We start from the raw sequence: 71299 nt of genomic DNA, 5'->3' as shown, positions 1-71299 counted from the left end.
TTTCAGCCCTGTCCACTCCGGCTGTGTGGCTACTGCTCTCTGTGGCCGCTCTGTCACCATCCTCACTGCCCCCTCCTGCCGATGTGCCAGGCAGGCCCCAGTCACTCCCACTTGGGCCACACTCACTCAACAGCCTCTGAGGTCCTCTCAAGACTTCTGCCAGGATAATAAACCTGGGCTTCTCAGCTCTAGTCTCCAACCCTTCAGACAGACTTCCCCTGCCACTCTCAAGAGGGTCCCTTCTGTGTGGCAGGCCAAGAGCAAACCTGGACTTCTCTCTGGGTGGCTAACCTCTAGCTCCCATGCCACCTTCCACTTATGATACTGAGCAGAGCCCTGTGGGGCTCCTGGGCACAAAGCCTTTCTGTGTCCATTATTTCTTTGGTTATAGGAAGCAGCTTTCACTCAGCCTCCAGGACCTTCCTGGGTTCCAATGGACAGATTTCAAGCAGTTACAAATTAGGGAAGGGAGAGTATGTGAGACCAGTGAGAAGCAGTTAAGAGCAGCCTTGGGGCAAGGTCCTGATTCCCCATCAGTAGATACACCACAATATATTTGAGCTATTTTGCAGATACTGAAACACCCTTTGGGTGGGAGAAGTCAACAGTTAACAATGGTATGCTGCCCACAAACATGCAGATCCCAGACCAGCTGGAACCAGAAAGTTGATGATGCCGACTCCCACTCACCTCCACACCAACCAATGAGAAGAATGTCCGCAAGCTGACCATGTCCTCTTTGAACAATTACTGTAAAACTTCTCACTATTGTCTCCCAAGTTGGGACAGTTGGTTTTGAAGGCCTTGGCTTGCTGAGGCCCCCTTTGCCTGGCAGAGTAAGAAAGCTATTCTTTTCGACTTCACCCAAAACTCTGTCTCCAAGATTCAACTCAGCACTGGTACACAGAGAAGCTGAGCTTTCAGCATCCCTTGGGGTCTGCCTGATTTGCCCCTGCTCACTGCCCTCCAGGGCCTTGGGCTCTGGTGGACAGTCATCTGGGCTCTGCATTCTCCAAAGTGCCCCCCAACAACAACAATGCCACACACATGTGGGAGCACATGGTCCCCAGGTGGCCATGTGCTCCCACAGACACCATGCATCCTTAGGGAACACCCCCTCTCCCAAAGCACTGCTTGCCCCTCTTCTGGCCCTTGTGAATCAGTCCCGCTCTGCCTGAGGCTTGCTTTCTTGGCTTCTTCTCCTATCATCTCCGGGGTCTCCATCTGGGTTATGAATCTATTAACAAGCAGTGTCCTGATGGGTCCTTGACAGTCCTCAGGCTGGAGTATGTATGTTCTCCATGTCAAATAAAATAATGGCAGTCTTTCTCCAATTAACAGAAAAAGTTCATAAAGAGAACTCTCTGTTAAGTCCTGTTGCCATTAAACTTTTGACATCTGTGACCTCAAAAAGAAAAAAAGAAAGAATAACACATTTGACATAAAGCATCTAGATTCCAGCAGCAGTTTGCCACCCTTAATCTTCACATTAAATTTGCGGCTGTTTATTTTTACCCCGCTGACATATGTCAGAAGTGAAATGGTGGCATGGGGACCCTCCCGCACTGGTGGAATGGGTTCAGTGGCCCATCCTCTCAGAAGTCATTCAAGAGCAGCTCTGCTATCACCTGACCGGGGGGATGCCTGATCTCAGTGTCTGGGGAGGCCTGGCCAGGTTGGATGCCTGTCCCCAGCACCCTGACTTGGTCCAGAAAGGCCCTCAGACACCTAGTATAGCGAGTTGCTAGATTTAAGGAGTAAAAATAAAGAGCACACAGTTCAATGTGAATGTCCAGTTAACAATGAATAATTTTTAGTATAAGCATGTCCCATGAGATATTTAGGACATACTTATGCTTAAAAAAAACCCCAAAAACTGTTGTTTGTTGGAAATTCAAATTGAACTGGGCATCTGGCATATTTTTGGAGAACCCTAACTTGGCACTTACATCTATGGTGTGTGCCATCCAGTGTCAGAGACTCTGCAAGCAGCTTGTAACTGGCAGTCAGAACTGAGCTTGGTCAATGATCTATGTGTGTGGGCAAGTGGAGGCCTCTCCTGGCATAATGCCCCTCTCTGGGGTTCTAGAAAGTGCATACAGCCTCTAGCCAATCTTATGGATGCCCAGATCCTCAACCCCCACAGAGGTCACTCCAGCACAGCAGTTTATGCAGTGGTCACCAAACATGTAGTGCTCTGGGTGTATGCTTCCATCATCTTTCTTGCTTTTCTTTCTCTTCTTTGTGCATTGCTATAGATTGAATTGAAGAAGGAAATGGCAACCCACTCCAGTATTCTTGCCTAGAAAATCCTGTGGACAGAGGAGCCTGGTGGGCTGCTGTCCATATGGTTGCACAGAGTCGGACATGACTGATGTGACTCAGCATGCATGCATGCATAGGTTGAATGCTGTGCCCCTAAAATTCATATATTGACACCTAACCCTGACAGTGATGATATTTGGAGGTGGGGCCTTTAGGAGGCAATGAGGTCATGAAGGTGGAGCCCTCAGGAATGGGATTAGTGCCCTTATATAAAGGACCCTAGAGAGCCTCCTTTCCCCTTGTGAGGACACAGTGAGAAGACGCTGTCCACGAACCAGGAATCTGCCAATGCTTTGATCTTGGACTTCCAGACTCCAGAAGTATGAGAAGTAAATTTCTGTTGCTTATTAGCCTCGGGCTATGGTATTTTGTTATTGGAACCTGCTGCTGCTGCTAAGTCACTTCAGTCATGCCCAACTTTGTGCGATCCCATAGACGGCAGCCCACTAGGCTCCTCTGTCCCTGGGATTCTCCAGGCAAGAACACTGGGGTGGGTTGCCATTTCCTTCTCCAATGCATGAAAGTGAAAAGTGAAAGTGAAGTCGCTCATCGTGCCTGACACTTAGCGACCCCATGGACTGCAGCCTACCAGGCTCCTCTGTCCATGGGATTTTCCAGGCAAGAGTACTGGAGTGGGTTGCCATTGCCTTCTCCGTATTGCAACCTAGATATCCTTTTTTTTTTTTTTTTTATGAACACATTTTTAGAAAGGAAGAAGGCATCATGGCAAAAGCCCTCAGCTCAACATCATAAGCACAATAGACATGGAGAGCATCTCTGTGACTGATTCCCACGTGAGCTCAGAGCTGGACATTTTCTAGGTTAACAACACTGCTGTACGTATCTGTAAGTAAGATAAACATGTTTTCTCTATTCTTCATCTTCAATAGCATTTCCAAACCTTCTTAATAATACTTGTGGATTGGAGATATACAAATAGAATCAACATTTATTGAAAAATACTCAGTATTTGAAACTTAGATTAATTATTCACTTTTCCTCTGAAGAGTCACACTTTAGGCTGGTGTTTACTCATACACTTGTAAAATACTTTGGGATGATTGCTCCAAAAGCTGCAGCAAGGTCTGCCCCATGACCTTTCATGGGTTTCTGGGGTGGTGTCCACGCCCCAGTCAGCCCTGGGAGGGGTGGAGGACTGGGTTCCTGCCCCTCCCCAGCTTCGAGGGGCAGCAATCACATTTCCCTTGACATCAGTCTGGGCTAAAATTGCTGGCAGGTTGACTCCTATTTCTTTTTGTCATGAGTTCCCTGAAGATGCCAGGTCATGAAGTGCATTGGATGTTGACAGAAGGAGTGGAGAAGAGTGGAGCTGGACTGCCTTTTATTTGTGGAGGCAAAGGGCCAGGATGGGAGGGTGGTAGACCCCGGCCTTGGCTGAGTGGTGAACACACTTCCTGCTTGCTGTGCTCCAGGGCTCTGCTCCAACAAGTCACTTAGGCATCTGAGCCCAGAGAGGAAAACCTGGGCTCTGATTTTGGGTCATATGGCCCAGTAGGGCAGCGCAATCCAGCCTCATCCAGCATGCTCCATGTCTGCCTGGCTGGCCTCGGGGGCAATAGTTATCTGCTAGAGCCACATATGGGGAGTCTTCTTAGGCCAGGGGCTGGAAGTCACACTGTCCAAGGAAAGGAGCACATTCGGTGGGGGACACTTGGTGTGAGTTTAGCCACATGAACTTTAGCATTTTTGTAAATGGTTATAAATTTTTTTTTTAACTCATTCAAAGCTAGAAAAATGTGACACCAAACTCACCAGTAATCATTTATGATACTGTGACAGGCTGTAGAATGATTTCTTTAACGTCTGCCACATTGTCAAGTTGTGTGGCTATTTGATGAAGATGGCTTTGTCTGCCCAGCAACACTGTGACCTTACAGGGAGGACTGTGTGGTTACAGCTTTATCTGTAAGGGGAACCAGGCATGAAAGAAGCAGAGTTGAGCGAGATCTTCCCAAATCTTAGCTCCAAAAAGCAGGTTTACTTTACAAGTTGGTGATCAAATCAATTCATTAAAAACATCTTTCATCTGCCTTTTATTGACACCTGGCTCACCTCTCTGACACTTCTTTGTTCTTAGTCCTTCTTCGAGGCCCCAAATCTCCTGAGGCCTGAGAATGCAGGGCGCATGTCATGAGGAATCTACAAGGGGAGAGACACCTGCACAGTTGCCAGGAGACACCTGCCCTGGCAGATTCCAGGAGCTGCAGATCTCCAGAGAAGGAGAGGCAGCTTTATGTTCATTTGGGGGGCTGCCATGGGCTCCCTCTGTGGTGTGGCCGCTAGAGGGATGGCTGGGTTGGCTGAGTGCACAGGGAGCCCATGGTCAGGGATTTTCATGTGTGTGTTTGTTCCATGTTCCCTGGCAGGATGAAAGAGGATTTGTTTTATGCCCCATCTGAGAACTTTAGAAAGGGAAAGATGAAAAGAAACAGGAAAAACTCGGTTTAGATGAGAGCAGCCAGGATCGCATCAGATTTCTTGGAATGAGCAGATTATCCTGGAGTGAACGCATTCATTCACTCAACAAATATTTATTGAGCATCTTTTGAGTGCTAGGCAAGGATCCAGGGACTGTTCCACAGGCTCTAGTAAACTGTGGCTGTTTTGAGTGATTGAGTAAGATCTGGGTCAACCCCTGCCTCAGAGACTTCATACATTCATGAGCACAAGCACGCCAGACCTCCTTCCTATGCAGATATGATCAGCCCATGCTGCTATGGGAAACAGGCAGACCCTTGGCAAGGGCCCAAGATGAAGTTCGTTTATTTAGCCCCTCGGGCAGACGCAGGGCAAAGAGGAAGGAGCCTAGCAGCTCTGAGGCTCCGCCCTGCGGAATGACCTTGGCCTTGGTATTAGGCTGTCCTTATGCTCCTATAAGGGGATTCCCTGGTGGCTCAGAGGTTACAAGAGTCTGCCTGCAATGCGGGAGACCCGGGTTCGATCCCTGAGCTGGGACGATCCCCTGGAGAAGCAAATGGCAACCAACTCCAGTATTCTTGCCTGGAGAATCCCATGGAGGGAAGAGCCTGGCAGATTACAGTCCACGGGGTCGCAAAGAGTCGGACACGACTGAGCTACTTCACCATGTTCCTATAGCAGGAATACGTGCATTCTGTTTCTTCTTCGGGGGACATCTGCCCTGCTTGGAGAGTCCTCTGACTCTCAACCCAGAAGTAGGTGCTGGGGATGGAGCTCAGGGAGTCAGAGGAAACTGAGGGAGAATTCTGAATGCAATTACTAGATAACATTTTTTAGGTCTCTGCAGAAGTATGGCTTGATGTGCTCTTAAAACACGAAAGATGGGGCAAAGAGAAAATGCAGTGGAGAAAAGAAAGGCCTGAGTCTGACCTGGGAGCAGGCAGAACACCCTTTGATGGGCATCCCTGCCTCTTACCTCCACTTTGAGCACCAATAATGACCCTCAATGCCTGTGTTCTGTTCTTTAGCCACAGCAACAATGACTAGGAGTAAGCTGGAAAATGAGCCAAGAGTCAGTGCAAGCCAATGCCAAAGGCCTCACTGCTGTGAGCTGAGCCCAAGTGGAGCCAGAACCTTCCCCAGCTTGGGTGGCAGGGGCCCACTTTGCGATGAGCCTGCTATGTTCACTAAAGGGCTCAGGCCAAGGCTGACTTTCCTCTATAAAGTGGCAGTTCTGAAGCGTGGTCTGTGGACCAGCAGCAGCAGCATCACTCAGGAACTTATAAGGGATGCAAATTCTTGGCCCTTCTCAGACCAGCTGCATCAGAATTTCCCCTGGGTGTTTGAGGAGTGTTTACCATGAGGATGCCAGGAGGGAGCCTGAGAGGCAGTTGAGGTGGGGACAAGGGAAGCAGGAAGGGGTGGTGTGTAGACTAGACTGAGAGCAAATTCGCATGAGTACTTGTTCGAGGCTGTGGAGAGCCTGCCAGGATCAGGCATCCAGGGAATAAGTTAACAAGGTCCCTGGTGCTCTTGTCAAGAGCAATCCATTGTGATGGTGTAATCCCCAGGCCAGTGTGCAATGGATCGAGAGAAAAATAGAGACAATCTCAGGAAGCTTGACCAAAAAAAGGACAAAAGACAGAGCAGGGGCAAGAGGAAGCCAAGAGGTAGGTGATTGTTCTGTTATTAATATCAGAAACATGGACACATAACAAATTTGCTGAAGGAAGAGGTTCAAAAGAGAGAGTTGAGGCTGCAGGAGGGAGGGGAGCAAATCTGAAGGAGCAGATTACTGCCCAAGGAGCAGAAAGGGATGGACTCAGGGCGCAGCCTAAGGGTTGGTCACTCTTGGTCGAGGAGATGGATAGCCCTTGCTGGAAATTCTCTGGTTTCTAAGCTAGAAGGAGATAGAAACAGGTGGGGACAGATACATGGGAGAATTGAAGGTGCTAAGGCGTTGTGTGATGGTGAAGTGTGAGGTCAGCTGCAGTGGGATGTGCCAGCATAGAGTGTGGGCGTTCCAGGGGTGCAGCAGCGCCCATGGGAGGGAGGCAAGGAAGGGGCCAAGGGGGCCTGGGCTGGATGTCTGAGCTTACAGGAGGCAGGGCTCAAGGTGTTGTTAATGTGTTGTATTACATTGACTGATTTGTGGATATTGAAGAATCCTTGCATCCCTGGGATAAAGCCCACTTGGCTATGATGTATGATCTTTTTAATGTGTTGTTGGATTCTGTTTGCTAGAATTTTGTTAAGGATTTTTGCATCTATGTTCAGTGATATTGGCCTGTAGCTTTCTTTTTTTGTGGCATCTTTGTCAGGTTTTGGTATTAGGGTGATGGTGGCCTCATAGAATGAGTTTGGAAGTTTACCTTCCTCTGCAATTTTCTGGAAGAGTTTGAGTAGGATAGGTGTTAGCTCTTCTCTAAATTTTTGGTAGAATTCAGCTGTGAAGCCGTCTGGACCTGGGCTTTTGTTTGCTGGAAGATTTTTTATTACAGTTTTAATTTCTGTGCTTGTGATGGGTCTGTTAAGATTTTCTATTTCTTCTTGGTTCAGTTTTGGAAAGTTGTACTTTTCTAAGAATTTGTCCATTTCTTCCAAGTTGTCCATTTTATTGGCATATGGTTGCTGATAATAGTCTCTTATGATCCTTTGTATTTCTGTGTTGTCTGTTGTGATCTCTCCATTTTCATTTCTAATTTTATTGATTTGATTTTTCTCCCTTTGTTTCTTGATGAGTCTGGCTAATGGTTTGTCAATTTTATTTATCTTCTCAAAGAACCAGCTTTTGGCTTTGTTGATTTTTGCCATGGTCTCTTTTGTTTCTTTTGCATTTATTTCTGCCCTAATTTTTAAGATTTCTTTCCTTCTACTAACCCTGGGGTTCTTCATTTCTTCCTTTTCTAGTTGCTTTGGGTGTAGAGTTAGGTTATTTATTTGACTTTTTTCTTGTTTCTTCAGATAAGCCTGTATTGCTATGAACCTTCCCCTTAGCACTGCTTTTACAGTGTCCCACAGGTTTGGGGTTGTTGTGTTTTCATTTTCACTCATTTCTATGCATATTTTGATTTCTTTTTTGATTTCTTCTGTGATTTGTTGATTATTCAGCAGCGTGTTGTTCAGCCTCCATATGTTGGAATTTTCAAAAGTTTTTCTCCTATAATTGAGATCTAATCTTACTGCATTGTTGTCAGAAAAGATCCTTGGAATGATTTCAATTTTTTTGAATTTACAAAGGCTAGGTTTATGGCCCAGGATGTGATCTATCCTGGAGAAGGTTCCATGTGCGCTTGAGAAAAACTTGAATTCATTGTTTTGGGTGAAATGTCCCATAGATATCAATTAGGTCTAATTGATCTATTGTATATTTAAAGTTTGTGTTTCCTTGTTAATTTTCTGTTTAGTTGATCTATCCATAGGTGTGAGTGGGGTATTAAAGTCTCCCACTATTATTATGTTATTGTTAATTTCCCCTTTCATACTTGTTAGCATTTGTCTTACATATTGCTGTGCTCCTATGTTGCGTGCATATATATTTATAATTGTTTAATCTTCTTCTTGGGTTGATCCTTTGATCATTATGTAGTGTCCTTCTTTGTCTCTTTCCACAGCCTTTGTTTTAAAGTCTATTTTATCTGATATGAGTATTGCTTCTCCTGCTTTCTTTTGGTCTCTATTTGCGTGGAATATCTTTTTCCAGCCCTTCACTTTCAGTCTGTATGTGTCCCTTGTTTCAAGGTGGGTCTCTTGTAGACAACATATATAGGGGTCTTGTTTTTGTATCCATTCAGCCAGTCTTTGTCTTTTGGTTGGGGCATTCAACCCATTTACATTTAAGGTAATTATTGATAAGTATGATTCCACTGCCATTTACTTTATTGCTTTGGGTTTGAGTTTATACACCCTTTCTGTGTTTTCTGTCTAGAGAAGATCCTTTAGCATTTGTTGGAGAGCTGGTTTGGTGGTGCTGAATTCTCTCAGTTTTTGCTTGTCTGTAAAGCTTTTGATTTCTCCTTCATATTTGAATGAGATCCTTGCTGAGTACAGTAATCTGGGCTGTAGATGATTTTCTTTAATCACTTTACGTACGTCCTCCCATTCCCTCCTGGCTTGAAGAGTTTCTATTGAAAGATCAGCTGTTATCCTTATGAGAATCCCCTTATGTGTTATTTGTTGTGTTTCCCTTGCTGCTTTTAATATTTTTTCTTTGTGTTTGATCTTTGTTAATTTGATTAATATGTGTCTTGGGGTGTTTCACCTTGGGTTTATCCTGTTTGGAACTCTCTGGGTTTCTTGGACTTGGATGATTATTTCTTTCCCCATTTTAGGGACGTTTTCAACTATTACCTCCTCAAGTATTTTCTCATGGTCTTTCTTTTTGTTTTCTTCTTCTGAGACTCCTATGATTCAAATGTTGGGGCGTTTAACATTGTCTCAGAGATCATTGAGACTGTCCTCATTTCTTTTAAGTCGTTTTTCTTTTTTCCTCTCTGTTTCATTTATTTCTACCATTCTATCTTCTACCTCACTAATCCTATCTTCTGCCTCCGTTATTCTACTGTTGGTTCCCTCCAGAGTGTTTTTTATCTCATTTATTGCATTATTCATTATATATTGACTCTTTTTTATTTCTTCTAGGTCCTTGTTAAACCTTTCTTGCATCTTCTTAATCCTTGTCTCCAGTCTATTTATCTGTAACTCCATTTTGTTTTCAAGATTTTGGATCATTTTCACTATCACTATTTGGAATTCTTTATCAGGTAGATTCCCTATCTCTTCTTCTTTTGTTTGGTTTGGTGGGCATCTATCCTGTTCCTTTATCTGCTGGGTATTTCTCTGCCTTTTCCTCTTGTTTATATTGCTGTTTGGGGTGGCCTTTCTGTATTCTGGCAGTTTGTGGAGTTCTCTTTATTGTGGAGTTTCCTCGCTGTGGGTGGGGTTGGACAGGTGGCTTGTCAAGGTTTCCTGGTTAGGGAAGCTTGTGTTGGTGTTCTGGTGGGTGGAGCTGGATTTCTTCTCTCTGGAGTGCAATGAAGTGTCCAGTAATGAGTTATGAGATGTCAATGGGTTTGATGTGACTTTGGGCAGCCTGTATATTGAAGCTCCAGGCTATGTTCCTGTGTTGCTGGAGAATTTGCGTGGTGTGTCTTGCTCTGGAACTTGTTGGCCCTTGGGTGGTGCTTGGTTTCGGTGTAAGTATGGAGGTGTTTGATGAGCTCCTGTCGATTAATATTCCCTGGAGTCAGGAGTTCTCTGGTGTTCTCAGGATTTGGACTTAAGCTTCCTGCCTCTGATTTTCAGTCTTATTCTACAGTAGCCTCAAGACTTCTCCATCTATACAGCACTGATGATAAAACATCTAGGTTAAAGATGAAAAGTTTCTCCACAGTGAGGGACATCCAGAGAGGTTCACAGAGTTACATGGAGAAGAGAAGAGGGAGGAGGGAGATAGAGGTGACCAGGAGGAGAAGAGGGGGGATCAAAAGAGGCGAGAGAAAGCTAGCCAGTAATCACTTCCTTATGTGCTCTCCACAGTCTGGATCCCTCAGAAACGTTCATGGAGTTATACAGAGAAGACAAGAGGGAGGAAGGAGACAGAGGTGGCCAGGAGGACACAGGGGGGAATAAAAAGGAGAGAGACAGATCCAGTCAATAATCAGTTCCCTAAGTGTTCTCCACTGTCCAGAACACACAAAGAGATTCACAGAGTTGGGTAAAGAAGAGAAGGGGGAGGGAATAGATAGAGGCGACCTAGTGGAGAAAAAGGAGAGTCCAAAGGGGGAGAGAGCAGTCAAGCCAGTAATCTCACTCCCAGGTAAAAATGGGTACTGAAGATTGGGTTCTTAAAGGTACAAAATTGATAACAAATACCAAAAAGCAAAGATTAAAAATCTAGAGTAGAGGTTGGATTCTCAAAAATACAATATTAAAGAAAAAAACAAATTCACAAAAATTATAAAATGTATATATATGAAGTTTGCTTTAAAAAATAGGGGTTTTTTTTTAAAGTCATAGTAGGTTATAAAAATGAAAATTAAAGGAGTAATAGAGGACTTAAAAATAAAAAAAATTTTTTTACAAATTTAAAAAATGATAATAGTAAAAATATATCTAGGACTTTCTCTGGTGGTGTTGTGGACAGTGTGGGGTCAGTTCATTTTCAGATAGTTCCTTGATCCGGCTTATACTTCTCAAGATCTATAGGCCCCTTCCTATGTAGTCGGTGTTAACTACATGCTTTTAATCTATTGCACCTGTCACTTCCAAGACTGTTCCCTCTGTTTGTTTTAGCTTTTTCTGTTTGCTGGTCTCTTCAGTGTCTATTTTCCGCCCTGACACAAGGGGGCGGTGGTGGACACTTTTTCAGGCTCACTTGTTCAGTCGTGCTGTGGGGAGGGAGGAACACTGCAACCAAATAACACTGGCGTGTGCTCACAGTATCTCAGTCACACTGGGTTTGCCCCCACTCACAGCGTGTATGCTTTCCCTGTCTACACTACTTAGGCTCTAGGTTGCTCTGCCAGGAACTGTCTGAGGCTGGCCCTGGGTTGTATGCACTTCCCAGGTCTAAGCCATTCAGGTTCAGGTACTCGGGTACTCCAAAAAGACGCAGACTCGGTTGGGTCTGCGTTTTGTGCCCTTCCCAGGTCCAAGCAGCTCAGGTGACCAGGAGCTTGTCGAGCACAGTTCTGTGACTTATTGCCTCCCCCATCCCTTCCGCTAGGTTTTCTGGGTGTACAACCAGAGTACCTTCTCAGGTGTGCCGTGTGTCTCTTCTGGGGAACTGATCTCTGGCTACGACCCTCCCAATGGATTTCGATGGTCCAGAATCCCAAGAAGTCTTGGTTAGCAATGAAGCCTGCTTGCAGTTTGGTAGAGGATGCCTCTCTGGGGCCGCGATAGACCCTTCCGGCTCTGGCTGCCCTCGCCTGCTGGTCTCCGGTGGGGAATGGGCCGGTCCGCAGCCAGCTAGCTCTGCTCAGTCCTTTGTTCTGTGAGCGGGCCTGGCGGTATGTTATGTTAGGGCTTTTCACGTGGTATCTACCCCACAGTCTGGTTTGCTATCTCAAGTTAGTTCCCTCAGATTGCCCTCGGGCCATTCAGGCCCGGTCCTTACTCTAAGCAATGCAGCCTGTGTCTCCCTGCTCAGCCCCCACTTGCGAGTGGCGGATGCTGGCGTCTGCGCTGCTTCTCCGCCAGGAGTAACTGTTGGGCACGTAATCTCTGGGTTTTAATTATTTATTTATTTTTCCTCCCGGTTATGTTGCCCTCTGAGATTCCAAGGCTCACCACAGATTCACCAGTGAGAGTGTTTCCTGATGTTTGGAAACTTCTCTCTTTTTTAAGACTCCCTTCCCGGGACCCATCTCCATCCCTATCGCTTTTGTTTCTTTTTGTCTTTTATATTTTTTTCCTACCTCCTTTCGAAGACAATGGGCTGTTTTTCTGGGTGCCTGATGTCCTCTGCCAGCATTCAGAAGTTGTTTTGTGGAATTTACTCAGCGTTCAAATGTTGTTTTGATGAATTTGTGGGGGATAAAGTGATCTCCCCATCTTATTCCTCCGCCATCTTAGGACCACCCCCCAAAATATCTTTAGCGTTTCTGAAAGAGGAATCCAGTGTTTAGTAATTAATGTTTAAATATCTTATTTTATTTGGGAGTGGCCTAGCTATTCAATAAACTTCCATCACTTAACTTAATTCAGCACAATTCTAGAATTTCAAGTTGCCAGAATCTGGAGAGACTATTTTAGATAGACAGTTCTAAGCATAATTATTCTTAATAGAGTTTTTCTAAGAGCTCTTGCATTATTTGTATTTTCTTTCCTTTAAAGTTCCTTCACATCAAGTTACCTTCCTTGCTGACAAAGTTGCAATAGCTATAACAAGATTTTATTTAAATCTAGATGCAATAAAAGTATTATAATTAATGTTGATGACTCTAAAGACAAGTCTATATTAATTAGGTAAAAAAACTTAAACATTAATACCAGGTATTAATTTAATATTGAATATTTCCCAGCTTATGTAAATCTGAAATTAATTCTGGCCAGTTATCGTCTATATCTTTCAGAATTTATATAAATACTTGATTTTCTTTAATTCAATTAAGTAGACCTCACTGACAAATTAACTTCAGAAATATTATCCAAACACACATATTGAGACATACATATATCCAGACAGATACAAGGGGTTTCATAGCTTCATTTTCTAAACTTAGTCATGAAACATATATCACAATATACAGCTCACTACTTGTAAATAATAATTAGAATAAGTTAAATAATTTTTCCTATCCCCTTTCTCCCCCTGTTTCAAGAATTAGAGATGGTTGAGATAGAATAAATAATCCTTAGAACTCTGGGCTCAAGGAACAGGAAGAGAAAATCAGGCTTTCTTAGTAGGCCTTATTCTCTCAGGGTCAGAATTATATATATATATATATATATATATATATATATATATACATTTTTTCTTTCAAGCTAGCTTTCTCTACTAGTTGGGAATTAAACAGGAGTCAGTTAAACTTCAACAGGCACTGGCACAATTGAAGGTTGATCATTTTTGTAGATACCCCCTACTTTTTTTTTTAATGATTATGAAACATTGGTCAGCCAATGTAACAAGGACATTTGTTTGTAACTCTGACCAATCTAGGTTATCCTTTGACTAGAGTAGTCAAATCCTTCTTTAAGCCTTCTGAAAAAGCAGAGTTAAGCAAGGGGCTGCTTTGGTGTTTAGAGAATGATTCAGTTGTCAAGCCAGAATATTGCTTAAAAGTTTTTTTCAAACCTTTCATAATAATCTAGAATTGATCCATCTGATCTTTGCTTGCACTGGTGAATCTCTGTCTGGTCTCTCTCTCTCTCTTTTTTTTTTTTTTCTTTTTGGAAAAACCTATGGGATAAGTTCAAGCAATTTCTGAGCTAATTCCTTGTATTCAGTGTGAGCCTGTGGTTCAAAATCCATTAAGGAATGTTTACATCCTGCTTTTAAAAATTCATTCCCTTGCTTTGCGTTCAGAAACTAACACCTATATTAATTGATACAGATCTGAAAGCCCAGACTTATAAGTCCAGATGTGTAACTCAAATTCCTTAGCAAATCCTAATGGATCCTAACTTGGATTGGAAATTCCTTAGCTAAGGCTCTAAAGTTCTGCTTAGGTCCTGGGTGTGTTGTAAACACTAAGGATGGTTCATCTCTCCCTGTAATAGGTTCCTCCTTAAAGGGAGTTATAATCACTTCTGATTTTTTTTTTCTTCCTTTATTGGGGAAGAAAAGCAGCAGGAGGCAGATGAGTTGGAAAAGAAAAAGATACAGCATCTGAACCAGGCAATTCAGATAGAAAAAGATATGTGGGAGGAGCAAAAGAAGAGACAGAGTTCTAGCAGCCTTTTTCAGTTTAGTAGCTTCCAAATACCAATCAAAGTAAGCATTCCTAAGCATTTCAATGCATGAAAGTGAAAAGTGAAAGTGAAGTCGCTCAGTCGTGTCTGACTCCTAGCGACCCCATGGACTGCAGCCTACCAGGCTCCTCCATCCACGGGATTTTCCAGGCAAGAGTACTGGAGTGGGGTGCCACTGCCTTCTCCGAAATACCAATCAAAGTAAGCATTCCACTCAGTTTGTTTGATTTGTGGCTGGCTTTTTCTGTGTGCACAAAAACAGCAATTTTTGAATATGAGAAGAACCCTGATTTGGCCTTTTTTAGGTTGAGTTCTTCTTCAGTATAATTTGCCCAATTGAGTAGGTACTTGCAAGTATAAGTTTGTATGTCCTTAGCCCTTGGCTTGGGTGTCAGTTAGAGGCTGGCTTTCTGATATCCCTTGTTTCTGTGTTGGAGAGGCTGTATTTCCCATTTTAAAGCTGAATTTTTCAGATTAAAAAATTCACTAACGAAATTGTGTGGTAAACCAGTGCACTGCTTGTGAACTTAACCCTCTAGGGTTAACCTTAGAGGCATTTCAGCCCTCTCGCATGCCTCAATTTCTCCCTTCTGGGATCTAAGACCACCATGGGTGCTCAGATCACTGAATGGCCAATTCTTATTTGTGACCCCTGGATGAGAAAGTGTTTTAGTTAATGAGTGGGGTTTCCCTATGGGACCACTGCATGGTATGAGGATTCTGCCTCCACTACTGTAAATTTCTCAGTTGCCTAAGAAAACAGCAAGCAGCTGGGAGAAGCCTTATCCCTTTCCTTCAGAGCAAAGCTCTCAGTAATATCCTCACTTTTATCCCAACAAATGCTATGGAGGCAGACAAACTGAGGAAAAGCATCAGATCAGCCTTATATCCAACCACTCAGTACAGACCACTTAGTCTCATACAACTGAGCAAACCCTGGTATTATTCAACCAGCACCTTCCCCTACCCCAGTGTCTTTCTCTTGAGTGATTATTCCCTGGTATCTTTCAACCAAGCCTCCTCCAATATCTTTCAACTGAGTGAATATTTACCTGATATTTTCCAACCACCCCCTCCCCACACTGTCTTTCAACTGTGAGGGGGTAGCCACCTCTCAAATCATGTAGATGAGAAAGTGAGGCTCAGGGACTGTGTGACTGGAACGCCCCTGCTCTTCCTGACTCACCACAGTGCTCCTTGTCACAGGCTGCCACACATCTCTACAAGGGACAGGAGCCCATTCCTGACATTTCTAGGACCCAGTGAAGACCTCAGAGGAGGAAGATGGGAGTCATGTGCTGTGTTTAGTCACTCAGTCGTGTCTGACTCTTTGTGACCCCATAGACTGTGTAGCCCACCAGGCTCCTCTGTCTATGGGGATTTTCCAGGAAAGAATACTAGAGTGGGTAGCCTTTCCCTTCTCCAGGGTACCTTCCCCACCCAGGGAGTGAACCCAGGTCTCCTGCCTTACAGGTGGATTCTTTACCATCTGAGAATGAAATGAACTGTTTAGCTTTTAGTGGTTGACTTTGAATAGCAGGGGAGTTGACCTCCTCTTCGGAATAGGTGGCCAGGTGACAAGTTTTGCCATCTGTGTCATCTCATGGGCAGAAATGGTCTTTATCTGTTTCTGAGGTGCCCTGGTTAATCTAGGGCATTGGCTAGAGCAGTGGTTGTGTATGTCGTGTGGTGTCTGGACCAGCAGCACCATCATCACCTGAGAAATTATTAGAAATGAAACTTTGTGAGTCCAACCACAGGCCGGCTGATCTCCAGGATGCGGCTGCTGCTCTGTGTTTCAACAAGCCCTCAGAATGATTCTGATTCATGTTAAGGTTTGCTTGAAGAGTCATCCTTTAGGAAAGGGTGAAAATAGTTATATGGATTTTCACCCATAAAGCTGTTAGTGAAAGCACAGAACAGTTGTGATGTGCTCTTAAGAAGCTGTCTCTGAAGATGGGATCTGGGCATTAACTTTCCCCTCACCTTCCTGTTTCCTTAGCACTTCTGTCGCCTAGAGCCAGACACTCTAGACTTTGCTTGGAGTAAGCCTAAAGGGAAATTTATCTGTTTGTAAAATTAAAAAATGCAGGAAACAAATATAAAAAGATAGTTATTTTTAAAATATGGGTAATGTGAATATGAATATTTCCTGTTATATTTTGCTACATTGATGAGATTTCTGAAAACTAAACCAGGCTTTTTCAGTGATAGTGTTTTATATTTTCTTCCAGTGATGTGAATGAATAAATACATACAAATAACATTGACATTAGTTGCTCAGTCATGTCTGACTCTTTGCAACCACATGGACTGTAGGCCACCAGGCTCCTCTGTCCATGGGATTTTCCAGGCAAGAATACTGGAGTGGGTAGCCATTTCCTTTTCCAGGGGATCTTCCCAACCCAGGGAACTAACCTGGGTCTCCTGCATTACAGGCAGATTCTTTACCATCTAAGCTACCAAGGAAGCCCCATGTATAAATAAGGGGATGTATAATTTTAAAATGAGGTTAATTTTACCTCCTCCTCCTACACTTCATCACTTAATAGGCCTATGATCTACCTTCCAGGTATGAAGACAACAGTTTAAATAAATATTTTGCTACAACAAAGACTATGTACAAATAAGGGGATGTATAATTTTAAAATGAGGTTAGTAAATGATCTTTCTTGGTATAGAAACAGTCTCTGTGGTGGCAAAATATTTATTTAAACGGTTGTCTTCATACCTGGAAGGTAGAACATATAAGTCGACTGAATCCACTGAAGTGTAGGAGGAGGAGGTAAAATAGGATGCTATTAGCATGCATTGGTTGCTATTGGCTGCATTTAATTTGGTATTATAAGAAAGTGCTAAACTCAGGGAAGTATTAGCTTGTTTACACACAAGAAGTAAAAGGAATTTAAAAATCCAAAACTTGGATTTTGCAAGGTTGGGAAAGCTGATTGCATCTAGGCCCTAAAAATGAAAAGAAACCTGAGAGAAGTTTTCCAGAACAAACGTACATTATAACCCATCCATGTGAAAAAGACCTACCTAGGAGTATGGGCCTCCTACTCAACCTGGGTTGTTGTTGTTCAGTCTCTATGTCTGACTCTTTGAGACCCCATGTACTGCAGCAGGCCAGGCTTCCCTGTCCTTCACTATCTCCTAGAGTTTGCTCAAACTCATGTCCGTTGACTTGATGACGCCATCCAACCATTTCATCCTCTGTCACCCACTTGACCTCCTGCCCTCAATCTTTCCCAGCATCAGGTTCTTTGCCAATGAATCAGCTCTTCACATTAGGAGGCCAAAGTATTGGAGCTTCAGCATCAGTCCTTCCAACGAATATTCAGGACTGATTTCCTTTAGGATCGACTGGTTTGATCTCCTTGCAATCCAAAGGACTCTCAAGAGTCTTTTCCAGTGCCACAATTTGAAACCATCAATTCTTTGGTGCTCAGCTTTCTTTATGGTCCAACTCTCAAATCCATACATGACTACTGGAAAAACCATAGCTTGACTATATGGATCATTGTAGGGAAAATGATGTCTCTGTTTTTTAATAGCTGTCTAGGTTTGTCATAACTTTTTTCCAAGGAGAAAGTGTCTTTTAATTTCGTGGCTGCAGTCACCATCTGCAGTGATTTTGGAGCTCGTGAAAATAAAATTTGTCACTGTTTTCATTCCCTGCCCTGCCATCTATTTACCATGAAGTGATTGTTAGGTACCACGAATTGAGAGAGAAACAGGTATGGGGTTAAGAATAGCAATCAGGCTTGAAAATTAGTCCAGGAGAGAACTGTGAGATTGGCAACTACTGTAAGGGAACAGCTCTGCCATGGGTTCCTGGCAAACTTGTACATATCCATACAGGTTAAGGTTGAAACTGCAGCACATTTAAGCCAAACACTCTGTGATCCTGCTGGAACATGAGAGGATGGAGGCCACCTCCCACTTGTTTTCCCACCTGCCCTAGAAGAATGTCATCAGATAGCTTCTCATCACCTCCCAGATTCTGATGAAGCATGCTCTCTGCACCGCTCCCCTCAGAATAGAGCTGCAGAATATAAAACCACATAGCTATGATCTAGATTTGGTTCCCCAGTGATGAGGAACTGGACTACAAATCTCAGCTACAGTCACCAGCCCCTTTTCTTCGGTGTCATCCTTTTCAGTGTGTGGGTAAGGACCCAGGGAGCTAGCACCTTTGGCTTCTTCTATTTTTGCTATCTACAAAATCAGTGCAGATGGTGACTGCAGCCATGAAATTAAAAGACGCTTACTCCTTGGAAGAAAAGTTATGACCAATCTAGATAGCATATTGAAAAGCAGAGACATTACTTTGCCAACAAAGGTCCGTCTAGTCAAGGCTATGGTTTTTCCAGTGGTCATGTATGGATGAGAGAGTTGGACTGTGAAGAAAGCTGAGCCCCGAAGAATTGATGCTTTTGAACTGTGGTGCTGGAGAAGACTCTTGAGAGTCCCTTGGACTGCAAGGAGATCCAGCCAGTCCATTCTGAAGATCAGCCCTGGGATTTCTTTGGAAGGAATGATGCTAAAGCTGAAACTCCAGTACTTTGGCCACCTCATGCGAAGAGTTGACTCATTGGAAAAGACTCTGATGCTGGGAGGGATTGGGGGCAGGAGGAGAAGGGGACAACAAAGGATGAGATGGCTGGATGGCATCACTGACTCGATGGACGTGAGTCTAAGTGAACTCCGGGAGTTGGTGATGGACAGGGAGGCCTGGCGTGCTGTGATTCATGGGGTCGCAGAGTCGGATACGACTGAGCGACTGAACTGAACTGATGGAAGCAATAAATATGTCTCATGTATCTTCACCAGCTTCATCACTCAGGCCTTGCCTTTGTCTTATATGTGTGAAACTGACTGGGAGCAAGTAGATCTGAAGGTTACTAAGGTTTTGAGGTCATTGTTTTGTGAAGAAAACCAGAAATTCGGAGTATTCAAACTTTAATATAATTTTCAAGCTTGCATAACAGGAAGTGGGTGAAAAGTCATACAGCCTTCAGAGAGCACTAGTTTCTCAATACCCTATCTAGACCTGGTTAGAGAGGATCATAGAGAAGGAGGACCCTCCAAGAGGGTCTTTGGAGAACACTGTGCAAAGGAACTACTTTCAGAGAGCAGAACCTGAGTCAGGAAGAGGAACTATCCAGTGCCTCTCCAGTAGGACTTCAAAGTTGATACTGATCAGCAACAGCTAGGAATCTCCCCTCTTTCCGGAACTTTCTGAAAAGAAATTTTACTGTAGTTGTTCTGTCCCTGCTCCACTATTATATATCACCATGTGATTGGTGGGGATGAGGGGTGAGCAGCAATCAATCTGTTCAGTCCATATGTCACTGGACCATCCAGTGGATTCTGGCAGAGACTGTGTAGCAGATCCTTAGTATCCCATATATATCCCCTCAGCCTTACCACTCACAGGCATATTGGGAAACTTCCAACTGCCAGCACCTGTGTTTCTTTGCATGAAAGCATTCTGTGACACCAGGAGTCGGCTTTGCCACCTGCACAGTAGCCCAGGAAGCAAGGAGATTTATGACCCATGGGAAAAAAAAAACCTTCAAACAATTACTGACAGGAGTTGGTGTACAAAGACTCTTGTTTGCAAGCCTCTTGGATGGGCTATTTCACCCTCGCTCCCAGAGTTTCCCCAGTGGAATTAAGCTCCAGTCTCCATGGTGGTAACTGACCTGTCAGTACATCCTTTGGTTGCCTTTTTATCCCTGTCTCTCTTCCCCATTCTCTAACTTTATTTTAGCAAATATTCTTTATTTTACCAAATAAAACATTTGAAAAGTCTTGTCTAAAAGTGTGTTTTCTGGGGAAACACAAACTAAGACAAAAGACCGAAGACATGTGGTCCTCTTTGATAGTGTATGTTGTGGCTGGGACAAAGTTGCTGAGCCAAGGATTCCAGTTCCCATCCTGTCTGCATCTCGATGGGGTCATGTGACTGAGTTATAGCCAATATAATATAAATAGAAGTGATGTATAGCACTTCCAGACCTAGTTCAAGGAAACCTCTTGTACCTCCCACACTTCCTTATTCTAGGTGTCAACATGCAAGGCAGTCTTGGAAACCACATGTTGAAAATGGCAGAGCATCTCTTAGCCTGTATCTCTGATTGACTAACCAGAGCTATGAAGGTGGAACCCCCCGCACACCGGCCTCTCCAACAAAATAAGACCTCTGATTCAAACTGGGCTTTATACTAGCAGGAAGCCAACTTGCATTATGTTAAACCATTGAGATTTGGAGCTTCATCTGTTATGTCAACTAGTACCAACCTAATCAATTCTGAAGTTGCCAGGGTTTAAACAAATGTGTTACCATTTCAAAAACTGTTTTTATTATCAGAAAGGCCCTTGGAAAGAGGAAAGCGTGAAATAGGTTCAGAGACAAATGCCAGAGGCCACATGGGGAAGAGCATAGACTTGGAAGCAGGCTGCCTAGCCTGAATACTGGCTCTGACATGTACTGATTGTCTGACCTCGGGCAAATTACTTAACCTCTTGGTGCTTCACTTTCTTCCTGTATGAAATGGAGATGATAATAGTAACTAACTTATGAGGTTACTATAAATTAATATCTGAAAAACACTTAGCTTAGTGCCTGGCACACAGTTATGATAAATTTACAAATTCCTAATTTTCCAAAGGCCATCATGAAGTCTTTAAATTGTTTCCTATGATACAATCTAACCTGCTCTGCTGTTATGATCGTGTCAAAGCAACAGAGATGGCTTTAGGATTATGGATGTCCTTCCTTTGCAATATGACTTGGTTACAATAAATAGGAATTTTCCAGAGTTTGCTCCACTCAGAGGTCACTGGGCATCTTGGGCTACTGGTTTTAGGCTGTGTTAGCTTTAGGCAGATCATTAACCTTAAGAGCAATGCTCACCTCTTGACCCTATTTAGTTTTTGTCCACTGGCCTACAGAGAAGATTGCTCAACCTACTTTTGAGATAATCCTTTATGTGCATTTATTCACCTATTTGACAATTTTTTGAGCCTTATACCTTGGGAGACTATTTTCCAACTTAGGGTTAGCATGTAAAACAAGAAAAATGTTAGACTCTATTTCCTTTCAAAGGTATGAATAAACGAGGAGTTGGAACACTTGTAAATGAGCACAATAACTTGTAAAATTCATTCATTCAGTTAACAATATGCTAGAATATTAAAAAAAATAAAGACTAAAAATTAGTAGCTAATGTCATCCTCATTTGTGCTTCTGTCATGTTGAAGTAGCCTGTATAAGAACCATGCTCTTGTTGAGCACATCCAGATGTGGATAAAGCCCCAGAAAACATCTATTTAAGAGCATTAGACATTAGAGGTGCCGAGTTTCTGGGAAAGGAGAGGGGTAACCCAGAGATATACCCATTGGAATGCAGAGTTCCAAAGAAGAGCAAGGAGTGATAAGAAAGCCTCCCTCAGTGATCAGTGCAAAGAAATAGAGGAAAACAATAGAATGGGAAAGACTAGGGGTCTCTTCAAGAAAATTAGAGGTACCAAGAGAACATTTCACGCAAAGATGGGCTTAATAAAGGACAGAAATGGTATGGACCTAACAGAAGCAGAAGATATTAAGAAGAGGTAGCAAGAATACATAGAAGAACCGTACAAAAAAGATCTTCACAATCCATATAATCACAATGGTGTGATCACTCACACTCACCTAGAGCCAGACATCCTGGAGTGTGAAGTCAAGAGGGCCGTAGGAAGCATCACTACGAACAAAGCTAGTGGTGGTGATGGAATTCCAGTTGAGCTATTTCAAATCCTAAAAGATGATGCTGTGAAAGTGCTTCACTCAATATGCCAGCAATTTTGGAAAACTCAGCAGTGGCCACAGGACTGGAAAAGGTCAGTTTTCATTCCAATCCCAAAGAAACGCAATGCCAAAGAATGTTCAAATGACTGCACAATTGCATTCATCTCACAGGCTAGCAAAGTAATGCTCAAAATTCTCCAAGCGAAGCTTCAACAGTATGTGAACTGAGAACTTCCAGGTGCTCAAGCTGGAATTAGAAAAGACAGAGGAACCAGATATCAAATTGCCAACATCCATTGGATAATACAAAAAGCAAGAGAATTCTATAAAAAACATCTACTTCTGCTTCATTGACTATGCCAAAGCCTTTGACTATGTGGATCACAACAAACTGTGGAAAATTCTTCAAGAGATGGGAATACCAAACTGCCTAATCTGTCTCCTGAGAAATCTGTATGCAAGTCAATAAGCAACAGTTAGAACCGGACATGGAACAATGGACTGGTTCCAAATTGCGAAAGGAGTACATCAAGGCTGTATATTGTCACCCTGTTTATTTGACTTATATGCAGATTCAGTTCAGTTCAGTTGCTCAGTCATGTCCGACTCTTTGTGACCCCATGAATTGCAGCACGCCAGGCCTCCCTGTCCATCACCAACACCCGGAGTTCACTCAGACTCACGTCCATTGAGTCAGTGATGCCATCCAGCCATCTCATCCTTTGTTGTCCCCTTCTCCTCCTGCCCCCAATCCCTCCCAGCATCAGAGTCTTTTCCAATGAGTCAACTCTTCGCATGAGGTGGCCAAAGTATTGGAGTTTCAGCTTTAGCATCATGCCTTCCAAAGAAATCAGAGGGCTGATCTCCTTCAGAATGGACTGGTTGGATCTCCTTGCAGTCCAAGGGACTCTCAAGAGTCTTCTCCAACACCACAGTTCAAAACCATCAATTCTTCGGCACATGCCAGGATGGATGAAGCACAAGCTGGAATCAAGATTCCCAGGAGAAATATCAATAACCTCAGATATGCAGATGACACCACCTTTATGGCAGAAAGCAAAGAGGAACTGACAAGCCTCTTGATGAAAGTGAAAGAGGAGAGTGAAAAAACTGGCTTAAAACTCAACATTTAAAAAACTAGTCCCATCATTTCATGGCAAATAGATGGAGAATGGACACAATGGACACAGTGACAGATTTTATTTTCTTGGGCTCCAAAATCACTGCAGATGGTGACTGCAGCCATGAAATTAAAAGACGCTTGCTCCTCGGAAGAAAATCTACAACAAACCTGGACAGCACATTAAAAAGAAGAGTCATTATTTTGCCGACAATGATCTGTCTAGTCAAAGCTATGGTTTTTCCAGTAGTCATGTACGGATGTGAGAGTTGGACCATAAAGAAAGCTGAGTGCCGAAGAATTGATGCTTTTGAGCTATGGTGTTGGAGAAGACTCTTGAGAGTCCTTTGGACTGCAAGATGATCAAACCAGTCCATCCTAAAGGAAATCAGTCCTGAATATTCATTGGAAGGACTGATGCTGAAGCTGAAGCTCCAATACTTTGGTCACCTGATGAGAAGAACTGACTCATTGGAAAAGACCCTGATCCTGGAAAGATTGAAGGCAAGAGAAAGGAATGACAGAGGATGAGATGATTGGATGGCATCACGGACTCAATGGACATGAGTTTGAGCAAGCTCCTGGAGTTGGTGTGCTGCAGTCCTTGAGGTTCCAAAGAATCAAACTGGACTGAGCGACTGAACTGAGCTGAACTGAACTGATGTAACACCAAGCCTGGGATTGTGCATAAACAGCAAGGTAGATGAATCTTACAAATATAACCTTGAGTGAAAGAAGCCAGATGTAACATTGTACATATGGTATGATTCTATGTCTGTAAAGTTAAACAATCAGCAGAATTAGTCTGTGTTGCTAAAACTCAAGATAATGGATACGCTTGTGGGAAGATGGGAAGTAACTGAGGAAGGGCATCCCCACCCCATTAACGTTCCTTTTCTTGTGTTATACGCTTGTGCTCACTTGGTTATAATTCATCGTTTTATACTTGGGACATGTGAAGTTTCATGTTATGTTTATTACACTCAAGAAAAAGTTTTTTAAATTCTCTCTAAATTCGGAAGACTTGTCCCAGGCAGAGCTCATAGACTTCCGGAAGAAGTCTTCCACAGTCTGCACCTGTGCTTCACCAGATCTCAGCCTTCAGGACAGGGTTGCAGGAGACCATTTTATGGGGGTTGAGGGTTGGAGAGCTTCTGGGAGGGACCTGGAGTAGGCATCCGAGACGCTTTGAAGGAAGAGTCTGAGTATCCCTGAAAATAGTGTTCAAAATGTTGTATATTCGTGTGCACATCCTTTCCTAGAGGAGGGATCCACAGGTTTCACCTCGTCTACTGCCCCTCAGTCCCGAAAGGGAGGGCCATGCAAGAGCTGCCGTCTAGGTCTAGAAGTCAAGGAACCTGCATTCTAGTAACTAACCTGGGGCCCAGGCGGTCACTCTCACCTTGGGCTTCAGTGTCTCTCTCCAACGGGCTCCGGGGTTGCTGCGGCTCATATATCTGGGTGCGGACCTCTAGCTGGTGAGCGGAGACCCAGCCTCGCAGCTCCTGGCGCTGGGCAAAGATGCAGCCGAGGCTCGGCTGGCGAAATGCCCGCACAAGGGATGGGGGTGTGGCGAGGGCGATCCGCCGGAAGAGCTAACCCTTCCGAGGAGGCGGATCCGCCCCCTCGTGGACAGGTAAAGCTAGTTGAGGCCCCGGGAGCCGGGTAGGTGTCGCGCGTCAACGAGGAGAATGAGGCTCGTCATCTGCTCCCTGCTGTGCGCTGGCGCCCTGGGTGAGTGCGCGCTGGACGCTGGGTGAGGGCGGCCCCCTAGGATGGGGACTGGGTACCAGCAGAGGGTCAGCCACGGCGGAACGCTACACTGCCTGGGCTAGAGCGGCTACGAAGTAGCCCAGAGTCTGGCTGGCTGCAAAGTGCCTTCCACCCCCGGAGGTGCATCAGTACACCTGACAGGCAGTCGCCCTTGAAGAAACTCTATAGCCTAGGACAGGAGTTCACAAACTATGACCAGCCGGCCAAATTCCTCCAGCCGCCTGTATACAGCAGACTGAGCTAAGAATGGGTTTTACATCTTCACATGGGTGGAAGAAAACAAAAAGAAAAATAGTTTTGATATATGACAATTAAATGAAATTCAAACGTCAGCATCCATAAATAACACTTCACTGCAACAGGATCAGGCTCATTCAGTTAAATACTATCCACGGTTGCTTTCGGGCTTCCCAGGTGGCTCAGTGGTAAAGAATTCTCCTGCCAATGCAGGATATGCAGGCTTGATTTCCGGGTGGGGAAGATTCCCCTGGAGGAGGAAATGGCAACCCACTCCAGTATTCTTGTGGGGAAAATCCCATGGACAGAAGAACCTGGGTACAGTCCATAGAGTCGCAGAGTCAGACCTGACTCAGTGACTAAACAATGACAACAACAACAATAGCTGCTTTCAGGCTTTAAGGCAGGGTTGAGTAGTTGCCACAGAGACTGTATGGCTCACAAAGCTAGTCATTGCCTCGGTAGACAATTATGGAAAATGTTCGTGACCCCTTGCCTGAAGGCTGTTCATCCCATTTAGAGGGGAGGAAACAGGGTCAGAGGAGAGAACGGATTTTTTCCTCCAGGACTCACAGACTATTAATGAGGGGCTGAAGCACGCGAGGTAATCTTGTCAAGTATCTAACCAGAAGGACATTTCCTGCTCTGAACATACAATGCCTCCCATCCCTACTATACACTAGAAAGGTGGAGAAATATAGGGGACAAACACCCGCCCTAGAATGAGATCCACCTGCCACTCAGTGCCATGTGACTCTGAGTGGTCCCTTGTCCTCTCTGAGCTAATTTACTCCTCAGTTCAGTAGAAATTACTTTTCCACAACAAACACAGTTGCTGTGCATGTGATGTGAGGTCATGTGCCTAAGAGCAGCGCTCTAGGCACAGGTGAGTTATCACTGGAAAAAAATCCTGCTCTTAAATGAAAGGGGCTCTTGGTTGGGTAAGCACAAACTCACTGAGCTCATGCAGGTGGAAGCCCTCCCAGGCTGAACGACTGGGTTCTGTCCAGCCCTGGTTCTGTCAAGGTCTCAGGTTGTCTTAAGTCATTTCTGGGGCAGCATATCTATCATGGGGGGAGGGGTAACCTGGGCTGGACAGAAGAAGGCAGGAAATGCAAGGAGTGCTTTCTGGGTCTCCCTGGCCAAGTGCTGCCCTCTAGGGCCACAGAGGGAGCTCTGCAGGGGCTGAGGAGGGCTGACCGGTTTGCTGCTGCTGTGGTCCAACTGTGGCCACAGGGAATCTGTAGTGCAGCTCCTTGGTCTCTCCCCATTCTCCCTGAACAGTGCTTGTGTTGTTTGTTCTTCTCCCATCCTTCTCCTGGCAGTGTCAGGCACTGACTAAGCGTTCGCTCTCCCAGTCAGCTCTGTGTTTACTAAACAGAGGCAAGAGCTGCCTCTCCTCTGTCCTCTGCCCACTCCACCCCAACATTTCATCCCTCTTGGTGCTGGGCAAGGCTGGAATTGGAGACCAGCTTTCTTCAAAGCTCAGTGTTTTTTTCCAATAAAAATTCTTCAGGGGGCAGATGACAGGAATGTGACCAAACTAGCTTAAACTAAAATTGTCAGTGGAGAGGGGGTGGTGATTAGGAAACCTTGTAAGAGCCAAGAACCAGGGGCTCAGAACAGCCTGTCTGTCCACCTTGGCTGCTACCTTTCTCGATCTTTTGCTCTTCTAGGGAAGATATTTCTCCACACAGTGAGCATGGGCTACCAGATTGAAATATTTGAGGTGGGCTCTGAGTACCCCTTCTTGAAATTGTCACATGATCTGATGGAGTGTTATTGATGGCTGGTCTAGTCACCAGGCTATTTGACTCCATTGACCCTTAGCTTGCTTACATACACTCTCTTTCTTTTTAAAATAACTTTTACTTACATTTAATATAATACCTTTCTTTATGTACACATACAGTTCAATGAATTTCAACAAATATGCCTACCCACATAACTACCACCACAATCAAAACACAGAACATTTCTGTCACTCTCAAACTGTCCACTATCCCTTCCTAGTCATTCCCATTTTTTCCCACTTTAGATAAGTTTTTCCTTTTCTAAGATTTCACATAAATGGAATTATACAGTACCTAGTCTTTTGTGTCTGGCTAATTTCATTCAGCATAATTGTTTAGAAATTCATCCACATTGTTCACTCCTTTTTACTGCTTAGTAGTATTTCATGATGTGTCTTTGCTACAGTTTGTTTTCCACTACTTTCTTAGTGGATGTTTAGATTGTCTTCAGATTGGGGGTATTATGACTAAAGCTGCTTTGACTATTAGTAGCCAAGTCTTTGGGTGGACTTATGTTTTTATTTCTTTTGGGTGAATATTTAAGATTAGCATTGCTGGGTCATAATGGTAAGTGTATCTTTAACTTGTTAAGAAAATGTCAATTTTTTTTTGAGTAGTTGTACCACTTTACATTCCTACCAGCAATATGAGACTTTCAGTTGCTCTACATCCTGCTAACACTTGGTGTTGTCAGTATTTTCACAGTTAGCCTTTCTAATAGATATGTGTGGTAGCTCACAATGGTTTTAAATTGCATTTCTCTGAAGAGTAATAATGTTGAAGATATTTTTGTATATCTTCTTTTATAAAGTATCTGTACAAATATTTCCCTGTTTTTCAACTGGATTATTTGACTTCTTGAGTTAAAAAGCCCTTTATATTTTCTAGATGCAAATCCTTGGTCAGATAAAGTGTACTACTTACACTTTACTTACACATTACTCAGTCATTTCCAACTCTTTGTGACCCCATGGACTGTAGCCCACTACGTTCCTCTGTCGTGGAATTCTCCAGGCAAGAATACTGGAGTGGGTAGCCATTCGGGGGATCTTCCCAATCCAGGGATCAAACCTGTGTCTTCCACGTGCAGGTAGATTCTTTACTGTCTGAGCCACCAGGGATAGATGTATTACAATTATTTACCAAATTTGTGGCTTAGCTTTCCATTTTCTAAATGATTTCTTCTGAAGACCAAATGTCTTAACATTTTGATCAGGTTCACTTACCTAATTTTTATTTTCTGTTATTATGTTTTGTGTCGTCTCTAAAAATATAACTGGCTAGCCCCACAAGTTGCAGTATTTTCCTCTTTGTTTTATTTTAGAAGTTTTATAGCTTCAGGTTTTGTATTTTGGTTTATGATGCATTTTTAGTTAATTTTTGTGTGTGGTGTAAAGAAAGAGTTGTGATTCATGTTTCTCATATGGATATCTGGTTTTTCCAGGACTTGTTTTTGAAAAGAATATCCTTTCTTCACTGAATTACCTTGACAGCTTTGTTGAAAATCTATTGCCTCTATAATAGTAGTAGTGTTATAGTATAGTAGTAGTTTTAGTTGCTCAGTTGAGTCTGACTCTTTTTGATCCCATGGACTGTAGTCCAACAGGCTCCTCTTTCCATGCGATTCTCCAGGCAAGAATACTGGAGTGGATTGCTATTCCCTTCTCCAGAAGATCTTTCTGACCCAGGAAACAAACCTGGGTCTCCTGCATTGCAGGCAGATTCTTTACCTTTTGAGCTACAAGGAAGACCTACTGCCTCTATATGGGTCAATTTCTAGACTGTCCTGTTACATTATGCTTTAGTGTCTCCTTATGACAAGATCATACTGCCTTGGTTACTGTAGCTTTATAGTAAGTCTGGAAATCAGATAGTATAAATCCTCTGGCTCTATTGTGCTACTTCAGTGTTGGTTTGGCCATCTAGGTATTTTGCATATCCAAACACAGTTTTGAATCAGGTTATCAATTTCTATAAAAAGCAAGATTAGGTTTGGATTTTTATTGGGATAGCATTTATACATTTTGAGGAGAGTTGACATCTTGAGTTTTCTAATCCATGAACATTCTATATCTATTTATTTAGGTCTTCTTTCATTTATCTTGGGAATATTTTGTAGTTTTCATGTACAGGTCTTATTCATAAGACCTGTTGAACTCATCTCTAGATGTGTCATTGTAAGTTGTATTTTTAAAGTCTCATTTTTGTAGTTTTTATCTTTTTAGCATTGTAGAGATCCAGTTGATTTTAGTACATTGACCTCAAATCTGATGATCTTCCTAAACTCATTTATTCCTTAAAGTTTTCTTTGTAGAGAAACATGTTATCAATGAACGTAGACAATTTTGTATCTTCTTTTCCAATTTGTGTACCTTTTGTTTCTCTCTTGAGCTTTGTTAAAATGATTAAGACCTCTATTACACTGTTGGAAGTGATGAGAATGTCTATCTTTGACTTGTTTCTGACCTGAAAGGGAAAGCATTCAGTCTTTCACCATTATGTATGACAGTAAGTGTGATTTTTTTTTTTGTATATGCTCTTTTTCAGGTTGAGGACATTTCTTTCTATCCTTACTTTGGAATTTTGAATTGGCTAGTACCTTCTCTATTCTATTGAGATTATCATATAGATTTTTCTGTTTTATTCTGTAATATGGTGAACTATACTGATTAATTTTTGCACTTTAATTCAACTTTTCATTCCTGGGTAAGGGATAAATATGTGTGTGTGTTTGTGTGTATGTGTGTGTGTGAGTGTATTCATGTAGTCAAAAAATTTTGGCTGGATTTGATTTATTAATATTTTCTGATTTGTTAATGTTTTGTAAGTGATTTTTGTGTCTGTGTTCATGGGGGATATTTGGCTGTAGTTTACTTTGTCTTTAATGTCTTTGTTTGGACTTAGTATAAAGTTAATGTTGTCTTTAGAAAATGAATATTTTTTCTAAGGAATGTTTTCCAGGTGTGTTACTTTCTCCTCTACTTTATAAGATAGTTTGTGTAGCACTGGTGAGATTTCTGTTTTAAGTGTGTGATAGAATTCATCAGTGTAACCGCCTGGGTCTGGAACTTCCTTTAACATTCATGGTAGTGCAAGTTTGCTGAACCCAAATCCTCTCAACATTTGTTTGCCTGGAAAAGTTTGTTTTTTCCTTCAATTCTTAAAGTTATTTTCATTGGTTGTAGATTTCTAAGTTAGTAAGTTATTTTTCTTTTAGCACTCTAGTGATATCATTCCATTGTCTTTAACTTACATGGTTTCTGACAAAAAGTCTGAGATATTTATTGTCTTTGTTCCTCTGTACCTAATTTTGCCTGTTTTCTCTGGTTGCTTCAGAACTGTGAGTTTGTAGTTTTCATAATAATAGGAAATGTTCTGACTGAATATTTCTTCCCATATTTTTTCCTGCCTCTCCCCTCCATTTTTATCCTGGACTCCAGTTACACGTATTTGGATCACTTTATCCTATATGATAAATCACTGAGGCTCAGATCATTTGTTTTTCGATCTTTTTTCTCTCTGCTTCATTTTGGATAGTTTCTAATAATGTCTTCCAGATCATCTTTTTTCTTCTGTAGTATCTGTTAATCCCACCCAGTGGAATTTTCATTTCAGCCTTTCTGTCTCTAGCAATTCTTTTTGGCTCTTTACATCTTACATTTGTATCTTCATTATGCTCATGTTTTTCTTTTCTGAGGGGGTCACTAGGTATGAAAAGTATTTCACATATCCATGATCCTCTCCAGTCAGAAGTTCTTTTACACGATGCCATAAGCCTTGGCTGGTCGTTTGACTCTCCCATCCTGTGAATGGCCCCACAGATAGCCTCAGTTTTTAACTGGTCTTTGAGCCTGCCTGTCATTTTGTCAGCCTTGGCCAGGTTCATCTGGATGGTCCTTGGTACTGATGTTACAGTTGCTGGTGGAGCATTTCCATGGCAAGTACAGGTCCTCAGACTTGCTGGCATCATTCTACATGCCTAGGGGGCATGTAGTGACACCAGGACTAGTGTGAGAGCAGAAAGGAAGTGCCACATCCCTGCAGCACTGATGTTCGTGCTATAAAAAAAAAAAATCTCTGAGTATACTTTCAACATTTAAAATAGCTGTTTTAAAGTTATTTTTTGTTAATTTCCTCATCTCTTTCACTTCTAGGTCTGATTCTATTGGCTTATTTTCCTCCTGGTTATAGTTTACATTTTCCTGCACCTTTGCGTGTGTAAAAATTTTATTGGTTGCTAGACATGGTGAATTTTACCTCACTGAGTACTGGATTTGTTTTTAATTTAAGGGGTGTCAACCTTTTTTCTGGCAGGCACTCATAATGTCTTCAGATCAGCTTAATGTTTAAGATTAGTTTTCAAGATGTTTAGCCTGTGTCTAAATTACTTTTCTTTCTAGATCTAGTTTAGCTTACTTCTGGAATCTTTCAAAAATGCACTATTTACTCAATAAGATTTTCTCCACTCTGAATGGTGTGAACTCAGATGATTCTTAACCCCATTTGAACTCTGTGAAATGCTTGGTTTTAGGTCCCCATTATTTTGTTTTTTTTCCCCTAGCAGCTGTCCTTGCCTGGCCTCCACAATGATCAGATTGATAATTAGCTGGAATCTCCAGGGTGTGAAAATCCTGAATCTCTACTTCTCTCTCTTTCTCCTCTCTTTTTGCACTCCCTGCTCTTTGGTGCCCTATGCTGCACATTCTTATTTGCCTCTGCCTTGCCAAGCTACGATCTCTGGCTCCTCAGCTTAGAATGACCATCAGACTGTTTCCTCCTTTCTGCCCTGCCGTCTGGACATTTTGTCCAGGATGAAAGCTAGAGTGATTTCAGGGCTTACCTTATTTGTTTCCCTTCTCTCAAGGATCATAATCGTGAACTGCCTGTTTCCCAGTGTTTAAAAAAATTTTTTTTCATATGTGTTTTCCCAGGGTCTTGTTTGTTTGTTTCAGCTGTTTAAAGTGCCAGGGCAAGTCCCATATCAGTTATCTGTCATAGGTGGAAACAGAAGTCTATCTGGTTTAATTTTTTTTGTTTTGTGTTTCGTTTGTTTTGCTTAGTTCCCTGTTCTACTACTATGTTTTTGTCAAGGTTTTAGCTTTCCCCTAATGATGCAAATATCATTCACCCTCTTTTATATTCACACTGAATGAACCATGGCTATCATTGGGGAGAGGGAAGGAGTGAGGGGTAATATAGAAGTAGGAGAGGGAAAAAAAAGGTTATTATAGGATTGTACGAAATCAACTGTGTGATACTTTGGAAAATTGTAAAGCACTGAATCTTTCATTTAGTAAAAAAATAATTTAAAAACATCAGTAGTGCAAAAGCTGCAGCTTTAATTATTTGAACATAAGCAAAAGTGATGGAAAATACAGACCTTCTGAAGAAGCTTTCACAGTAAGTATATACTTTTGAAAAAGAAAAAAACTGCAATTGTATACAGTAGCTCTTTGTGTAACTTAATCTACTTACAAAGCTATTTTCATTTATAGAGTTGTATTGTCTCCATGGTTACCAGTCATTTCCAAGAGCAGAATGTTTTAAGAATATGCATTAGCAAGCAGGGTAAGCATGCTTTGAAAGGCTCAAAATGCAACGTGAGTTATTACTCTGCACACGTCTATTCTGCATAAGGGCACATGGCCCAACAGCTCTACTCTCTCCCTGGCTCTCCTAGCCTGGGTCGCTGCTATCAAATGGGCCTGTTCAAACAAAGCTGAAGCACTCCATTTGTCACTTCCTGTCTTTGGTACGGATTTCTCTGAGTGAGATTTGGTATCTCTTGCCCCATTTATTTTTATATTTCCTACTTATAGGCAGTTAAAGAGCAATACAGGTTTTGGAGTCAAACAGACCTGGGGGTTTCAAGGATTAGCTTCATTTCTAGTCTCTAATAGGTTTTTTTGTTTGCTTGCTTAAACTCATCTACAAAACGGGAACATCAGTATTTAACTGGCAAGACAGTTGCAGGAGTTCGAGAAGGGTTGTGAGTGTGGCTGACTGCCTGACGCACAGGGCCTCCTCAAAAACTGGTAGCTGTGACTGCTGTTACTCTCATCTGGGTTTCAACTAAGTTGACATTTTGCTCAAATACTGCAAATTTGTAAACAGCATTTTGCTTTCATTATACTTTCAACACTATTTACAACACTGAAGTGACTTAGCAGCAGCAGCAGGAGCAAAGGGCTAGTGAAATGAACTGACACTGATTTTAATGCCCCAGCAGTTGCTACCATGGAAGGCTGAAGTATGCAACGTCAAGACAAAGACTCAGGTTCCGACTCCCCTTCCATAAGATTTTTTTCTTTTTTGAGGTGAAATTCACTAACACAAAATTAGTAATTTAAAAGTATGCAATTCAGGGACTTCCCTGGTGAGTCAGGGGCTAAGATTCTGCACTTTCAATGCAGGGGGCCCAGGTTCGATCCCTGGTCAGGGAACTAAGTCTCACATGCCACAACTGAGAGTTTGCGTGCAGCAACTAGAGATCCCGTGTGCCACAACCAAGACTTGGTGCAGCCAAATAAATAAGCAAATATTTAGTGATTAAATAAAAGTACAGATTGAGCAGTATTCAGTATTCATTAAGGTTATACAGATGCCACCTTTATCCAGTTCCAGCATGGTTCCATCACCCAAGAGACTATCCTTTAGTCATCCTCCTCTCCCCCAGCCCCTGGCCACCACCAGTTTGCGTCTCGATAGATTTACTTATTCGGGATATTTCACATAAACTGAATGATATAATGTGTAGCCACTTGTGTCTGACTTCTTTCATTTAATATATTATTTTTGAGTTATATCAATGCTGTAGCATTGCTTTATTCTTTTTATGGTAGATTACATTCCATTGTATGGATATACTATATATTGCTTATCAAGTCATTCCTTGCTATACATTTGGGTTGTTCCCACCTTTTTTGACCATTGCAAAAAGTGCTGCTATGAATATTTGTGTATATGTATTTGAGTCAATTCAGTTCAGTCTCTCAGTCGTGTCTGACTGTTTGAGAGCCCATGGCCTGCAGCACTCCAGGCTTTCCTGTCCATAACCAACTCCTGGAACTTGCTCAAGCTCATGTCCATCAAGTTGGTGATGCCATCCAACCATCTCATCCTCTGCCATCCCCTTCTCTTCTTGCCTTCAATCTTTCCCAGCATCAGGGTCTTTTCAAATGAGTCAGTTCTTTGCATCAGGTGGCCAAAGGATTGCAGTTTCAGCATCAATCCTTCCAATGAATATTCAGGACTGATTTCCTTGAGGATGGACTGGTTGGATCTTCTTGCAGTCCAAGGGAATCTCAAGAGTCTTCTCCAATACCACAGTTCAAAAGCATCAATTCTTCGGTGCTCAGCTTTCTTTATAGTCCAACTCTCACATCCATACATGATTACTGGAAAAACCAAACCTTTGGCTAGATGGACCTTTGTTGGCAAAGTAATGTCTGTGCTTTTTAATATGCTGTCCAGGTTTGTCATAGCTTTTCTTCCAAGAAGCAAGCGTCTTTTAACTTCATGGCTGCAGTCACCATTTGCCATGATTTTGGAGCCCAAGAAAATAAAGTCGCTCACTGTTTCCATTGTTTCCCCATCTATTTGCCATGAAATGATGGGACCAGACATCATGATCTTTGTTTTCTGAATGTTGAGTTTTAAGCCAACTTTTTCACTCTCCTCTTTCACTTTTATCAAGAGACTCTTCAGTTCCTCTTCAATCTGCAAATCTGAGGTTATTGTTAATTCTCCTGGCAATCTTGATTCCAGCTTGTGTTTCATCCAGCCCAACATTTCGCATGATGTACTCTGCATATAAGTTAAATAAGCAGGGTGACAATATACAGCCTTGATGTACTCCTTTCCCAATTTGGAACCCCATGTCCAGTTCTAACTGTTGCTTCTTGACCTGCATACAGATTTCTCAGGAGTATTCAATCCTGTTTTCAATCCTTTTGGGTATATACTGATACCCAAAAGTATGAGTGGGTCGTATAGTAATTCTATATTTAACTTTTTAAGGGTGCTTTTGGCTTTTTTATTTCCAAAGGGAAAGGTACAGTCAGAGAAATGGGAGCTACCAGACAGCCAGTCCAATTTGTGTCTATTCCTCTCAGCTAATCCTTGACCTTGTCTTTAACCTCTCTGTCCAGCAGAATGGTGAGTACTATGGCTCCCTTACACATCTGGCCTCCCTTCCCTAGGGCTGTGTCTGGCTGTCCCTGAGAGAACTGTGAGATGGTGCACTGTCTCGAATCTTGAGGCGAGTAAGTGCTACAGTTTCCACGACAATATGAAAAAAGTCCTATCAGTGGATGGTCCTCATGTCACCTGTGTGAAGAGAACCTCTTACCTTGATTGCATCAGAGCCATTGCGGTAAGTCACTACTGTCTAAGAAGAGTGGGAGAAAATCCATACTTTCTTGTTCTTTTTCTGTGCTTACTATAGTTTATTGCTCTAGAACAATTTTCTCCCCAAAGGAACTAGACTTGAAAGTACAGGGACTGTGTGTAGATGAAAATATAGGTGCTCAACATTCATTAATAGTGAAAACAGCGATAATAATAATATTTAAACAACTGATAGATAAGGATTCATTGAAAATGCCCATACTAAAGTAAAGTCAGATTTGTACTGGAAGAGAAATATATAAATACTCAGAAATAAACAAGAAGTTTTAGTGTCACTGTTATTACTTAATATTGTTTTTGGAATTTCCTAGTAATGCAATGATATAAAATGATAGAAACAAACAAACTGTCAATATGTTCAGATGCTTACATGCCTATAAAGTATAATGAAATCAATAGAAATATTACTATAATTATTAATGAGAAAAGTACTTTGGTAAAAGATAAATGTATCACAATTTAATGTCATTTTAACTGTCAGTGGTCACTAGTTGGGGGAAAAGAACCCCAAATTATGATCTTATTTACATGTAAGATGATACACAGAAAAATGTTTCAGGGAAAAAAGTTATATGAGAGATCTGCAAGAATACAAGAAATATAATACAAGAGCCTGAGATAAATGAACAATATTATTAATAAATTAAAACATATGCTGTATTCCCAGATAGGAAGACTAAACTTCATATATTTGCATATTCTCCTAAAGTTGATTCATCAACTTAATATAATTTTATAAAAATAATATTAAAAATTTTTTAAGTCAGTAAAATAACTTTGTAATTCTTAAGTGTGGATGAGAATATAAAATAGTATTGTGAAAAATAAAATGAGCGGGGGAGTAGCTGAGGCCTGTCTGAAACTATAACATATTTAATAACAGTGTTGCAAAGAACAAGGTCCTTGGACAGATGTAGAAGACCTGGAAGAGAACAAGATTTAGACATATTTCCAGCTTTCTAAAAATAGCTAATTATCCACATGATATGATGTAGATGCAAACTATGAATGTCCACCACTACGGCATTGGATTCCAGACTTAATGGTTAGATCCGCGTAGATTTAGATACTGTGTGACAAGGAAAACTTTCCAAAGAAAAGACTGAGAAAGGAATCTTTAGCTGGACAATTGGATAGCCATTTAGAAATAAAATCAACTGAGATTTTTAATACATTTACCAAAATAAACTCCTAGCTTGACTCAATTTGACTAATATAGCTAGATATAACAAGATAAATCACAAAAGTAGACAAATTTGGAAATGTAAAAATTTTTAATATCTGACAAAAAAAAAATTAAAGTCCTAAGCCTAGAGAAAAGTATATTCACATCAGCTATAACAAAGCAATGTGATCTAAAAGCTATATAAAGATGTCATTTAAATTTATAAGAAATGCTTAAGAATAATAAGCTATAAACAAGCTGCTCACAGAAATTACAACTAATAGATGATATAAATGAGGAAGGAAAAGTCTTCATCCTTTTTAATAATCAAAGAAATGCAAATAAAAGCATCCTTAAAGTAACAGTTTCTATTTTTTAATGTAGTAATATTTCTTAAAAGATAGCATTTCTTGCTGATAGTTTTGCATGAAATTGGCATGCATTGCTATTGGAGAAGGCAATGGCACCCCACTCCAGTACTCTTGCCTGGAAAATCCCATGGATGGAGGAGCCTGGTGGGCTGCAGTCCATGGAGTCGCTAGGAGTCGGACATGACTGAGCAACTTCACTTTCACTTTTCACTTTCATGCATTGCAGAAGGAAATGGCAACCCGCTCCAGTGTTCTTGCCTGGAGAATCCCAGGGACGGGGGAGCCTGGTGGGCTGCCGTTTATGGGGTCGCACAGAGTCGGACACGACTGAAGTGACTTAGCAGCAGCAGCTATTGGCATTCTAAATTATAAATTTATACATCATTTCTGGAAAAAATTTGGAAAGATCCTGTAGGGTCATAAAGATACACACAAGCTTTTATTTATTTTCTGTAATTCTCATTATAAATTATAAATTTGTATGCTGTGCTATGCTTAGTCACTCAATAGTGTCTGACTCTTTGTGACCCCATGGACTGTAGCCCACCAGGCTCCTCTCCATGGAGATTCTCCAGGCAAGAATACTGGAGTGGGTTACCATGCCCTCCAGTTGAAGAAGAAAGATTTCCATAAGGGCTAGGGAATTGATCTAACCTGATTTTTGAGAAGAGGCTGTGAGGTTACTGCTTTTCTCAGTAACGAAGGAATCCTTGACAGATTCTTGAGGAGGCAAACCAGACTTAAGAGTGTAAAACATGACTCTTAAGGATGGAAATGCAGATGGAAATGGAGAAGAGGGCGACAGAGGATGAGATGGCTGGACAGCATCACCTACTCAATGGACATGAACTTGGGCAAACTCTGGGAGACAGTGAGGTACAGGGAGGCCTGGAGTGCTGCAGTCCATGGGATCACAGAGTCAGACACGACTTAGTGACTGAACAACAGCAACATGGATGGAAATATTCTGATTCATTCACTCACGTATCTGACAACATTTATTGAACTTCTACTGGTAATAGGTGGTGGGCTTTGTTAAGATAAAACAACAGAACACTAACATCCCCACCTTGGTGGAGCTTGCATTCCAAGGGGGAGGACAAACAATAAATGAAGATTTGTCAGATGGTTGCTAAGGGCTCAGGAGAAAAACAGTGTTTCCAGCATTTGTGAGGTGGTAGTTTTAAAAGCATGGTTGGGGAAAGGTTTTTGAGCCAACATGAGGGAGGTGGAGGAGGTCTGAGCCGTGCAAATATCCCAGGGGTTACAAGTGACCCTGGCAGAGGGTTAAGTGAGTCTTCCTTGGAGCTGAGGGGCTTCATTCATGTCTGGCCTTTCTTCTTTCAGGCACACGAAGCAGATGCTGTGATGGTGGATGGCGGTTTGGTCTATGAGGCAGGTCTGAAGCCCTACAACCTGAAGCCTGTCGTGGCCGAGTTCTATGGGTCAAAAGATGGTGCGTCCCTCATGGGGACCCAGGTCTCTGTTCTGACACAGCTGCTGTGGAGGGAGGCAAGGACTCTGTTGGTATTACACTTGCAGGGAACAAGTTGCTGGGGCTCTATGTACTGTGGAAGGCTGTCCCCAGTGCTGACCTGTGGGGGCTGGGAGCTTGGCTCTTTCTGGGAAACTGTGGACTTTAAGCCTCCTGATGGGAATGCTGCTGGGTGCTGCTGAGTGAGAGGGGATGTGCTGTCTGGAGTCCACTGCCCACTCAGTGGGATTGCATCAACGGGACGCCTCTCTGGAGACACATATCCCCGGACAGCCTCTCCTTTTGCCAAGTCCCCTGCAGGTGCTAGAGAACGTGGGCAATGAATGTTGTGAGAAGGGACTTTAAGGAGCTGAAGAATGAGGTGCCGGTCCTACTTGTCCATAAATGTTGCCAGTGTGTGCAGGAGCACAGCCTGCCTCAACCTGAGTCCAACTTGAAGGCCCCAGTAAAATCTTCAGATGCCCTGTGTACCTTCCTCCCACACCTTCACCTTTGTGTCTGTGCTACAGACAGAGGAGCAGAGAAGGGAAGAAGCAGTAACATCACAGTGATTGGGAGCTGTAGGTCTTCCAGCCTATTGCCTTGAAAAGGGACAGTTTGCTTTCTTCTGTCAATCAGGGGCCTTTCCCTTTCCTTTTCTACCTGTTAACCAGAAGGTGCTGCAGGTCCTAGAATCCCCCCAGGCTCCACTGCACACACTCTGGAAGATTAGTAGCAATGATGTGGCATCTTGCCTTGGCCCTTCTTTCTCTGCTGCTTTGCAGATCCACAGACTCACCATTATGTCGTAGCTGTGGTGAAGAAGGGCAGCAACTTCCAGCTGAATCAGCTCCAGGGAAAGAAGTCCTGCCACACAGGCCTGGGGTGGTCTGCTGGGTGGAACATCCCCATGAGGATACTTCTTCCCTCTGACTGGTCCCAAGAAGGTAAGCTGGCCAGGGAGGGGTGCCCTCGGGCAGGGTTCCTACTGCTGGGACCCACACAGATTGTACTGGGGCCTTACAATCACTGCCAGGTATACGGGTTTCATGAAGTCCAAGATGGGGTGAGGACAACCTGCTTTAAACATGTACTGGCTGGGTTTGCCACATCAGTGACCCTTGTGACTGGCAGCTGAGACTTCCCTTCCTTCAGCCAAAGAGACCCTGTCTCTGAGCTCCTGGCAGCCCCACATCCATGGTATCCCAGCAGTGGGGTTTGACAAGGGCCATGGTGGAGGCTCAGGAGAAAGAGGACCTCCCTTCCAGCTGCCCAGGAAGACTCTCTAAGGGTGACCACCACACCACCAACAGTCGGGCCGAAGTGCCTTGGATGAGGGCTGGGGGTGAAGGCGAGAGGAGATGAGTGGACCAGAGCTCAGTTATGATAAGCCAGCGTGAACCGAGGGTGCCTTTTTGTGCCTGAAAGATAACCAGATTTTCTGCACTTTGCAAAAGTGTTTCTTTTTGAGCCCTGCCAGCTCTGCAACATTCATGTTTCACTTGTGTTTTGAGCTGCAGAGGTCAGATGGGGTGCTGCAACCTGGGCCACAGCTCTGGCTATGTTTTCTTGGGGTTCCATCTTGCCTTGAGTTGTTGGACGTCTTTCTGGGTGGTTATGTTGGCACACCCACTCACATGAAGCAAGTGAATGCAGCCCCCTCCCATGAATTCCTGGAAGAGGGATTCCCGTGAGCCACCATGGGCCATGATCAGAAAAGGAGAAGAGTGGGTGGGACTATTTCCTGAGATAAGGAAGGACTGTTGGGGTTCCTGAGTGTTCAGATTTCTGTGCTCCCCACCACCATTCCCGAGCCTCCATGTTGGTGATTGAGCCAGGTGAGGAGAACTGGAGCTGCCTGGTTTGGTGCAGCTCAGCAGCTTTTGAGCCCTGCAGTGGATACACTGGGAAGTTCTGGAGACCCAGGCCCACGCATGAGCCATCCATGCCTTTGGACCAGGCACTGTTGGCCACCTCTACATGCCCACTTCCTCATGACAGTCCGAAGCAATGCATTCAAACCTCTGGGCTCTCACATAGGGCCACTCACACACTCACACTCACACACACACACACACATGACCCAGAGGCCCTACCAGCTCATGCCCTGAAGTCCATGTGTCTGTGTTGAGCAGCAGCGGCCAAGTTCTTCGCGGGCAGCTGTGTCCCCTGTGCGGATCAGTCAAACTTCCCCAAACTGTGCCAACTGTGTGCTGGAAAAGGGATGGACAAGTGTGCCTGCTCCCACCACGAACCGTACTTCGGCTACTCGGGGGCTTTCAAGTGAGTGGGCCCCCTTCTCCTCTCTCTGATGTTGGGGAAACTGAAGAACAGAGAGTAGATGGGGCCTGCCCTGGATAACCTGAAGTGTCCTGGTGAAACCTTGGGTTTTGACTGTCTCCCACAGCACATCCTCGTTCCTGCCTGTCCTACAGAGGAGTCTTCTGTGTGTGGGGGGGCTCTCATCTACCCAGAGCCTGGAGTCTGGACCAGGGAGGCCTCTGGGATCCATAGACACAGGCTTGAGCACGCAGCCAGGCCAAAGATCAGGTCCTCCCCCGAACCCTTCACTGGCTTCTCTCTGCCTGAGCATCTCCATGCCAGGTACATGTGCTGCGTCTCCCCACCTCCTGTTCAGCTCTGTGCCCGAAGGCACCTTTCTATACAACATGCCTGCGAGGGACATAACTAACATTCGCAACCAGAGCAAAATTGACCAGGAATCCAGGCTGTCTAGAGTTTTTATACTCTATGTGCTGTGCTGTGCTAAGATATTTCAGTCGTGTCCGACTCTTTGCAGCCCTGTGGACTATAGCCTATAAGGCTCCTCTGTCTATGGGATTCTCTAGGTGAGAATATAGGAGTAGGTCCTCTTTGTAAAAGGCTTTTGACCTTAAAAAAAAAAAAAAGTACAAAAACCCTATTGCTTCAGGCTGCCTACAGAGAGGCAGGTGAGGGTCCTTCTTTTGGACCATCCCTCCCCAGAGTTGCCTGGGACGGGGCTTATGGGGCTCCTGCCTATTTCAGACCTGGGCTTGGCTCTGGGCTTTCAAAGACTCCTCAGACAGGGCCGTTGCCTCTGCAAGGACAGACTGAAGCCTGGGAAACTGCAGGTGAAGCCCTGTGAGCCAGTTTCTGGGGCAGAGCCTGAGGAGGGGGCTGCTAGAGGGGTGGGGGATGAGCCTGTGTTGTAGACAGTGGACTGAACACAGCTGTCCTGTTGCTCAGGTGTCTGCAGGACGGTGTGGGGGACGTGAGCTTCGTGAGGCATCTGACGGTATTTGGTAAGTCAAACGGAGGAAGAATCTTGTGGCCACATCCTGGCCAGAGGAACTCCTTCTTTCCTGTTTCCTTATATCTACAGATGGGTCATGCCAAGATCTTGAATGAAACAGTTTCTGTATAATGACACTTCCATTATTGGTGCTTTGTTTAGTGTTCAGTTTGTTCAGTTTATAAATTGATTGAACAAATTTTCTGAACATTTAACATTACTTACCAACTAATAAAGCAAGTTTTAATAATTAGATTCTCTTAGTCACTGAAATGCCAAATTCAGATCTAATCATGATCTCCTGAATGCTTCCTTATAAACGGTTCCTAAATGTTTTCTTTAATCACCTTAAAGAAATAAATTCTTATGATTGCAGAACTTGTTAGCACATCTATAATTATATCTGTTGCAAAGCATTACTACTGTGGACAAAAATGTATTTCTTTATTTATATGTTAAAAAAAAAACCTTTCAAAAGTTTTGGGCAATCAGAAACAAATAGTGTTTCATATGAGTTCAGTTTTCAGATTCTAGGTTTTATAACCAATTAAATTTCTATCAGGCACAGAACACATTTATAACACTTAAGATGTTTAAACAAGAGATATATATTTTATACTCAGTTCATTTTTAAAATCATTGTCTGATTTTGAGCCTTCACTTTTTCTGGGGGCCTTGGTTCCTTGCAGGCTGGTCTCTTTCCCTAACATGAAACAGAAGTGTGTTGGCTCTGTTCCCTCATCTCAGCCGTTCATAATTCACTGTTCCCTCATTATAACACACTGACCTGGTTTGTTAGCCTTTTGGCAATTGATGTGTGTCTTCTTATCAGTAATTTTCATTAGAAGGGGAATCTATGAGTCTCTTCTCCCAAAATCAAGTTGCTCTCAGTAGTTGTCACTGTTATTTTCTGTGATTGCTCACGTTGTCACAGTTAGGCCAATGGACAGAATATTCTAACACTCACTCTAGAGAACTGAAAACATCCTCACTTTCTGAAAACAACCAATTGTCTGAGACCGTCTAGATTTCCCTTTGCTGAAGGTCATATGTCCTCTATTACACACAATCCTGTATTACCTTTTAAGTGGGAGTTTCGGAGGGACTATGTACTGGGCTTAGGGCTGAGAATGAGCGCTGGTGAGCTGCCGCCACCACTGGGCCCTAGAAAGACTGAGTGGAAACGTTCTTTCTTTCTGAAGCTATTAGATCATATTGTTCTTTTAATTTTAACATTGCAAAAATTGTTTACATTTTTCTTTTAATATAAAGCTTTAAAATGTGTTTTCTCTGCAACATGTCTGGTTAAAATGGAACTGTTCACAGGAACTCGAATCGTACTACTCATTCTCTTTCAGTATAAGATTTTATCAACCTAAGATATGAGTTTGCTAGGGCTGCCATTACAGAGTACGGTCATCTCTCAGTTTACCAGCATTTGCAGGTCCTCAAGTCCCTTACATAAAACTGTGCAGTATTTGCATATAACCTGTGTACATCCTTCATATGATTGTAATCATCTCTAGATTACTTATAATACTTAATCAATGTAAATGCTATGCTAATAGTTGCCTCCATGGCAAATTCAAGTATTGCTTTTCGGAATTTCCTGGAATTGAAAAAAAATTTTTGCAGATGTGGAACCTAGAGATATAGTGGGTGGCTATAACACACTGAGTGGCTTAAGCAACAAATTCATTCTCTGAGTTCTAGAGGCTAGAATTCTAAGATTGGGATGTTGGCAGGGCTGTTCTTCCTGAGAGCTGTGAGGGAGGACCTGTTCTATGCTCCCCCCACCCCCGTGGATTCTGATGTTTGCTGGCAATCTTTGGGGTCCTTGGCCTGCAGTTCCATCACCCCAATCTCTGTCTTTCCCTCCACATGGCGTTCTCCAAGTGTGTGTGTGTCTGTTTGTGTCCAAATTTCCCCTTTTAGGAAGGATACCAGTCATATGGGATCAGGAGCCATCCTACTCCACTTTGACCTCATCTTTTTGTTTGTTTCCAAAAAATATTTATTTACAAAAACAGACAACAAGCTAGATTTTGTACGAGGCTCTAGTTTTCTAACCACTGCTCTATCCTGTGTAATGTATTTGTCTATCTATGCATCAGTGCTAAACGGCTTGAATTATAGTTTTTAAGTAACGTTTCACATCTTCTAAGCCGAGCTCTGCTTCAACTCATTTTGCTTTCTCTCCAAAATGTCTTATTATTCTTGGTGCATTGCAGTTCCATATAGATTTTTTTGTTTTTTTTTTTTAGTTGACTAAAGTCCACACTTGATTCAGATTTCCTAACTTTTTACCTAACGTGTTTTTTCTGTGCTAGTATTCTGTCTAAGATACCAGTTACAGCCTCATCTTAACTCATTACCCCTGTGCTGTCTCTGTTTCCAAATAAAGTCATATTCTGAGGTGCTGGGGATTAGGACCTCAACATACAAATTTTAGGGGGACGCAGTTCAACCCAGAATACCTTCTAATACCTAGACCAGGGGAACTAAAGAGTCTGTTTTCCTCACACGGCTTTTTGGTCCTTCTTTGTACCTATATAGTATCCTGACTGGGCCTGTAGGCCTCCATCCATCTCTCAACCCGCTGCCACCTTTCCCCAGCAGACTCTGTCTCCAGGGGAGTATTGCCACTTTATTTAGGGACCTGAATTGTCTCTGCAGCATGGTGCTGTGTCAGTCCCAGACTAGGTCAGACTTTGATGAGTTCCCTTAATCCTTTGAGCCTCAGTCTCCTTATCTCTGGAATGGGATAATCACATTACCAGCCTCCCCCAGTTGTTATGAGGATTAAATGAAACTGAGCTTCAACTCAGTCTTTGGTGTGCTGTGAGCTCTCAGAAAGCATTTGCTGTCACCATTCTTGTTAGCAGAGCTCTGGGCAGAGCATGTGTCCCAGCCCTGGGTCTCTCTGCACTGAGAATCTGTCATTTCATCTCCGGAGGGCTCAGCATCCTCACCTGTCCAAATGTATTTGGAAAAGATTCTCTTTTAGTCCTCTCCAGGCTGTTAAAAAATGATGAAAGAAGACAGTTCAGGTGATATAAACGTTAGCACTTCTTTAAGTGGGCCATTCAGAGAACTGGAAAACTGCAGAAGGCAGGAAGCTTTGATGGGATAAAGAATAAAGAACAATGAAGAGAAAAATAGATAATATCTGATGGGCCAGGGTCACTTTGACCAGGTTGAGAAGAAAGAAGGAAGGAGGTATAGAGCCCAGAGTTAGCTTGGCATTGGGTGCCTGGCTGACTGGATAGACTGCATTTCTATTAAGCAGAACATTTACAGGCACAGGGAGTTATCTAACTTTCCATGGTGATGCGGCATCACAGACACAGATCACAGACATGGCAGCAGACAGGAGTGGCTCCATCCTGGGCTTGGAAAGCTATTTCAACAAATCCCTAAACAAACAATTTGGGAGGGGTGGGCACCACGGCTCATTGTTTGCTGGCTGTCAGCTCATGTAGGCTTCCCTCCTCTAGAGAACCTGGCTAACCAGGCCGACAGGGACCAGTATGAACTGCTCTGCAGGGAAAACACCCGGAGGCCTGTGGACGAGTACAAGGGGTGCCACCTGGCCCGGGTCCCTTCCCATGCCATCGTGGCCCGAAGTGTGGATGGCAAGGAAGACTTGATCTGGGAGCTTCTCAATCAGGCTCAGGTATCCCCACCCCCTGTCTTCCCCTCCTGCATAAGGGTCCCTGCTCAGATTTGCGGTGCTTTCCCTCACTCTCTTCCAGCCACTGTGGAAATTCTGGTGTTGGGCACAGTGGGAACCACACCACATGTCCTCCGCTTCACTGACCAGCACTTGGTCTGGATATGTGATGGGCAGCGGTGACCATAAAACTCCCTCCCTTGGCATCACCAACACCATGGGCCAAGGACTCTGCAGAAGGCCACTGTTGCCCCATTTTATTCTTCTAGGTTGTATAGGGATCCTCAAGCTGCAGTGCAGATGCCCTTCCTCCAGGAGCTGCTCCCCTCTCTTATCCCATTGGCCTGGACCCCTCAGCAGCAGGTTCTGACTGTAAGCGTTTTGTGTCTTGTGCTGGAGGCCCTCCCTCCCAGCACACCCACATCTCTCACCTGTCCCATCTCCGTTAGTGCCCTGTGCTCAGCACTAGGCATTCAGAGATGAACTGGACACAGACCTGCCATGGGATCACTCGCAGATGACTGTGGAAGATGCAGTGAGCACACTGTATACACAGATCACCACCATGGGGCACAGCCTTGCACGCATGAACTGTGTACTTTGAAGAGAGTGATTTGCAGGGTGTATCTGGAAAAGTTTCTGGGCCCCAAGAGTAAGCTGTGGACACTCCAAGGAGATGTGGGGTTTGCCAGAGAAGGCAATATGAAGAGCCATTGCAAAGGCAAAAAGCAGACATTGCAAAGAGCAGGTGGGTAGCTGCTACTTTCAGCTACCATCAGGAACAGCTTTGGGCCAGTCAGTGGGGTTACAAGCAAAGGGCTCTTGGTTTTCTGGGAGGGCCAGAAAGAGGACTGCTTGAAGTCCTTCATGGCAGGCCTGGGGCATCAGGTGCACCTAAGGCTCATGACCCCCAGGCTAGATGGTCCTGGATCACCACCCGCTCCAGGATGAAGCCCACAGGTTGAAGTCCAGCAACAAGGTCACCATCACTGGCTGCCCCACCCATGGAAACACAGCATAGGAGATGGAAGCTTCCTGACCCATGGTGACCATTACCCTTTGTACAGACCTGGGGGCCAGCCCCTGGCAGTTTCCCTGAAGCCACACAAGGCAGGCAAATTAGGATTTGAGTGAAGTGTTTGCTGAAGAAGATTGGAGAACCCTGTGAGCCACAGGGACTTTGGAGGGCCTTGCCATGGTCTTCACTCTCAGGCATTCATATTTCTCTCCCTTTCTATTCGCCTGATTTTGGGATTTGTTTTTACTTTGCTTCTCTCTGCCAGCCTCCTTCCTTTACTATTTCTTTTATCCTTTGAACAGGAACACTTTGGAAAAGACAAGTCAGCAGAATTCCAGCTCTTCTACTCTCCTCATGGGAAGGACCTGCTATTTACAGATGCCGCCATTGGGTTTTTAAGAGTCCCACCTAAGATGGATGCCAAGCTATACTTGGGATATGAATATTTTTCAGTCATTCAGCATCTGGGGAGAGGTGTGTAGGTCCTGGGAAGACCTGGAGAGCTTGGGCATAGGGCAGGGTGAGGCCGTGGAGGCTTTCCTGGGACCTGCAAGCCCCACCTCACCCAACCCACACTGGCCTGCAGGGTCCAAGGGAGGGCAAACTGTGCTGGATTCTTGTGGGGATGTTCTGCTGAACTTGGGAAAAGGCCTGAACCTGGGGTTCACAAAAGGGTTTGAAAGACCTTCAGATTACAGGCAACTTAAGTAATGACAGGGGCTTCCCTCATAGCTCAGTTGTTAAAGAATCTGCCTGCAAGGCAGGAGACCCCAGTTTGATTCCTGGATTGGGAAGATCTGCTGGAGAAGGAAGAGGCTACCCACTCCAGTATTGTTGGGCTTCCCTTGTGGCTCAGCTGGTAAAGAATCCGCCTGCAATGTGGGAGACCTGGGTTCAATCCCTGGGTTGGGAAGATCCCCTGGAGAAGGGAAAGCTACCCACTCCAGTATTCTGGGCTGGAGAATTCCGTGGACTGTACAATCCATGGGGTCTCAAAGAGTCAGACACGATTGCCTGACTTTCATATTTAAGTAATGACAGTCCTGTCTCCTTGTGTTAGCCAGGCTTGCCCCACCCCACAGGGGGTCTATTTGATAAGGAATAGAGCCCATCCTAAACTGAAGTGGGAACACAGCCTCTGCCACCACCAGGATCAGAGCTAGAACTTCAGAGGGTTTTGGACTTCCCAGGTGGCACTAGTGGTAAAGAATCTGCCTGCCAGTGCAGGAGACATGAGAGACTTGTGTTCGATCCCTGGGTCGGGAAGATCCCCTGGAGGAGGGCATGGTGACCCACTCCAGTATTCTTGCCTGAAGAATCCCGTGGACAGAGGAGCCTGGCAGGCTACAGTCCATAGGGTCACAGAGAGTTGGACATGACTGAAGCGACTGAGCACACACTGATCCAGCAAGCCCTGATCCAGCACTTGCTTTCTTTTGGCTCTCCATGCTTCCTTCCTGCCTTTCTTTCTTTTTTTTTCAGTAGTTATGGCACATCTGCCAAAGCCCTTGTGGCAGAAGCAGGTGTGGGGGGATGGGGGGTGGAACAAGCAGACCCGCCCAGAACAAATGACACTGGCTTCCAACTGGAGGATGCTCTCTGGATGGGAGATCTCCCTCCTGTGAGGGAAAAAACCCAGAAGGCCCTGAGTTGGGCTGGTGCTGGCAGAGGCTTCCCCTGGGGAGGTGATGTCTGAGTAGGGAGGTCAGGAGGGGCTTGCTCTGCCTTCACTGCCCTGTCTGGGAGCCAAGTTGGCCGTTTCTCCTGGAGGTGATATGCGGGAATAGGTGGTGACATGGGCGTGAGACACGTCAACTCTGCCGCTGCCAGGAAGAGCCCGGCTGGGCAACCACTCGGAATCCTTCCCCCATCTGGGGGCTTCTTTTGGATCCCTGGCTCTTCTCTAGCAGTCCCAGAGGCAGAAGATCCCCAAAGGGTGATGTGGTGCACAGTGGGCCATGACGAGCATGTCAAGTGTAACCGGTGGAGTGCGCTGAGCGGCGGCATCTTGACGTGCACCGTGGAGGAGAGCACCGAGGACTGCATTGCTGCCATCGCGGTAAGGAGGACCTGCCTCTGCAGTTGCCTTGGACACTCGGACGCAGCGCTGCTGTGCGTTTGGTGGTGGAGGCCCCTTCCCCGTGTCTTCCCATCAGCTGTGAGGCTGAGACACGCCTGTTACATGCTGCCCTCCCCAGCCCCACTCTCTGAAGCCCCACCCCACTGGCCCCACCTCCCACTTCAGCTCTGCCAGGGCAGAAACAGAGCAGCCCAGGACCCATATATTCAGCTCAACTCTGGAGCCCTGGGAGCTCTTAGGGGTCCTGCCTAGGATGCGGGGTGACATCCTGTGGTCAGAGCCTCTGTGGATTGTGAAAGCAAATCAACCTTGTTGGTTCTCTGGACAGGTTTAAACTTTTTTTTTTTTCCCTCGTGATAAAATTATTACACGCTGGAAGAGAAATGAAAAATAATATCATTTACAACTTCACAACTCAAAACTCATTATAATTTCTGAGTGATGGTGTTATGTTGTTAATAACTGTCCATTTCAGTTTTGGAGATTAGGAAAAAAATTATCAATAAAAGACTGAAAAATTGACAAACTTAGAAAACACTACAGTTTTTTCTTCAAAAGATAACAACTGCGGTAAACCTCTCTGGGACTAACCCATAATATTAAGGTCTTGCAATTGATATAGTCTCCTGAATTTGCCCATTATAAGGATTAAATGAATTTGAGTGCTTGTAACATTGCCTAATGTGTAATAAGCAGTCAATAAATGTTAATAGTTATTATTTCAATTATTGAGCACAATTGGCATGCTTTCTTAGGTAATGAAATATTCATTTAAAATGTTTTTAATGACTGCATATTAGATCACCAAATTTTTATGCCTCAATTCTAAATGTCTATATTTGAATTATTTCTGAATCCTTGTCTATTATAGATAATATGTGATTGGATATTTTTGTTCTATACCCATCAGTATTTTTGAGGAAGCCTCTTTAATATTAATGATGGTGAATATATCTGAAATTACTTACTGTGTGCCATGCATGTGTATGAGCTCTTAACTTGTATTAACTCATTTAATGCTCATGATAAGCCCATGAAATAGATTTTTTTCACTCATTTGATGGATGAAAAAAAATGTACATAGAAAGTATTTAGGGATGTGTCCTTTGGAACAGTCAGTCCAAGAGGCTGACACATTCCATAGTGGTTATGAGCAGAGGCTAAGAAAATTAAACCACCTTAGTTTATCTTAGTGATCATCTATTGGATAAACTACTTAGCTTCTCTCTGCTTCAGTTAAAAAAATGTATAAAAGAGGGAGAATTATAGTACCCCCCTTACTGGGTTCTGTGAGGGAGTACCTGAGGAAATCACTATAGTGTTTAGAAAAGGGCCCAGCACATGGTAAGGTAAGCTTTTGCTTCTGTAGTTACTACTGTTTTAAGATAGATTTCTAGAAGAGTAGTTAGTAGGGGAAGAGCAAAGAGTGTTCCTGTGTCTGTATGTTTTTTTCTTCATTACCTTATCTATAAATGTAAGTGTGCATTTTTGGCTTTGTTGTTGGAAAAGTTCATTGATTAAAATCATAAGTTAATTATTAATAAATTATTAATTAGACTAGAGTGCTAATGAGATTATAGGAACAGAATTGAACTCTGCCATAGGGAAAAAAACATCTCCCGTAGAAACAGATTAAATACACTAAGTCTGACCACGTGGATTGTTGAGTGAGTGACAATGGTCACAAAGGAAATGTGGTGAGAGCATGTCCCGCATTAAGAATGGGGCCTCATAGAGGGCACGGAGATGCCTAGGGAACATGATCTGGGTTGGGACCTCTGGCATTTTCTAAACCCTGGGTTTATGTGGCCGAAGCTTTGGGTCATACACGCCATTTGGTTTATCACAAAGACACATGATGTGAAGCCAAGGAGATGGAAACTTCTGAGGGTGAGACAGGATAACAACCTCACTGTTGTGCTACTGTGTTACTTCTTAACTTCAGAAAGGAGAGGCTGACGCCATGAGCTTGGATGGAGGCTTCATCTACACAGCGGGCAAGTGTGGCCTGGTGCCTGTCCTGACAGAGAACTACTGTAAGTGGAGGCGAGGGTCTCTGTGCTTTCTTCCCTCTGGCCTATGGACATAGAAAGGCAAAGAATAATTTAGTTCAGTGTTGAGATAACAATAGCTGATTTTGGAGCAGAGTACTGCTGCTGCTGCTGCTGCTGCTGCTGCTGCTGCTGCTAAGTCGCTTCAGTCGTGTCAGACTCTGTGCGACCCCATAGACAGCAGCCCACCAGGCTCCACCGTCTCTGGGATTCTCCAGGCAAGAACACTGGAGTGGGTTGCCATTTCCTTCTCCAATGCATGAAAGAGAAAAGTGAAAGTGAAGTGGCTCAGTCGTGTCTGACTCTTCGCAACCCCATGGACTGCAGCCTACCAGACTCCTCCGTCCATGGGATTTTCCAGGCAAGAGTACTGGAGTGGGTTGCCATTGCCTTCTCCAGCATAGAGTACTAGTAGATAACATCTATTTTCCCAGAGTCAGAACCAACTAAGATATATATGAAACTTGGAGAGAAATCAAAATTTCAAAGGTGTTAACCTTTATTGCTGGAAGAGTGATATTGGAGACCATGGCACAGAACTGGCCACAGGGCTCGTTAAACTGCCCTTGAGTTAGAGTCGCCCACCAGTTCAGGTGGATAGTTCTACTGCTGACTGGATCCACGGCTTAGTACAGAAGAAAACACATTCTGTCAAACATAAGGAGGTCAAAACCATCCTCACCCCATTCTCTTCAAGGAAGAAAGAGCCACAGGTGCCTAGATCCTTTTGCCAAGTTTACTAATCCAAATGAACTCACTCCAGCTGTTAGAACATTAAGGATTGGGGCTACAAGGTCATGGTCTTGGTGGGGATCCATCTATCAGGAAAAATAAAGCTGGTTCATTCGTTAAACCCCTAAGTTGCTAGGCAGTGAGAAACCATACTTTATCCTTCAAAACAAAAAAACCTGGTGAAGTAAACAGTGGTGTCTCCATAACAACTGAGGCTTAGGGAGGTTGAATGAGGTGTCCAGGGTAGAATGCAGACTGTAACCAGTCTTTCTGAACTATGGATTGGACCCTTCCCTTACAACCTAGCAAGACTGTAGTGACTGCTTGCACAGCCCAAAGCTCTGAAGGGAAGACTGTCAGGATGCCTAGAATCACATGGCAAAGTGAAAAGCCTCTGTGAAGGTTTTTATGGCTTCTGCTTCCCCCTCACACCCTTCAATGAGCATTTCATTTTCTTTCTCTGTAGCTCCCAGTGTTGAGCTAATTCTGGGATGGAGCCTAATTTCAAATAGCAAAGGTCAGGGGAGAGGAGCTGAAATAGGATGGCAGGGAATCAGCTTGTTGATGCCAATGACAAACTGCTTGGTCAGCGTTTCTCCTCATTTTGTTCTTGACTGTTGAGAGTGAGAAAATCATGACTTGAGTAACGTGAGAGTTTAACAACCTGTACCTCAATTGTTTTTAGTGTCTCAAGATGGCAAAGAGCAGCTTGGGTCTAAGTGTGTGAACACACCTATGAAAGGTGAGTCAGAATCAGTAACACTGGGGCTCAAACGTAAAGGCCTGTTGTGGGGGAGAGGGGTTGAGGAAAGCCTTACAAATAAACCAAAGTTACTAGACTTGTAAAAAAAAAAAGAGAGAGAGAGAGATGACCCTGCCACAGTTCACTGTGAAGGAGCAAATCTGTCGTGAGCTGTGAAATAATTTCTGTTTGTGGAGCATGTGCCAGTGGACAGAGGGCTCCTGCTTGCGCTGCTCCTGCTCAGCAGTCCTCTAGAATGTGGGTGTCACTGTGTGCATCACACAGATGGGAAAGTGAGGCTCAGGGACTGTGTGACTAGCCCAGGGCCACACAGGCAGCGAGTGGCCGCACCTAGGCTTGTTCAAGGCACCGTGACTGGAAACCCGCTGCCCTTCCTGACCCACCACAGTGCTCCCTGTCACAGGCTGCTACCCATCTCTGCAAGGGACAGGAGCCCATTCCTGACATTTCTTGGGCCCCGTGGAGGCCTCAGAGGAGGAAGAGGGGAGGCATAGATGCTGCTAATGAAGAAGAGGAGGAGGGAAAGGAAATTAACCCTTAGCTTTTAGTAGCTGGCTTTGAATAGCAGAGGAGTCAACCTCCTCTTCAGAATAGGAGGGCAGGTGACAAGTTTTGCCATCTGTGTCATCTCATGGGCAGAAACGGTCTTTATCTGTTTCTGAGGTACCCTGGGTAATCTAGGGCATTTGCTAGAGCAGTGGTTGTGTATGTCATGTGGTGTTTGGACCAGCAGCACCAATGTAGCCTGAGAACTTATTAGCAATGAACCTTCTTGTGTCCAGCCACAGGTCTGCTGATCTCCAGGATGCGGCTGCTGCTCTGTGTTTCAGCAAGCCCTCAGAATGATTCTGATGTGCATTAAACTTTGAAAACTATTGTGATAGGGGATCTTGAGATGAAACCAAGTGCTTACTTGGTTTGGAATTTCTTATGAGATAGAGCTAGGGGAGGTATGGGAGCTTGGAGCATCACAGCATAAGTGTAGGGTCACAGAGGCCCTGCACCACCCATCTCTGCAGAGGCCTCGGGGTGCAAAGCCACTCACCCCACAGCTTCTCCCCTTCAAAGGGAGCAGAATCTGGGATATATTCTCCCTCTTTCCTCCCTGCTTTCCTGGCTAACAGTCTTCTCTGAATTGAGTCTGTATCCCAAAACCTAAGGAACAGCATATAGTCATTCTGATTATAAAATACACGAAGTCCTAAAGAACTGTAATTGCTTCACAAGTGATTGAGATTTCCAAGAACTGCAGTGATATACAAATGTGCATCAATGAGGATACTTGGAAGACAGTTCAGGGTGATGGAGAAGGTTAGATTGGAGTAGAGATGGAGAGGAGTTCATCCCGAAGCCACACACACACACACACACACACACACACACACACCACAGATGGCAATAGTTAATGCCATTTTGTTGAAATTGTTACAGCTCAAAGAAAGGTACTTTAACAGTGTTTGGCTGCTGGAATGATGTCGTAGAGCCCAGTGTGGTAGGCAGGAGAATCTGCTTCACCAAGAAAGTGGCTCTAGTACTGCTCCTGCTGCTAGCAACATGGCCAGAAGCCTATCCATGTAACCTTCCCTTCCCATTCCTAATGTACAGTATGATTGTATTAGCACATTTCATCTCCTTCAATAGGTATTAGTACCTAAATGGGTATTACTGTTACCATTTCGTTTACGAGAGATTTAGGATCCTGGATGCTGAGTGACTAGTCTGAGGCAGGTTAGTAACTGGTGAGGGAGGCCTTCCAATGCTATGTTGACTTCCAACTTGAATATATAGACATCTGAACTACAACAGCAAGAAAAGGTGTGTGTATGTGTGTTGGGAGGGGGTGGGAGTGGGGGTGGTGAACCACATTACCCATGATTTCAGTCTCTAAACAGCCTTGGAGTTTAGGTCTTACTCAACAAGCACGATTCTGTCCCAATACTGTGATAGACTACACCAAATGTCAATGGCATTCCTGTAAAAATCAGGAGCAAGACAAAAATGTGCACACTCACCAAATACATTTGGCATTATTTTGTGAGTGAATTCAGTAAGATAAGAAAAGGAGGTTTTTTAAAAAAATTGAGGAAAGGAAGACATTAAATTGTCATCGTTAGAAAATGGTATTACTATAAACCTAGAAAATCAGAGACTTCACTTTAAAAAGGAAGTCATTAAAGCATTTTCTTTTGGACTTCTACTCAACAGAAATACTCAAACACGTGGCTCCACCCAGTGCTCCCTCCCTGAGAGACTGACAGGTGAAGGTTAGCTGCAGCGGCTCTGGAGTAAATTTTAGGGAGGGTCTGGGAGGTACTGAAATTGCATCTTGGTATTGAAATTGCATCTTGGTATCTGTTGCAAGGTTATTACGTCGTGGCAGTGGTCAAGAAGTCAGATGCCGACCTAACCTGGAACTCTCTGCGAGGCAAGAAGTCCTGCCACACTGCAGTTGGCACTTCTGCTGGCTGGAACATCCCCATGGGTTTCCTATACAATCAGACTGGGTCATGTAAATTGGGTAAGTGTGTTCTGAGTGACGGTGTGCCTATGTAGGGGAGAAATTCAGTTCAACGAATGGCGTAAGTGGGTGGTGGACAGGAGCTGGATAGACATGTGGGCAAGCTTCACATCTCCTTAGCAGGATCCCCCTTTCTCCTCCCCTCTTGCTTCCACGGAAGTGGTTTGGCTCAAAGAGCAGATCTCAGGGAAATACACCACTCTTTATGTCTTTCGTCTGGCTCATGGAAGCTGGCTCATGGTTTATGGCTAGACCTTCTGCCTTTATGGCTAGACCTCATGGAAGAGGCCTGTTGGCAAAACGAGAGTGGAGTGTAGAGTGGGGTGTAGGTGTGTGTGTCTAATGTGTGTGTTAGTGTGCATGTGTTGTTTTTCCATTTAAACTTGCTCTCTTTTTTTAAGTGTGAAAAAGGTTTATTTGGGGAGATACACACATACACAGAGTGTGGGCCATCTCAAAAGACGAGAGACCTGAACCTGCTTTCTTAATTGAACACGTCACACCAGTACGGTTCAGCTTCACCCTTTGACTGCTTTAGCTTTCACTTTCACCCTTCACCTCTCTTACATTTCTGTATTAGTCATTTCAGCCAATACCTAAAAGGCTCCTGCTCCCCTACTTTCCCCAGCCATGTGACAAGTCTCAGCCCTGCAGGAACCCCATCGCCCACTCTCTTGGCGCTCTGCACCTGAGCAGCTGAACACAGGTGGAGAATGTCACAGGGCACAGCAACTTATTCCATGCAGATGTTCCAGCCGCTGGCCTCAGCATCACCCATACCCCCGACAACTGTAGGCTCATGAGCACCCCTACCGTTCCTCTGCTCCACTCCCCACACTTCCCAGTAATTACCCTAATGTCCTAGTTGTCCATACACCTCCATGCCACTCTCACCTGTCTACCACCCTTTCTGAGCAGATGATCTTGTCGCCTATGCAAGAGACACTTCAAGCCATCAGGACAGTTCCCATCAATACCTCACCAACAAAGCCCAGGGCCCCTGCTGGCTGCATCTGCTTAGCAAGTCCTCCTATCCACGTGGCTGTCGGTCCCTGCCTCGACCCCCTCCCCAGAGCTGCACCCTCAGTTACCATTTCTTCCTCTGGTATATGCAAATTTCTCTCAACCTGTAAATGCACCCAATGTCTTTCATCTTGAAAAATTTTCCCTCTCCCTACCGTCCCCTCTAGCTCCTAACCTTCTCCTTCTACCTTTATGGCTGCTGCTGCTGCTGCTGCTAAGTCTCTTCAGTCGTGTCCAACTCTGTGCAACCCCATAGACGGCAGCCCATCAGACTTCCCCGTCCCTGGGATTCTCCAGGCAAGAACACTGGAGTGGGTTGCCATTTCCTTCTCCAATGCATGAAAGTGAAAAGTGAAAGTGAAGTTGCCCAGTCATGTCCAACTCTTCACAACCCCATGGACTGCAGCCCATCAGGCTCCTCCGTCCATGGGATTTTCCAGGCAAGAGTACTGGAGTGGGGTGCCATCGCCTTCTCCGCCTTTATGGCTAGACCTCTTAAAATCATGGTCTGAGCCATTCACCCCTGCACTCCCTGCTGTGGGTGACTCCCCTGCCTCATTCCACAGGGAGAACTCTGGTCAAGGTTACCAGGACCTCCATGTTGCTCAGTTGGAAGGATGGGCTCCAGTCTGTTCCTCCATGACCTTTCATTGAATCATCTTAAACCACAGTCTCCTGGCTTTTTGTGAAAACACACTACCTTCTTTTTTCTCTTACCCCTACAAAGTCCCTCTTTCCCAACCTGGTTAATAAATGTTTGAGTTGCTTAAAGCAACTTTTTCCACTTTAAACTCAACCTCCAAGCACTCACATCTATGCCTACAGCCTAGATGACCATCTAAACCAATATTATACGTGCAAAGCTAGGCCCAGAGCAAGCACTAGATCAAGGTTCGCTGCTGTCACTGAGGCTAGGTCAATATGCTGACAATGTCAGGTTTTGTCCCTAGCGTGGATTTCTCTTTGATCTCCAAACCTGCATATATTGAACTGCCTGTTTGACATTATCTAATGTTGTATTTGAAAAGTGCATTAAACTTAACCTGTACAAAATAGAATGCATTCTCCCTACCAAGCCTGATCCTGCCCCAGAGCCACCCAGCTTGCTGGAGGCTCCCAGTCTGTGCCCTGGCTCCAGCTGGAAACCAACCTCTCATCCCCACATACTCATCCAGCCTGAGATTTTAGCTGTCCTCCCCTCCACCTAGCTCCTCCCTCTGCCTCGTGAGACTCCAAGCTGCCCTCATGTCCCCTGGACTCCAGCAGTAGCCTGCTGCCTGCACCCTACATCTGTCTTGACTCACCCTGCTAGACCCTTGGCCCCACATTATCTAGCCTGTCAGAGGCTCCCCATTTCTTTACAAATAAAAACAAAATGTACACAAAGATGTAGACCATCACACGTGGTCTGGACCCTGACCCTTCCCGCTCACTGGATCACTGAGTGGTTCAGCACCAGGGGGCCTCCATTAAGCTCTCTGTGCTGTCTGCCCACCTCCCCCAACCCTTGCCCTAGCCCTTGCAGATGCTGCTCCCTGACTAGGAAGCTCATCCTTTGCCCTTCACTAGAGTAACTCCTATTCATTCTTCATCTCTCCACTTGAGACCTCTCCCTGACTCCTAGGTCTGCACCAGGCTCCTTTATTTGTAGCTGTGGAGCCATATTCTTTTTCCCAGAACATGATGTGGAAATACAATTATGGGGAAATGCTAATTCATGCTGTAATTACTTGAGTTGTGACTGTCACCCCATGAACTTGGGCTCCAGGAGGGCAGGACTTCTGTGGTTTCATCATAGTGGTACCCTGGGGCTCAGCACAGGGTTGGGCAGTTGGGCCTCTTAGGCTCCTTCATGTCCTTCGAGTCATAACTGCAGACCTTGTAAAGATGGACAAGGGCAATAGAGATAGGAAAGCGTGCATGACAGGGTCAACCAACCAAAACTTCCAATTTCGTCCACTCTCCTAGAGTTAAATCCGTGTCCATCCCTCCCCCTGCTGCCCTGTGCCAGGACTTCAGTGATCTCACAGACCCTTGTCCCAGCTTCAGCCAAGTCCCCTTTACTTTGCTCCAGCTGCAACCTTTTTTCTTTTTCTATTCCGTAGGTTCTTATTTCTAATCATATGGTACTAAACACCTGAATGTGTCTTTATGTCACTCAGGCAATTTTAGGAACAAAATTTGAGGCTTTCTTGCCAACTCAGGCAGGGAAAGCTAACCTCAGGTGTCCTCCTGTGCAGATGAGTTCTTCAGTCAAAGCTGTGCCCCTGGGTCTGATCCGGAGTCCAGCCTCTGTGCTCTGTGCAGAGGCAGCTTCAAGCCAGCCCACATGTGTGCTCCCAACAGCCACGAGCAGTACTACGGCTCCAGTGGGGTGCTCAGGCAAGTAGCATCTGCCCACTGCCTTTTGCTTTGGTACCAGCCCAGTGAACCTCTTGTCCTTTCTCCTTTCTCAGCACCCCACCATCTGGGTGCTGCATTTAGGAGGGGCCAGGACTGGAGAACAGAAATGCAGATTCCCAGGGGCCCTGAGGACTCAGGTCCGGTCCCTTCCTGGAGCAATCTTGGGCAGAGCTGATGGACTCAGGGCACCTGGGGAGGGGCAAGAATGATAAGCACAGGTCACAGCCCTGCTTCTGCTTTTGATCCTTCCTTCTATATGACTGTGGACAAGTCACAGAATCTTCCAGAGCCCAGTTTGAGATCAAAGGAAGGACACTGAATATGTGCATTTTATACCTGTTTGATGAATACATTTAAAAACACATATTCCTGGGCTCCTCCATTCATTCAATAAATATTTATTGAGCACATAGTAGGTGCAGGCGCTGTTCTAGGTAGGTGGGTTAGAGCAATAGCAAGACACATGGCCCCTGTGTCTCGTGGGGGGAGTAAGACAGCGCATAAAGGATGATCACTTCCTGACTGTGGTAAGTGCTATAGGGTGTGTGTATGGGGGCGTGGGACCGAGGGGCGTGATGTGACAGTGACTTGGGGTTAATCTTAGAAAAAGTGGTCAGGGAAGGCCTCAGCATCATGGAGGGGCTGTTAAATATTGAGGGTTAAATACTGAAAGGGAATCAGGCTTGAGAAAATCTGGAGAAGAATAATCCAGGAAGAAGGAACAGCAAGGACAAAGGCAAGGCTAGACAAGTCATGCTGTGCTTGAGGCCAGAGAAGGCCCCAGAGAGAGCACTGGGAGGTGGGCCCAGGTAGGGGAGGCTGGGCTTGCAGCCATTGGCTGTTCTGCCCTTGGAGATCTGGCTCAGGAGGTAGAGTTAATTCTAAGTATGGAGGGTCCTCAAGGGTGCTATGGACTTGGGGTTGTGTGGAGAATGTGGGAGCCTCTATAAAGAAGGCTTCTAGTCATCACATGGCCAGACTACTTTGTCCCTCCCTCTCCAAAGTTTTGTCACTTTCACAAACCATACATAAATTACATATTTTCACAGATCCTACTGCATAAATATAAACATTAAACTGAGGCTAAAATATTTGAACTTTTCCTTCCACTGGGATGTGCATCGGTATTAAGGTCCACGGTCCCATTTTGGCATGATTATGAGAGCGTCACAGAGACCTCGAGTTCTGTCCAGAACCTCGGGAGTTCCATCGTGAAGATGGGGATGCAAAGAACAGTCTTAGCTCTAGGCATCGCATTCTCCCCAATGCCTCCTGCCTGCCTTGGCTCTGCTTCCAGCTTCCTGTCTCCAGCATTCCTACTGACCTGAGATCCATTGATCCTGTTCTCACCCCCCGCTATAAACCTTTCCCCCTCCAGACCACAGCATACGTTCTACAGCCAACCATGATAATTATTCATTATTCCCCTGTGCACATCCTCAAATGCCAGTCACCTACTCCTGGCTGAACTGCAACCTGGGTTGGCTCCAACATTCCCCTTCAGTGCCAGGGCCTCCAAGCTGACTGGCCTCCCAGTAAAGTAATGAGAACCCAGTTCCGACGAGCCAGACCATCGCTAGTCAGTTACCATCCCACTCTCTTACAAGACCATTCCATGCTCTTTCCTCTCCTCAGTCATCCAACGTTTCTTTCTCCATCTATCACACTTGTTTTCCTCCTTCACCTGAGAAAATTGAGGTCACTGGGATAGAAATGCCATTGTGCCACTGCCATATCCGTGCGTGTGCTAACCTCCGTGCCGGTGGGTGCGCTGCCACTCCTCCTCCTGGGGACGAGCAGGCTGGCTCCTGCTGAGCCTGATCTGTGCTGGCATCGCCTCCCCGCAGCCTGTTGAAGAGCGTTGCCGTAGCAGCCTCTCCTCTTCTTCCTGCGTCATCACATCTTTTTATCCACAGAATTACTTCCAGCAGCACACAAACATGCTGCTTCTTTCTCATCCTAAACATAAAGAAATAAGACAAACTTCTCTTGATCTCACTGTCCTCTGCAGCAACCTCCTGCTTCTCTCTTCTTTACAACAGAAGTCCTTGAAGGAGGTCACTCTAATGTCCTTGCCCAGTTTAGTTTCTCTCCTTTCAGTCTTCCCCAAACCTAGTTAAAGAAATTGTTCACCTCTCCCTCCCCAACCAATGGAGCTGGTTTTCATTATTGTATTTAAATTATCTACAGAACACATTCTTCCTCATTGTTGGCAAGTGGGAAGATTATTCCCACCATATCTGCCACTCCCCGCCCCTCCCCACCCCCCCACCATTAACCCCCATCCACCACAGAAAGTCAATTCCTAGGCAGATTGATAAGAAGTTCAGGGTCCCCAAAGAGGAGAAAGGGGTCTGGGGCTCTCAAAGTGGAGATTGGGAGTCTGGAATTTTCAAGGAGGAGAAAAGGACAAACTTCTTTTCCCTCTGCATTCCTTGAAGTGAAGTGAAGTCGCTCAGTCGTTTCCAACTCTTTGCAACCCCATGGACTGTAGCCTACTAGGCTCCTCCCTCCATGGGATTCTCCAGGCAAGAGTACTGGAGTGGGTTGCCATTTCCTTCTCCAGGGGAACTTCCCAACCCAGGGATCGAACCTGGGTCTCCCGCATTCCAGGCAAACACTTATCCTCTGAGCCACCAGGGAAGCCCTTGTCTCAGTCAATTACACAACTCAGTTTAAACTCTGTACTAGAGATTATACAGCAACAATATATCCGGCTGGAGGACAGTTTCTCCTTCCTGAAAACCTCTGACTAATCCTGATATCTTAGAATGTATATTATGGGAGTGGGTCTGGAGGATCTTTCTGTTGTCAAATTCTAATCTTGTTATCCTAAAATATAAATTGCTAGAGTAAGTCTGGTAAAATTTTCACAAACTTGAGACATTCTTTTGATTCATTGTAATAACTAATTAAAAGGTATATACCGCCATTGCTAACACTAGCAAGGGGGTACTGTTTCTGCCCCCTTCTGATATCTATGTCAGAAGATTTCGCTATCCCTTTTATACTTTAATAAAACTCTATTGCACAAAAGCTCTGAGCAATCAAGCCTCGTCACTGGCCCCAGATTGAATTCTTCTCTTCCGGAGGCCAAGAATCCAGGCGTCTTTTTGTGGGTCAGCAACAGCCTTTCACCACCATCCACCACACAGCTGAAACTACACTTTAAAAAAATCTATTTATTTATCCAGCTGCATGGGGTCTTCATTGTGGCATGTGGGATCCTTATTTGCAGCATGTGAACCCTTGGTTCTGGCATGTGAGATCTAGTTCCGTAATCAGGAATCAAACCTGGGCCCCAGCATTGGGAGCAAGGAGTCTTAGCCTGTGGACCACCATGGAACTTCTGAAATAGTCATTTTAAATCTCCAGGGACCTCTGTGTTGCAAATAAATCCAAAGCCCAGATCATTGGCACCACCCATCTCTTCCTCCTCTTGGATACATTTTCTTCTCTGGCTTCAGGACACCACACTTTCTTGGATTCCCTCCTTCTTCTCCTGTTACTGCATCTCAGCCCCTTTGCTGGTTCTGCTTCATTCCCTGACCCCTATGTATTGGCAAGCCGCAGGGCTCCAGCCTTGATCTTGTCTCTTAATGCTCAGACTTTAGTGGTTTTATCTAGTTCTTGTTGTTGTTCAGTTGCCCAGTCATGTCCAACTCTTTTTTTTTTTTTTTTATGTCCAACTCTTTGCAACCCCATGGACTATAGCATACCAGGCCCCCCTGTTCCTCACCATCTCCTGGAGTTTGCCCAAGTTCATGTTCATTGCATCGATGATGCCATCCAGCCATCTCATCCTCTGACGCCCACTTCTCCTTCTCCATGTAGTTCTATGTTGACAATTCCCAAATTTACGTTCCTCTTCAGACATCTCTCCAAAACACCAGATGAAACTCCAAATTCATACATCTAACTGCCTACTGGCCATGTCCACTTGGATGTCTAATCACCAGGTCAAGTTTAAATGTCCCAAACTGAGCTTTTGGAATTTCACACACTCCCACCCAAACCAGCACCTCCTGCAGTCTTCCCCATCTCAGTTAAAGGCAACTCTGTTTTTCCTTTTGGAAAAAGTCAGTCTTGCTGTGTATTGACCATGTCTCCTCTCTTTCTCTGAGGCCCTATATCATCATATTATGTTATCTCTACCTGCAAAGGGTAACAAGAACTGACCTCATCACCCATCTCTGCTGATACCACCTTGATCTAAACCACCATTGTCTCTCCCCGGATTATAACCCCTAACAGAAATCCATGCATCTGCCCTATCCCCCTCCCCCACCACAGTCTAGCTTCAACACAGCAGTGAGGGTGATTGTCAGCCCAGTTCAGGGGAAATCTTCCTGCTCACACAACTCACGCCCTGAAATTGTGTCGTAAAGTCCTAGCTGCTTCCAGTGTGACCAGGTGGATTGAAGGGGTTGGGGAGGCCTAGACAGAACTCAAAAAATATTAACACTTGGTAGACCAAATTAAAGCCAAGAATTAAAAAAACAATGTTACACAAAGGGAATGTTCTTAGATTTAAAAATCACATTACAGTACTACTTAATACTGTGATCAATACAGGCTGGTTTATGTGACGACTGACAAATCAGTGGAAGAGAAAAGACTTCCAAGACAGATACATAGACATATTATGTTTAATCTAAAACAAAGATGACTGGAGAAAGGATGGACTTGGGACATCAAATAAAACAAGTACAATGAATGGGATCTGGTGACCCAGGCGGGAGCAGATTCAATAGTGAGTTAGTCCCTAAGATGACTGGCGAGGGTCGGGGAGTCCTGTGCAGAAGTGCTGATGGTAAGTGCTATGATGCTAAGTGCTCTTAGGTGTTTGGATGACTTTAGGGGAGAGGCCCATTGCTAAGGGCAGTGTAGGGTCAAGGCAAGGCTTAGTGTTTGTTTATTTTTTCAAAGAAGCATAAATACTGATGGAAAGAGCCCAGTGAAGAGGGTTATAGAGGGGAAAGAGGATGACTGCCGTGGAAAGTGCCTGAGTGTGGGTCAAGGTGGGGTGCAGAGCCCCTGGGGAGGAGACTTTAGCTGGAGGGAGGCCTTCCCTCCTCCTTTGTCCCTGGAGGGCAGGAGAGTGCTAGAGTCTTGGGCTGCCAGATTCGACAGAGGATGTTGAAAGGAAGCCCACATGATGATCTCTTTATTTCTTCTGCAAAGCCAGAGTACATGACAGAGTGTAAGTGTTGTGGAGGGGTGTATGGAGAGACAGAGGTTTACAGGAAGTGGGAGAACATTTTGGGGTCCCTGCTCTGTAGAGTGGCTTACCTGGTGGCTCAGACAGTAAAGAATCTGCCTGCAATGCGGGAAACTTGGGTTTGATCCCTGGGTTGGGAAGATCCCCTGGAGGAGGGCTGGTAACCCACTCCAGTATTCTTGCCTGGAGAATCCCCATGGACAGAGGAGCCTGGTGGGCTGCAGTCCATGGGGTCACAAAGAGTTGTGGGGACGCTGCCTCAGGCACTGGTCTCTCATACTCAGTTGAGCACACTTCCACAGGGCTTATTCAAACCCAGAGGGCTGAACCCCACTCCAGAGTTCCTGAGCCAGTGGGTCCAGGGCCCAAGAATGTGCATTTATAACCCGTTCCCAGCGTTGCTGATGCTGCTGGTCCAGCCCACTCTTGGAGAGTCACAGGTCTAGAGTAGAGAAGGGAAGCCAGAATGCTCAGGTGAAGTTAAGGATCGGGGAGCTCTCGTCTACCTCACTGCTGAGGTGCAGACACACCTGAGACAGATGATTGGGCTCATTCAGGCCTGGGATTATTGGGGGGAGTTTGTTAAGACAAAGAAATAGGACAAGATTGCTTAGGAAAATTAATGGGAGTAACTGACTCTAGTGAAGGATAGAGGGGCCTGATGATGGGACAGAGAAAACTGGAGAGGTGTTCCTAAAAATTAATAATATCAATTTCCAACTGATTGAATGTCACAAAACTTATTTTTAGTGTGATCAACATTTCTCCCAAAGCACCTCAAACGCTGAGAAACATTTTTCAGGAGATTAAGCATGAAAAATATCTCATGATACAAGCACATTAACTTTTGTTAAGGCTGTGTAGACACATAAGGTGTGACAAGACTCCTTCAGAATCACATCTTCCACACTGATTTTAATCTCTGACGTGAGTTTTGATCCAGCCAGAGAATTATCTTTGGATAGCCCTGTTAATAGGAGAACACAAGAATCTCCCATGGAGAAACCAGTCACCAATCAACAATCAACAACCAGAAATCAACAACCAACAATCAGAAACCAATTAACAACAATTGCGTGTTTAAGGAAGCAAGCAATGGGTATCTACAGTGGAATCTAAATAAGCAGATTTTTTTTTCTAGGACATTTCTTCTGAAGTTACCAGGGACAGCGGGCATTAGAGCAGTGTGTGTGGAGTAAGTGGGCCATGTTAGATGTGCCCAGTTGCCTGGGGGAGGGGGTGGGAGCTCCCAGGGATTCCGTCTTGGAGCAGCTCTCTCCCGCCTCTATGGGTCCTCCTTGCTGACCCGGCCCTCTCTGTGCAGGTGTCTGGTTGAGAAGGGAGATGTGGCCTTTGTGAAGCACTCCACGGTCCTGCAGAACACCAACGGTATGCACCAGCGCTGTCCTTTCCTCCCTCAGGAAAACTCAGAGTCCTTCCTGGGAAATCACTCCCCAGGCAGTCATGTTGGTCCTAACATTCTTTATTTGGGGAATGAAAAAATTCTTCATGTCTGGTCAGACTAGACAGGGTTGGTTATCACATTGGCCTTGAACCCAACCAACAAACACACAAAGGCCACAGTCCATAGAAGCACGTCTGGCTGTCTTGATTTTTAGGCGTTCTTTGTATTTTCTGGACACAAGTTTTTGTCAGCTATATGTAATGCACATATCTTGTCCCTCTTTGAAAATACTTGCCTTTCACTTTTTTTTTTTTTTTTTTTGGCCATGCTGTGAGTCTTGTGGGATCTTAGTTCCCCACCAGGAGTTGAACCTGTGCCCAGCAGTAGAAGCCTGGAGTCCTAACCACTGAGCCACCAGGGAATTCCCTGCTTTCTTAATGTCTTTTGATTAACATTCTTCATTTTAATATAGTTTAATCAGTCGATTTTCTCTTTTTTGACTAGCACTTTTCAGCCCTGTTGAGGAAATCTTTGCCTTTAACAGGACTGACAAATGAATTTATGAGTTTATGAATATTTCTCTTCTGTTTTATTGTAAAGGCTTTATTGTTCTGTTTGTGCCTTTGTGATTCTCCCAGGCACTGGTGGTCAGTCACACCCCCCAGTGAGGGTGCCTTGACTGAAGTCATTAGCTGTGACCCCTCCACCTCCTCTCTCTCTCCAGGAAAGAACCCTGAAGCCTGGGCGAAGAATCTAAAACCTGAGGACTTCCAGCTGCTGTGCCTCGATGGCTCTAGGAAGCCTGTGACTGAGGCTCAGAGCTGCCACCTGGCCATAGTCCCAAGTCATGCTGTGGTCTCGAGGAAAGATAAGGCAGATTTTGTCCGCAGAATGCTCTTCAACCAACAGGTGTGGGAATTCAGTCCTCATCCCCCACATGAATGCTCAGCTCGCTTGCAGAGCTGCACAGACATACCCCAGCTCAGTTGCACACTTTCTCCCTGGGCAGTGGAGCCTGCCTCTGATGAAAGTGGGAGGCTGGTGGCTGTGCTCACTGCTTGCTCTGGGGCTGTCTAGGGCATTCCAGTGGACTGGAAGAGTCCAGACACATGGGCATCTCAAGTGTCTCCCTGAGACTGAGCAGAGTCATGGTACCTCCTGGGCTTGTTCTGTCCTGGAAATACGGGAGTCAACCCAGGTGCCCTTCCCACCAGGCAGGGCTACATGTTGGAAAGGTGGAACAGAGGTTACTCTGCCTGACCAAAAGAGGATCTCACTGTGATTCTTGAAGCTGGGCAGGCTGAGCACTGTTTTGGGCTTCATGAAAGTTGAAGAGCCAACATTCAGATAACTCATGACCTCTATAGGCAGCCAAAAAGGGCTGACCCTAGGGAATAGTGGCTGCCTGAATCAGATGATCTTAAGGAACCCAAAGCCTTGTCTGCCTTTTGACCTAGTGCACCCTATTCCTGGAGGAGCCCCAAATGAGTAATCTATATCTTAGCATATGCTGTTGACACATCCTGGTTAAAGGGTGATGACCCAGAGGCAGCTGGCAACACAAGAGGCTCTTGGACTTGGGCTTTTGAAGGGATGGTTCCATCCAGGGTGAGCTGCCACCTCTGCTACAAAGGAAGTGGGGGGGGTGGGGCAGGAAGCAATGGAAATGATCAGTGTCTGGGTCAGATTCAGAGAACAGAAGATGCAAGGTAGCAAGGGATCTGGTCACAGGAAAACATGTAAAGATGACTCAGAGAGTTGAAAACATCCACCAGTTGTTGGTGGGATAGTAAGAGAGCAGTGAACTTGGGGCTCTTTCTATTTAGCAGTTGCTTTACATACATTGTGCTTCCCTGTATTCTTTATCAGATAGTGAAGAATCTGGCTGCAATGCAGGGGATGCAGGTTCGATCCCTGTGTTAGGAAGATCTCTTGGAGAAGGGAATGGCTATCCACTCCAGTGTTTTTGCCTGGAGAATTCCATGGACAGAGGAATCTATGGGGTTGCAAAGAGTTGGACATGAGTGAGTGACTAACACTCTCACTTTTTGCATATATCATCTCAGTATCTAATGTAATTACCTCCATTTACAAATGAGTGAATTGAAGTTCAGGTGTTTCCACCTTGGTGCAGTGGGAAACAATCTGTGGCACAAGAGATGCAGTTTTGGTTGCTGGGTCGGAAAGATCCCCTGGAGAAGGAAATGGCAACCCACTCCAGTATTCTTGCCTGGAAAATTTCATGGACAGAGGAACCTGGTGGAATATAGTCCCTGGGTCCCAAAGAGTCAGACACAACTGGGCATGCACACGTACAAACTGAAGTTCACTGAGCTCAGTCAAGAATTTTCTTAAGTCACACGATGGGAAAAGCTAGGGCCTGGCTTTGAACCCAGAGAACTTTTTGCCATTTTGTTCCAGTGCCTCCTAAGCTGTTGCTGTGTCCCAGGGTTGCTGGGGGCTGGAGCTGAGCAGTCCAGCAGACTTGGGGCTTCTGATGCAGAACACGTGGCCCGGGCTGCTGGTCACTCGCTTTCTGTCTGTCTGTCTGACCCAGGAGCTCTTCGGAAGAAATGGGTTTGAATACATGATGTTCCAGCTGTTTAAATCCCCAGCCAAGGACCTGCTCTTCAGTGATGACACAGAATGTCTGGCTAACCTTCAGGACAGAACAACTTACCAAAAATACTTAGGGCCAGAGTATCTTCAGGCTATTGCTAATGTGAGGCATTGCTTACCCTCTGGTGAGTAGAATAAACACCGAGGAGCAGTTACATGTGCATCAAGGCAAACATGTTGTCTTAAAGATGACCTTGTGCCAAGCCTGGGCCAGTACCAATAGGAGCATAAAGATTCAGAGGGCTTGCTCCTGGCCTCGCAGGAGGATTCAGGCTTACCAGGGAAGCAACTCAATTAGGCAACAGTATAAGATTCTACCTGAAAAGGCCAAATTGTTTGAAGGAGACAGAGGGTACAGTAAAACTAGAGATCTTTTGCAAATTGGACTTGTTTACATGTCCTTTTCCATTTTCTTTGGCTACTAGAATGAAAATGTGTGTTAGCATTTCAGTGTAGGGAGAAGGTTTGAAATGACACATATATACCACTCACAGAGGACCAATTTGCAAAGATTTTAAGTAAAACCTATAGATAATACTTTATACAATTTAATAGAAACGAAGTATTAGCACGAAGTAGGCCATTTCTACATATATACATACATGGAAGTAGCACTAAGTATATCATTTCTCTCTATTTTTGTGTATTGTAGAAATGGCACAGCTACCTCAAAAAGAAAGAAGTTGGAGAAATAAAATTAGACCTGGAATAATCAAAGTATTGGGAGTATGCCTGAATTTTTGTTAAATTATATCATGTGTTAAAGATGAGGAGAGCAGGAGAGGAAAATGTAGATGTTTAAGAATAGCACTGACATCAGTTAGAGGGATGAGAGAGAAATTTAAAAAGAATATTTATTATCTACCATTTACTTTTAGAAAATAGGAAAAGGATCGTGTTTAATAAGCCCAGGCAGTACCTGACGATCTTTCTCTTATGTTACCTCTCACAGAACTTCTGGATGCCTGCACATTCCATGGAAATTAAAAACTGATCAAAGTGGGCAAACACAGAGATGCTCAGAGCCTGAAAATACGGTGGGGTCACATCCTCACTTGTCTGCGTGGTGGGTCTGCGTTAACATCACTTGTCTTTATAATTGTATACTGTAACTGATGCAAAAGTTGGAATGAATAAAAATTATTGTGTCTTCTCAGAAAACCATGAAATGTTCTCAGATTTTTGGGGGGAGGGCAAGAGAATCATTTCTTTATATTAGAATTGTGCTTGTGAAAATTTAGTATTTATTAAATTATATGTATTTTAAAGACCTCTGCAAGACTAACTCAACTTCCCTGTCTATTCTTTGATTATTTTACCCAAGAGTCAACTCACTTAAATTGAATTTAAGTAATAAATCTGTCTGAAGGGAGTCTTTGAGTGGTGATCATAAGTGTGCAAAGAAAGCATCAGTATGCACAGTATCAAGGACTTACATAATGAAAATAAAGAAGAAAAAATGCATTTGTGCATTTAAAAAGTATATTCATGTATTTAAAATCCATAATTTCAGGTAGAATTAAACTCCTGATCAGATTAATTGAAAAATATCAAAATTACTGTAAAAATCTAATCCTCCTATCCTTCCTCACTCAATTTCCTGAAAGTGTGATTTACGTTTACTTAAGTGAGTTTCTTGTCAGAGATTTTGCCATTTCTGTTATTACCATGATTCCAGCCTATGGTGGGGTAAACACTGTATGGGAACCCAAGTTATATACTGTGAAGTACAGTTTGGTGTTTGGACCTCTGCTTCTGCCTGTGAAAGAGTAACCAGTACAGAATTTGCTCCTCTTCCATAAACAACTAAAAAACTGGCGAAAAATATGTTGCACAAATGTTTTTAAACACTGGACGATAATAGTGCAGGACTATATGATCCTTGAAAGAGGGCAAAGAAAAGTGAGCACAGTGATGGCCTTAGTCTTTGCCTAGAGGAAATTTCCAGATGACAGCAAAGGGAGGAGGAACCCACAAGAGCCCATCACGTTTGAGTTGAGGAACAAAGATAGGAGTTTGGGGAAGCCAAAGTGACTTGAACTTGATTGGCATACAGCAGAGATACATCCTGGAATCTGCTTGAAATGCTTGGCCAAATACTAATCTGCCTGTGTGTAAAATGAAACTGAAGTCTGTCAGGCTAGGCAGAGAATGACTGTGAGAGATCTAGAAGCTGAACAATGCCCAGGGCTCCCATAAGACCAGGAATCAATTACGGTCCTACCAACCAGTGTGAAGAGACCTCACTGAACACCTAAGCTTTTCACTGAAGGCAGCTGGGGTGAAATAGCTGTAGATTAAGGCCTGCTCTCAGAGAAGGAAATGGCACCCCACTCCAGTACTCTTGCCCAGAAAATCCCATGGACGGAGGAGCCTGTGCAGTCCATGGGGTCGCTAAGAGTTGGACACGACTGAACAACTTCACTTTCACTTTTCACTTTCATGCATTGGAGAAGGAAATGGCAACCCACTCCGTGTTCTTGCCTGGAGAATCCCAGGGACGGGGGAGCCTGGTGGGCTGCTGTCTATGGGGTCACACAGAGTCGGACACGACTGAAGTGACTTAGGAGCAGCAGCAGCAGCAAGGCCTGCTCCATAACTGTCCTTACTGAAAGTGACAGTAACCCTTGTGGGATAAACCAGATCTGCAAGTCACTTACTTGACTGTCCTCTAAAATAAACCTCAATATTCACTGAAGGAATACAACAAAATCTCAACAGGATGGCATGCATAATATCTAGATGTGGCATGAGAAGATTGTTAGATGTGTAAAGAAGCTCAAAATGTGACCCAGAGTCATCAAAAAATCAACCAATGGAAACACACCTAGAAACCACAGAGATGATGGTATTCGGACAATGAACTTTGAACAGTTGTAATAAACAGGCCTAAGGATTTAAATGAAAACTTGAAGGAGAATTTCCTGCCCTCTAATGGTTAGGACTCTGCCCTTTCACTGCCAAGGGCCCGGGTTTGCTCCCTGATCGGGGAACGAAGATCGGGGAACTAAGTCACACAGCCAAAAATAAATAAATGAATGAGTGAATAAATAAATGAACATAGCAAAGAAAAACCTGTTAGATTTTTTAAAGAACTAGTGACAAATATACAGTGGCAAAGTTTGTGTTTCGAGGAATTTGTTTCATCTAAATTGTCTATTTTTGCCATAAAATTGTTCAAAATATTTTTTTATTCTTTTAGTATTTATGAGACGTCTAGTGATATCTCTTCTTCCATTTTCATACTAGTAATTTGTATTTTCTCTCTTTTTTCTAGACCCATGTAGCTATAGCTTTATCAATATTCTTGAACTTCTCAAAAATTAATTTTTTATAAATTTTCACTACTATTTTTTAATCTCACTTTCTGTTCTTAGCCTTCCTTCTACTTATTTTTCATTTTTTTTCCTTTTTCTCTTAGATTCTTAAGGTGTAGGCTTATATCAATGTTTAGAACATTTTATTTTTCTGATACAGGTACTTAAAATTATAAATTACCATCCAAGCACTACTTTAGCTGCATCCCTAAATTTTGATATGTTTATTTTCATTATCATTGAGGTAAATTTTTTCCAGTTTTTCAAAGATTACTTCTTTGATCTGTTGATTATATAAAAGCTATTTTTAATTTCCAAATATTTGGCAATTTTCCAGATATGCTTTTGTAGTTTATTTCTATGTTCCAGGTATACTTTTTTTTAAAATAGATATTCTTAATTGTTTGGTATAGTTCTGTAATATGTAGTATAGTATTATAAGTAGCAGTTAGGTCAAGTTGGTTCAAGTTATTATTCAAATCCTCTGCCTTGACTCATTTTCTATCAACTTTTTGCATTAGCTACTGAGAGAAGACAGTTAAACTCTCCAACTAAAAGTATGAATTTTCTCATTTCTCCATCCAGTTTGATCAGACTGTGCTTTATATATTTGGAGGTTTTGTTAGGTACATACACATTTAGGATGTTAGGCTTTCTTGATGAATTGACTCTGTTACCATCATGAGATGTCCCTAGTTGTCCAGTAACACTTTTTCTCTGTAAGTTTATTAATTGGATATTAATATGACTCTTTCTTCTGATAGTTTCTTCTTGGTTTATTGTATTACATTCTTTTACTTTTAATCCATGTTTCTTTCTATTTAGGAGGGCTTCTTATAAAGAAATATAGCTGGTTTTTTTTTCATTCAGTAGACATTCTT

The 71299-nt window shown here is 44.1% G+C and overlaps 1 protein-coding gene and 1 long non-coding RNA gene across 4 annotated transcripts; one reads left to right on the top strand and one right to left on the bottom strand.

Moving 5' to 3' along the window:
* Positions 1 to 12134: 12134 nt before the first annotated feature.
* Positions 12135 to 24632, bottom strand: LOC129644177 (uncharacterized). Of its 2 annotated transcripts, none has more exons than XR_008710768.1 (3): positions 24502 to 24632; positions 21884 to 22226; positions 12135 to 12371 (listed from the first exon to the last, which is right to left on the bottom strand). It is a non-coding gene; the product is annotated as an uncharacterized LOC129644177 (long non-coding RNA). The 2 variants fall into 2 exon arrangements; XR_008710769.1 differs by lacking the exon at positions 12135 to 12371 and adding an exon at positions 15920 to 16035.
* A 95-nt stretch (positions 24633 to 24727) lies between these two features.
* Positions 24728 to 68417, top strand: LOC129644176 (inhibitor of carbonic anhydrase-like). Of its 2 annotated transcripts, none has more exons than XM_055569653.1 (17): positions 24728 to 24833; positions 35104 to 35276; positions 38195 to 38303; positions 39107 to 39268; positions 40457 to 40604; positions 41550 to 41605; positions 45093 to 45271; positions 46589 to 46760; positions 48197 to 48345; positions 50312 to 50402; positions 51835 to 51891; positions 54275 to 54430; positions 57694 to 57835; positions 64402 to 64466; positions 65207 to 65391; positions 67040 to 67226; positions 68054 to 68417. In XM_055569653.1, the coding sequence occupies exons 1-17, from the start codon at positions 24791 to 24793 to the stop codon at positions 68086 to 68088; spliced, it is 2109 nt and encodes a 702-aa protein (XP_055425628.1). In that variant the 5' UTR covers positions 24728 to 24790; the 3' UTR covers positions 68089 to 68417. The 2 variants fall into 2 exon arrangements, with proteins under 2 accessions (XP_055425628.1, XP_055425627.1); XM_055569652.1 differs by having other exon boundaries at positions 48194 to 48345.
* The last annotated feature ends 2882 nt before the right edge of the window (positions 68418 to 71299 follow it).

The sequence above is a fragment of the Bubalus kerabau genome, chromosome 2 (assembly GCF_029407905.1).
Source record: "Bubalus kerabau isolate K-KA32 ecotype Philippines breed swamp buffalo chromosome 2, PCC_UOA_SB_1v2, whole genome shotgun sequence".
In the NCBI taxonomy this organism is placed as follows: domain Eukaryota; kingdom Metazoa; phylum Chordata; class Mammalia; order Artiodactyla; family Bovidae; genus Bubalus; species Bubalus kerabau.
The sequence above is the reverse complement of the archived record's forward strand: the minus strand, read 5'-3'. Positions and strand labels throughout refer to the sequence as shown.

Coding starts and splice junctions, on each gene's coding strand:
- LOC129644176 (XM_055569652.1), top strand. CDS start 24,791: ATGAGGCTCGTCATCTGCTCCCTGCTGTGCGCTGGCGCCCTGG. Junction 54,431..57,693: donor GACTGGGTCATGTAAATTGG/GTAAGTGTGTTC, acceptor CCTCCTGTGCAG/ATGAGTTCTTCAGTCAAAGC. Junction 64,467..65,206: donor GGTCCTGCAGAACACCAACG/GTATGCACCAGC, acceptor CTCTCTCTCCAG/GAAAGAACCCTGAAGCCTGG.